Source organism: Nicotiana tabacum, chromosome 2 (genome assembly GCF_000715075.1).
Source record: "Nicotiana tabacum cultivar K326 chromosome 2, ASM71507v2, whole genome shotgun sequence".
NCBI lineage: Eukaryota > Viridiplantae > Streptophyta > Magnoliopsida > Solanales > Solanaceae > Nicotiana > Nicotiana tabacum.
Genome location: NC_134081.1, coordinates 6553740 through 6625828, shown reverse-complemented (window position 1 = coordinate 6625828; position 72089 = coordinate 6553740). Strand labels below are relative to the sequence as shown.

Here is a 72089-nt window from a genome sequence, read left to right as displayed (position 1 = left end):
GGTCCGTAATGTGAAATGTGAATTGTGTGCAAAATATGAGGTCAATCGGACGTGATTTGCTGTGTTTCAGCACAAGATATAGAATTTGAAGTTTGAAAGTTCAATGATTTTTAATTGAAGTGTAATTCGTCATTTCAATGTGATTAGGTGTGATTTGAGGCCTCGAGTAGGTCCGTATTATGTTATGTAACTTGTTGGAATATTTGAACGGGGTCCCGAGTGGCTCGGGTGAGTTTCGGACGAAGTTCGGATCATTTTCATTTCATGTTGCACTGCTAAAGATTTCTGGTTCTAGTGTGATCGCACTTGCGGAAATGGGCACGCAGGTGCGACGATTTTGGCGCAGAAGCGAGATGGCTGGAAACTGAGGATTTTCGCATCTGCGATGTCTTTCCTGCAGATGCGGTCTCACAAATGCGACATTTTGCTTGCACAAGCGGAGGCGCAGGTGCGCAAATATTGTCCCCCCAGATGCAGATTAACTGGACAGAAACCCTTAAGTTCGAGGGTTCGCGATTTTTCACCCATTTTTCATATTTTGGAGCTCGATTTGGGCGATTTTGGAGAGGAATGTTTTCACACAACTTGGGGAGAGTGTTCTTGACTCCCTTGTGATTATATTTCATGAATTAATCTTCATTTTTGGTGTAAGATTATCGAATCTTCAAGAGAAATGGAAGGAAATTTCTATAATGTCACAAAATGAATTTTTCGAGTTTGAATACCTATTTAGAGTCGGATTTGAGTGAAATTAGTATGGTTGAACTTGTAATTGGATGGGTTATCGTATTTTGTAAGTTTCGTCGGATTCCGAGACGTGGGCCCCACAAGTGATTTTTGGGGCGTAATTTAGGATTTTGTGGAAAATATTAGTATTTTGATATGGAATTAATTCCTATAATTTCATGGACTAAATCAAATTAATTGTGACTAGATTCGAGCCGTTCAGAAGTTGCTACGCGAAATGGAATTTCTGGAGCATTGTTTAGCTTGCTCGACATTGGATTCAGCTTGTTCGAGGTAAGTAACTCTTCTAATCTTAGAGCTGAGGGTATGAACCCTAAATATATTTATTATGTGAATTGTTGGGAGGTGACACATATGCTAGGTGACGGGCGTATGGGCGTGCACTATAGAAATTATGACATAATTGTTTCTGTGAAATTTTTGTAGTTAAATAATTTTGGCATTTTCCATGCAGTTTTATGTGTTAAAGAAATTGAGCTGAGAAGCATATTAAAAATCATGTTGAGGCTATGTGCCAGTATTATTGGGACCCACAGAGGTCATAATGTTGTGAATTATTTATTTTAAATTGAAAATTCATACTCAATCATATTCATGCCATTACATATCATATCTTAGTCTCTGTTGTTATTATTGATACATCATATCATCATTTTGGGGCTATTTTCATGAGATTGTGAGCCCATGAGAAAGAGACTAGAGAGATTGATGACTGAGTGAGGCCGAGGGCCTGATTGTGAGGATTATTATGTGGATCGGGGCTGCCTGCCTGCAGCAGGCATTATAGGCTTTATTATAGCACGTGAATTTTCCGTGCAACACGTGAGTTGTCCGTGCGGATCCAGTTATTATTACAGTACATGAGTTGTCCATGCAGCATGTGACTTGTCCGTGCAGATTATAACGCTTGGGCTGTTGGAGCCCCTCATGAGTGAACACCCCTAGTGAGCGCAGGTACCTACTTACTGCGAGTGCCGAGTGCGAGTGCTGAGCGATTGGGAGGATTGAGTGACTGTAAGGACTGAGTGACTGGGAGTACTGAGTGAAATGATACTCTGAGAGTATGCATATGATTTTATCACTGCGTTGCATCGCATTGACATGCACACATGACATACAGGCATAGAGATGTATTTTCGTCATGCTGTACAACATCACATCATTCATGATTTCTCACACATGTTGACATATGGGCATAGTGATGTATTTATTTTACACGGATTTTCTGGAAAGAAAATGAAACATCCCATTTATTTTTGAAAGGATTTGGGAAAATTATTGTTTTCAAACTTATTCATATTTTTGGAAATTGTGTAAACGATTTGGGTTTATCACTAATGTACTTGAAAGAAAGAACTATTTTTAGAAATCACGATTTAGCTGAGCATTTTATTTCTGAGTTACTTCTTATATTTTTTGCTTTACGTTGTTATGGACTGTGGTAGACTATTGGTTTTGGACTCGACCTTGGTAAAAGCTCGTCACTGCTTTCAACCTAAGGTTAGGTTTGTTACTTACTCAGTACATGGGGTCGGTTGTACTGATACTACACTTCTGCACATTGCGTGTAGATGTTGGCTGTTGTTGTTGTTGTGCTCGATAGTTGCGGGATATGAAGATGTACCTGCGTTCCCTGTTGTAGCTGCCTCTTGTTCATGGTAGCCTTAGATTTATAAAAGCTCTGTTTATGTACTATTCAAACAGACTACGTATTTATTTCATCTCCGCTTTGTAAACTCTATTCTTAGAAGCTCATGATTTGTACTACCAGTTCTTGGGGAATGTATAAGATTAATATCTTTGTTTACTTAAATTGCTTTAATAATTGCTATTGGAATCGGATAATTGAAAGTTGGCTTACTTAGCGGGTTGGGTTAGGTGCCATCACGACTAGTTGGATTTTGGGTCGTGACAGAAAACCCTCTTGGTTTAATTTGAAGATTTGAGGGTCGAATTGATGTCAGAATTTGATAAAATTAGTATGGTTGGACTCGTGGTTGAATGGGCATTCATATTTTATAACTTTTTTGGGTTCCTAGACGTGGGCCCCACGGGCGATTTTTGAGTGTAGTTTCGAATTTTGTGAAAACATTAGTATTTTGATATAAAATTAATTCCTATAATTTGGTTTGACTGAACCAAATTAATTGTGGCTAGATTTGAGCCGTTTGGAAGTTGATATGCGCAGAATGGGATTTCTGAAGCATTGTTTAGCTTGCTCGACTTTGGATTCATCGTGTTCGAGGTAAGTAACTCTTCTAATCTATGAGTGGAGGGTATGAACCCTGAATATATGTACTATGTGAATTGTTGGGAGGTGATGCGCATGCTAGGTGACGGGCATGTGGGCGTGCACCACAGAAATTGTGACGTAATTGGTTCCGTGAAATTTTGTAGCCAAATAATCTTGTTATTTTCCATGCAGTTTTATATGCTAAAGAAATTAAGCTGAGAATCATATAAAAATCATGTTGAGGCTATGTGCAAGTATTATTGGGACCCACGGAGGTCATATTGCCATGAATTATTTGTTTTAAATTGAAAATTCGTACTCAGTCATATTCATTTCATTACATATCATATATCAGTCTCTGTTGTTATTTATTGATACATCATATCATCATTTTTGGGATATTATCATGATATTGTGAGCCCGAGAGACTGGAGAGATTGATGACTGAGTGAGGCTGAAGGCCTGATTGTGAGGATAAGTATGGGATCAGGCTGCACGCCGCAGCAGGACATATTGGCTTTATTATAGCACGTGAGTTGTCAGTGCAACATGTGAATTGTCCGTGCGGATACTGATATTGATACTATAGCACGTGAGTTTTTCGTGCAACACGTGAGTTGTCCGTGCAGATTATAGCGTTTGGGCTGAAGGAGCCCCTCCAGAGTCTTTACACACCCCAGTGAGTGCAGGTACCTACTGAGTGTGAGTGCAGAGTGCCGAGCGAATGGGATGACTGAGTGACTGTGAGGACTGAGTGACTGGGAGGACTGAGTGAAATGATACTCTGAGAGTATGCATATGATTTTATCACTGAGTTGCATCGCATTGACATGCACACATGACATACAAGTATAGAGATAGATTTTTCTCATGCTGTACAGTATCGCATCATTCATGATTTCTCACACATGTTGACAGATGGGCATAGTGATGCATTTGTTTTACACGGGTTATCTGGAAAGAAAATGAAGTATCTCATTTGTTATTGAAAGGATTTTAGGAAAACTATTTTTTTCAAACTTATTCATATTTTTGGCAACTTTGGCAAACGATTTGGTTTATTACTGATGTACTTGAAAGGAAGAACTATTTTTTTTGTAATCATGATTTAGCTGAGCATTTTATCTCTAAGTTACTTATTGTATTATTTGCTTTACGTTGTTATAGACTGATGTGGACTATTGGTTTTATACCCGACCTTGGTAAAAGCTCGTCACTACTTTCAACCTAAGGTTAGGTTTGTTACTTATTGAGTACATGGGGTCGGTTGTACTCATACTTCACTTCTACACCTTGCGTGCAAATATTGGATGTTGATGTTGCTGTACTTGACGGGAGCTGGAATTGAAGACATACCTGTGTTCTGGTTGTAGCTGCCTCTTGTTCATGGTAGACTTAGATTTATAACAATCTGTTTATGTACATTTCGAACAGATGATGTATTATTTCATACCAGTTTTGTAAATTCTGTTTTTAGAAGCTCATGATTTGTACTATCAGTTCTCGGGGAATATTGGTTTTATCTATTTTTTTTTAATTAATTGACTTATTAATTTCATTGGAATTCGATAGCTGGTAATTGGCTTACCTAGCGGGTAGGGTTAGGTGCCATCACGGCTAGTTGAATTTTGGGTCGTGACAGTAAACTGGATAATTGTTGGCATTTATTTAATCATCTATTTGCCATGCCTGAATTCGCATTTATTGAATTTGTTTGTATATGACAATTTGATGTGATTATTACTTGTATATTTATGTGAATTCCGTGAGTTTGATGGTTTGATATTTCTTGGAATTTCATTTCATTATGGATTTTCCCTCTGCAAATAATTAATTAAACAAGCTTAAGAAGGTGTTGTCCTATGCTGAATTATTTTTCCATCTTTGTTATTGTTTTGAGGTTTTATATACATTGTGTGGAGCCTTAGACTACTTGTTGTGAAATTAATTTATTTGTTATATCTCTGGAATTGGTTGTGGCCATTGGGCAAATTGTGATATGAATTGATTTTTGTTATGTTGCCGTGATAATATTCCGTGTAAATTGTTGAGTTATTATTTTAAGGATATAAGGGTGGCATTCTACTGTTGATATTATGTGGGTATAAGGGTGGCATTTCACTGTTGTTATGTGTGTTGGGATATTGTCTAGACGGAGTGATAAATGTGGCTATAGGAGAGATAAGGGTGGCAATAAGAGCGATACGGGTGACTATTGATATTGTCAGGGCGGAGGGATAAGGGAGGCTATTATGGGAGTGCTAAGGGTGGCTATAAGAGAGATAAATGTGGCTATTGTCAGGGATGATATGTGATGATGTGGAGTTATTGTGTTGGTAATTTTCATGTGATGTTGGGGTTTTCCTTGGTTTTATTTTTATATCTTGTGCAACTTGTCCTGTTGTTTCGGTCAACTTGATAATAACCTGATTTATGTTGAAATTATGAGCCTGTGGCTATTGCCGGGCAGGTAATGTTATATGGTATCGGGTTGCACGCCGCAACGGATATGAAACGTGGGCACGAGGTGCCGGAAAAAAATATGATGGTTTTATTATTGGCACGTGAACTGTCCGTATAGCTGTGATATGAAAAGTGGGCACGAGGTGCCGGAAAAATATGATGATTTAATTATGGGCATAAAGTGCCGTGAAAATATGAAAGTGGGTTGAAACCCGTGTTTACGAAAAATATGAAAATAGGTTGAGACCCATTTTTTATGATTATGCAATGGGGTATCACATGGTGACTTTTAATTGAAAGAATTATATTTAAAATATTTATTTGGAAGGATTTTTATTCAAAAAGTATTATTTGAAAGAATTGCATTTGAAAGATATTTATTTGAGGAAATTATAATTGAAAGAGATTTATTGAAATAATTATATTTGAAAGGTACTTATTTGAGGAAATTATATTTGAAAGAGATTTATTGAAAGAATTATATTTGAAAGATATTTATTTGAGGAAATTATATTTGAAAGAGAGTTATTTTGAAGAATTATATGTGAAAGATATTTATTTGAAGGATTTGATTTAATTGGGTATACTTGTATTTATTATTTGTTGAGCGATATTAATGGTGTTCTTGTTGCCCTTTGTCACGACCCAAAATCTCATCCGTCCTGATGGCGCCTATCTCGATACTAGGCAAGCCGTTAATGTCACTAAACCACAATTTCTTTTATGTTTGAAAATGTAATATTTAAATACAATACAAAATCTCCCAAATACAAATATGAACACTCCCCAAAACCTAGTGTCACTGCATACACGAGCATCTAATGTGAATACAAATTTGGAAAAGTATGGTCTACAATAGTCTAAGACTAAAAATACAGTAATACAGAGATAGAGAAGGAGAGACAAGGTCTGCGAAACACGGCAACTACCTCTGAATCTCCGTAAAATTAGTTGTACTGACGAATCAACACCCGCTCTCTCCGGGAATATGTGGATCTGCACATGAAATACAAGGTGTAGAATGAGTACAACCAATTCAGCAAGTAACAATAATAAATAAGAAACTGAAGATAGTAAGGAGCTACACAGTTATGGTTCATTTCCAGTAATCTCAGCAAAGAATAGACATGCTATCAAATCTGGCAGTTTAAAGTCAAATCAATTTTTATACAGTTCCTGTTCATGTAATTCGTATATCAACAATCTTTCAGAAATTTCACAACAATGACAGATAGCAACTAAATGCAACAACTAATGGAATTCAAGTACAACCTCCCAGAACAACAATAACTCACTGGGCTCCCAGCCCTCATCACTCTCTGGGCTCCAAGCCCTCATCACTCACTCAATGGGTACTTGCGCTTACTGGGGATGTACAGACTCCGGAAGAGCTCCTACAGACCAAGTGTTATAATCTGCACGGACAACTCACGTGCCATAATATAAATATCTGGATCCGCACTGCCAACTCACGTGCCATAGTACAATATAAGGATCCGCATGGCCAACTCACGTGCTATAGTATAATATAAGGATCCGCACAGCCAACTTACGTGCTGCACGACCAACTCACGTGCCATAGTATAATATAAGGATCCGTACGGCCAACTCACGTGCTATAGTATAATATATCTCACAATCAGGCCCCCGACCTCACTTAGTCATAAATCTCTCCAGTCTCTCGGGCTCTCAATTATTATGAAATCAGCCCAAACAACAATGATATGATGTATTAATAATAATAACAAAGACTGAGATAAAATATGCAAGTAAAAACTGAGACTGAGTACATATAACATTTAGCAGGCAATTCAACAAGTATGCGACCTCTGTGGGTCCCAACAGTATTATCACATAGCCTAAGCATGATTTCTAACATTATTTACAGTCAAATTTTATCAACACATAGAGAGCATATAGCTAACGACATATTATTCAACTTTACTGTTTTCCGGGACGGACCAATTCACAATCCCCTCGGTGCACGCCCACACGCCCGTCACCTAGCATGTGCGTCACCTCCAAAATAATCGCATGATACCAAAATCCGGGGTTTCATACCCTCAGGACCAGATTTAAAACTGTTACTTACTTCAAGCCATGAAATTCTTATTCTGCAATGTCATTTCCTCGTGAATTGGTCTCCCAACGCCTCGAATCTGGCCATAAATAATTCGTTTCAGTCAATAAAATTTATTGGAATTAATTCCATAAGAAAATAATAATTTTTCATAAAATTATGAAAATTAGCTCACAAATTGCCCGTGGGGCCCACGTCTCGGAACTCTACAAAAGTTACAAAATTCGGAAGGCCATTCAACCACAAGTCGAACCATACCAATTTTACCAAATCTTTAATTTAAACCAAGAGGAATTTCAATTTTTCCCAACTCAATTCACCAAGTAAATGATAAAAACAACCATGAATTCGGGTAATTTAACCAATATTGAGTTAAGAACACTTACCCCGTTGTTTCCTCTGAAAGTCACCCAAAATCGCCTCAAATCCGAGCTCCAAATCGTCAAAAACTGAAAATGGGAGGAAGTCCCATTTTCAGAACTTAAACTCACTGCCCAGGCTTTTCTTCTTTGCGAACGCGGTCAGTGCCGCGCGTTCGCGAAGAACAAAATATCTACCGTGCAATTCCTTCTTTGCGAACGCGACATCACCCTCGCGTTCGCGAAGCACAAATGCCTCTGCCTCAATGCCTTCTACACGAACGCATTCAACCCATCGCGAATGCGATGCTTCTTTCCCACTCACTACGCTAACGCGACTTCCCCTACGCGAACACGTAGATCAATTGCCTGGGGTCCTCAACTGCTTCCTCTCTTCTTCGCGAATGCGTAACACTTCTCGCGTTCGCGATGAACACCCAGTCCACCCTCCGCGAATGCATGCTCTTCTTCGCGAACGTAAAGAGAAAATATTTCTAGCCTCTTAGTTCCTCTTCACGAACGCGAGGCTCCACTAGCAAACGCGATGAAGGAAACCAGATGGAGCGTCAGAAAAATTCCAGCAGAGTTCCAAGTCCAAAATCCAACCCGTTAACCATCTGAAACTCACCCGAGCCCCTCGGGACCTCGACCAAATATACCAACAAGTCCTAAAATATCATACCGACTTAGTCGAATCCCGAAATCACCTCAAACAACGCTAAAACCATGAATTAATTCAAGCCTAATGAACTTTGAAATTTCTAATTTCTACAAACGACTCCGGAACCTAACAAATCACGTCCGATTGATCTCAAATTTTGCAAAAAAATCATAAATGACATAACAGAGGTATTACAATTTTCAGAATCGGATTCCGACCCCGATATCAAAAAGTCAACCCCCCGGTCAAACTTCTCAAAAATTAAACTTTCGGCATTTCAAGCCTAATTTTTCTATGGACCTCCAAATAATATTCCGGACATGCTCCTAAGCTTAAAATCACCATATAGAGATATTAGAATCATTAAAATTCAAATCCGAGGTCGTTTACATATGAGTCCATATCCGGTCCACTTTTCTAGCTTAAATTTTTAATTACGAGACTAAGTGTCTCATTTCACTCCGAGTTCCTTCCGAACCCGAACCAACTAACCCGATAAGTCATAAATCAATTGCAGGAAATAAATTGAACAGTAAATGGGGGAACAAAGTTACAAACGTTCGTCCTCAAACGAGTTTAGAATAATACCTGGAGTCTCAGACAAGTGTGGATGTTTGTTCTGCATCTCCTGCTCAATCTCCCAAGTAGCTTCTCCGAATGGCTGGCCTTTCCACTGCACCTTCACTGATGCTATATTCTTTGACCTCAGCTATCGAACCTACTGGTCTAAAATAGCCACCGGCTCTACATCATAAGTCAAATTACCGTCCAGTTGTACTGTACTGAAATCCAGAATGTGAGACGGATCCCCGACATACTTTCGAAGCATGGATACATGGAACACCGGATGAACACCTGATAAACTAGGTGGCAAAGAAGGTTCATAAGCCACCTCCCCAATTTTCTTAAGTATCTCAAAAGGCCCAATATACCGAGGGCTCAACTTGCCCTTTTTCCCGAACTTCAACACACCCTTCATGGGTGAGATCTTGAGCATAACCTTCTCCCCAACCATGTGAACAACATCACGAACCTTCCTGTCGGCATAACTCTTCTGTATAGATTGTGCCGTGCGAAGCCGTTCCTGAATTACTTTGACCTTCTCTAAAGAATCCTGAACCAAGTCAGTACCCAATAGTCTAACCTCACCGGAGACCGACACCGTCTCCCATATAAAGCTTGATACAGAGCCATCCTAATGCTTGACTGGTAGATATTATTGTAAGCAAACTCTGCGAGTGGCAGAAATTGATCCTAAGAACCCCCAAAAATAATGACACAAGCGCATAACATATCCTCCAATATCTGAATAGTGCGCTCGGACTGTCCGTCCATCTGAGGGTGAAATCTTGTACTTAACAGAACCTATGTGCCCAATTCTCGCTGCACTGCCCTCCAAAACTGTGAGGTAAACTGCGTACCCCGATCTGAAATAATGGACACTGGCACACTGTGTAGGCGAACAATATCGCGAATATAAATCCCAGCCAACCGCTCCGAAGAATAATTAGTACCGACTGGAATAAAATGCGTAGATTTGGTCAATCTATCTACTATCACCCAAACAGCATCAAACTTTCTCAAAGTCCGTGGGAGTCCAACTACAAAGTCCATGTTAATACGCTCCCACTTCCACTCCGGAATTTCAAGTCTCTGTAGCAATCCGCCCGGTCTCTGGTGCTCGTACTTTACCTGTTAACAATTTAAACACCGAGATACAAACCCAACTATATCTTTCTTCATCCGCCTCCACCAATAGTACTGTCTCAAATCCTTATACATCTTCGCGACGCCTGGATGAATAGAGTATCGCGAACTATGAGCTTCCTGGAGAATCAGCTCACACAAACCATCTACATTAGGTACACATAGCCTGCCCTGCATTTGTAATAGGCCATCATCTCCAATAGTGACTTCCTTGGCATCATCGTGCTGAACTGTGTCCTTAAGGACAAGAAGATGTGGATCATCATATTGGCACTCTCTGATGCGATCATATAAAGAAGATCGAGAAACCACACATGCCAAAGCTCGATTCGGGTCAGAAACATCCAATCTAACAAACTGATTAGCCAAGGCTTGAACATCCAAGGCTAAAGGCCTTTCTTCTACCGGTAAGTATGCTATACTGCCCAAAATCTCCGCCTGACGACTCAAGGCATCGGCCACTACATCGTCCTTTTCGGAATGATAGAGAATGGTGATATCATAATCCTTAAGCAACTCCAACCACCTTCGTTGCCGCAAGTTAATATCCTTCTATTTAAAAAAATGTTTTTAGACTCCGATGATTTGTATACACCTCACACTGGACACCGTACAAGTAATGCCGCCAAATTTTCAAGGCATGAACAATAGCTACCAACTCAAGATCGTGGACTGGATAGTTCTATGTACCTTTAACTGCCTGGATGCATAGGAAATCACCCTACTGTCTTGCATAAGTACTGCGACGAGACCAATCTGTGACGCGTCACAATACACAGTATAAGACTCTGAACCTATAGGCAACACCAATACTGGAGTTGTAGTCAAAGCTGTCTTGAGCTTCTGAAAGCTCTCTTCACATTCATCCATCCACCTGAACGGAGCACCTTTCTGGGTCAATTTAGTCATAGGCGATGCAATAGAGGAGAAACCCTCCACAAAACGACAATAATAACCGTCCAAGCCAAGAAAACTCTGAATCACAGTGACTGAGGATGGTCTGGGCCAATTCTGAACTGCCTCTATTTTCTTCGGATCTACCTTAATACCTTCACTGGACACTATATGTCCTAAGAATGCCACCGAACTAAGCCAAAACTCACACTTAGAGAATTTGGCATAAAGTTTCTCCTCTCTCAGCCTCTGTAATACAATACCCAAGGGTTGGGCATGCTCCTCCTGGAAACGTGAGTACACCAGAATATCATCAATGAATACCACGACAAATAAATCAAGATATGACTAAAATACACTATTCATCAAATGCATAAATGCTGCTAGGGCATTGGTTAGCCCAGAAGGCATCACAAGAAATTCATAGTGGCCATAACGAGTGTTGAATGCCTTCTTCAGAATATCCGAATCCCGAATCTTCAATTGGTGATACCCAAATCTCAAATCAATTTTGGAGAACACCCTCGCTCTCTGAAGCTGGTCAAATAAATCATCAATACATGGCAAGGGATATTTATTTTGATTGTAACTTTGTTCAACTGCGTATAATCGATGCACATCCGCATAGTACTATCTTTCTTTTTCACAAACAGAACCGGTGCACCCCAAGGTGACACACTACGCCTAATAAAACCCTTTTCAAGGAGTTCCTGAAGTTGTTCTTTCAATTCTTTTAACTCAGCTGGTGCCATACGATACAGAGGAATAGAAATAGGCTGAGTTCCCTGCACCAAGTCAATACCGAAATCAATATCCCTGTCGGGTGGCATACCCAGCAGGTCTGCAAGAAATACATCCGGAAAGTCTCGCACGACCCCGTACCGAATCAATAATAGAAGTATCATCATCAACATCTCTCACAAAGGCCAAATATGACAGATATATCTTTCCAACCATACGTTGGACCTTCAAATAAGAAATTACCCTGATAGGAACAAAATTTAGAGAACCTCTCCATTCAACCTTTGACAAACCCGACATCGTCAACGTCACGATTTTTGAGTGACAATCCATAATAGCATGACAAGGAGACAACCAATCCATACCTAGGATTACATCAAAATCAACCATACCGAGTAATAAGAGATCAACTCTGGTCTCCAGTTCCCCAATAGTTACCACACACGACCGATACACACGATCCACGATAATAATATCGCCCACCAGTGTAGATACACAAACAGGTAAAACTAAGGACTCATAGGGCATATCCAGATAATGAGCAAAATATGATGATACATGTGAATAAGTTGAATCAGGGTCAAATAATATAGAAGCCTCCATGTGGCACACTGAAACAATACATGTGATCACTACGTCTAAGGAAACAACATCTGGCCTGGTAGAAAAAGCATATAATCGAGCTTGCCCGCCTCCTGATCGGCCTCCCCCTCTAGGACGACCCCTAGCTGCTTGACCCCCACCCCGATATTGTAGGGTGGGTGGTGTAACTGCTGGTGCTGGTGCCGTCAGTCGAGAACTCTGTTGTGAAACCCCACTCAACAGCCTAGGACACTCTCTCTTGAAATGACCAAATTCTCTGCACTCGAAACAACCCTTCCTCTGACGGAACTGCTGCTCCTGATATCCCGAGGGATGGCTTGTAGAAGCCTGTGCGAATGAGGCATGATGAGAAATCTGCGCTGGTAGTGTACTGAATGAAGATTGGCCTGAGTGAGCACTATAAGAACCATGACTAGCTAATGCACCACGATGAGCTGGATGACCTGTCTGAGCATGTCTGCAAGAATGACCCCTAGCTCGGTGAAAGTGACCGCCTGAAGGAACACCGCTGTAATCACCCAGACCACGAGGCCTCTTAGCCTCTCTCTCTCTCCACGTTCCTGGCTACAAACGATCTCTATCTACCGAGTAATGTCCACTACCTCATCAAAAGTAGCACCAGATACTCTCTCCCTAGTCATAAGTAACCGCAAATGATATGTGAGGCCATCAATGAACCTCCTAATATCCTCTCCCTATCAGCGGGAACCAACCAGATTGCGTGACGAGCCAACTCAAAAAATCTCATCTCGTACCGCGTCACGAACATATCACCCTAGCGAAGCTACTCAAACTATCTGTGCAACTTTTTTTTCTGGGACTGAGGTACGAACTTCTCCAAAAAGACCACGGAGAACTGATACCAAGTAAGGGGTGCTGCGCCAATAGGCCTACGCCTCTCATAAGTCTCCAACCATCTGAATGTAGACCCAGAAAACTGAAAAGTAGTGAATGAGACCCCACTGGTCTCCAGAATACCCGTTGTCCGAAGCATCCGTTGACACCTTTCCAGAAAATCCTGAGCTTCCTCTAACTCAGTACCGCTAAATGGTGGAGGTCGTATCCTCTCAAATCTCTCAAGTCACCTCTGCTCATCATCGGCCATAACTGGAACTACCGGGGCTTAAGCAGTTGCAACCGGTTGGGCTGGTAGTGCCCCCGGTATCTGAAGTCCCTGTACTACCTGGTCTGGAGTACGAGCAACGGGGGTATGAGTACCTCCCCCAGCCTGAGAAGTCGCAGGAGTGGCCTGAGCTTAAACCACCTGAGCAAGACCAGTGCAGACTGCCAATATCTGGGCCACAGTCTCCTGAATGCGTGCAATCTCAATGGGCACAACTGGTACCTGAGCTGATCCTGTCGGCTTCAACTATATCTGGAATCTGCTCCTGAGCTGGAACAACTGGTGGTACTATAGGTGCTATTCCAACTATGGTATGAGCTACACCTCGACCTCTACCTCGGCCCCAGCCTCTACCACGGCCCCGGCCTCTCGCGGCCCTAACTGGTGCTGGTGGTTGACCGTCCGATCCCGTAGTACGTATCCTCACCATCTGTGAGAGAATAGAATAGCAAAAATTTACTTTCCAGAATCAACGAATTTGCACGACAGAATACAAGAAAGTAAAATTTTCCTAAGGCTTCTGCAGCCTCTCGAAGATAAGTACAGATGTCTCTGTACCGATCCGCAAGACTCTACTAAATCTGCTCATGACTCGTGAGACCTATGTAACCTAGGCTCTAATACCAATTTGTCATGACCAAAAATCTCACCCGTCGTGATGCCGCCTATCTCGATACTAGGCAAGCCGTTAATGTCACTAAACCACATTTTCTGCTATGTTTGATAATATAATATTTAAATACAATACAAAATCTCCCAAATACAAATACGAACACTCCCCAAAACCCGGTGTCACTGAGTACATGGGCATCTAATATGAATACAAATCTAGAAAAGTACGGTCTACAATAGTCTAAGACCAAAAATACAGTAATATAGAGATAGGTAAAGAGAGACAAGGTCTGAGAAACACGACAGCTACCTCTGAATCTCCGGAAAATCAGCTCTACAGAAGAATCAACACCCGCTATGTCCGGGAACACCTGGATCTGCACACGAAGTGCAGAGTGTAGTATGACTACAACCAACTCAGCAAGTAACAATAATAAATAAGGAACTAAAGTTTACTCTACGCGATCGCGTGTAGGGAATCGCGATCGTGTAGCTTAAGGAAACTGTGCATCGCGAACGCATGGGCTAAGCCGCGTTCGCGAAGAGGAAAATGAGGCGACTGGGTTGACACGCGTTTACTCTTCGCGATCGCATGAGGAGGGCCGCGATCACGTAGAGTTATGGGGGTAGTGCTCCGCGTTCGCATAGGCCATTTTTGGGTGGAAATTATTTTGTTCTTTGCGATCGCGGGACTTGGTCCGCGATCGCATAGAAGAAATCACTTGGCAAAATGTTTAAGTTCTAAAAATGGGACTTCGTCCCATTTTCCATTTTGACGATTTTGAGCTCGGGTATGGGCGATTTTCACGGAAAAATATTGGGGTAAGTGTTCCTTATCCTATATTGATTATATATCATGATTCCATACTCATTTACATCATGAATTCGTGAATTTATGGAAGAAAAATCAGATTTTTATAAAATCTTCCAAAAATGTAAAATGAAGATTTGAAGGTCAATCCGATGTCGGAATTTGATAATTTTTGTATGGTTGAACTCATATCAGAACGAATATTTGGATTTTGTGAGTTTTTTGGGATTCAAGATGTGGGTCCCACTGTCGATTTTTAAAATGAATTTCTGATTTTAATCCGGAAAATTAGTAAATTCATATGGAATTAATTCCTACGATTCGTGTTGAGTATATTGAATTGTTTGTGGCTAGATTTGAAGCTTTCGGACATGAATTCGCGAGGCAAAGGTGTATTGGAATCTTGAGTTGGTTGCAAATCAAGGTAACTGTCGTAGTTAACCTTGACTTGAGGGAGTAGAATTTGTTTGTCTATTTGCTACGTGATTTAATATGCGGGTACAACAAATATGTCAGGTGATGAGTACTTATGCATTGTGGTTGAGTCAAAGCATGCTGGAGGAATTTATTTTATTTTGAATAATTGCTTATTTAATTAAGACATTCCTTCTTAAGTTTATTATTGATTATTTGATCATTATTCATGAAATTTTTATTGATTTAATTATTGTTGAATATTGTGGAAGAGTGTAAAAGTACGAAGGATGATACCGTGCCATTTATATTATTTATACAATTCTTTTCATGGTGAGAAAGAGTATAAAAGCACGAAGGGTGATGCCGTGTCATTTTGAGTGTAAAAGCACGAAGAGTGATGCTGTGCCATTTTCAGAGAGTGTAAAAGTACGAAGGGTGATACCGTGCCATTTTCTAAGAGTGTAAAAACACGAAGGGTGATACCGTGCCAATTATTATTATTTATTTATCAAATTATGGAAAGAATGAGAGTAAAAGTATGAAGGGTGGTACCGTGCCATTTACATATTATCCGTTGCTCATGTTATTGTTGAGGAATTAATTGGCTGCTAAGCAATACTTCTCCTGCTGAAATTATTATATCATCCCCCTTCGCATGTTCCCTCCCAAATTTATAAATTATTATTTATTGTATTATTATTGCTTCGTATTCATATATACTTGTATAGCTTGTTTACGTACGCGTCTTGTCATAGCCTTGTCACTACTTCGTCGAGGTTAGGATCGATACTTACAGAGTACATGGGGTCGGTTGTACTCATACTACACTCTGCACTTCTTGCGCAAATTTTGGAGTTGGTCCCAGCGACGTACCATAGACTTGCTCGGATTCAGCTACCCAGAGGAGGCTTGAGGCATAACTGCACAACGTCTGCAGTTCTGAAGTCCCCTTCTATCTTATCTTAGCTATGTATTATCATTCAAACAACTTGAATTTTATTCAGACCTTTATTTGTATTATTCTAGAAGCTCGTGCACTTGTGACACCACATTCGGGGATGTATTTGGATGATTCATTTGTTATGGTCTTCCGCACTTTATTTCAGTAATGGACTTCTATTTAATTTATTTTGTTTAAAAATGGTTAAGATTATTCTAACGTTGACTTGCCTAGCAAGTGAAATGTTAGGCGCCATCACGGTCCCGAAGGTGAAAATTTTGGGTCGTGACAGTTGGCTACCCTGGTCGGTCTGAGAAAAAGATCCCAACTTTCTCTTTTTTCTTTTCACGGTGCCTCCCTCTCATCTTTTCCTCAATGGAGCAATAGGCTTTCCCGGTTCTATTCAGTTGTCTTCCGGATCCTCCTCAACCCAAGCAATTTGGCACAACTCATAAATCCGATACTCCCTCAGTTCATTGATGAAAGTCTCACCAACATTGAGCTGGATACCATCAAGAATGGAGGCTATCATCTGAGCTCTCGTTATTGGTACATTCCATATGTTTCCCATAGGAGAGATGCGACTACATATGATGGATAGCCATATCTTTGTTTCGGCAGTGAATTCTTTGGATATGATCACTCTCTTTTCAGCTGCCCATTAAACATCTGCACCTGGGCACAATTTGGAGACCAACCACTCGCTTGAGGCACAATCTTTCTCACGGAATGGTTCCATGTCATGGTCCTGCAGGTGATAGATTCGATTCACAGCTTCAGCTCCGAAATTCACCATTTTGCCACGAATCTTCATGATTGGCTTTCTTAACTTGATGGTTGGAAGGTTAGCATAGAATTCCCTCACCCATTGCTCATTGGCTTTGCAAGGTTGAGGGGAAAAACAAGTCCATCCCATGTCTACAAGCCTCTGATGGAACTCGGGAAGACATTCCGGGACCATTTCCAGTAATATACTATTTTTCGGGAGCACTTTCTCCGAAATCAACTCGGCGAAGTACCGTTCCTGGCATTCCAATAACAAGAACCGGTGTTGGTCATAGTTCTCTTCTACTCCCAAAGGGTTGTCATGCGCGAATTCGTCAGAGTTCGAGCTCATATTCAGCTTATGGTACCTGTAAACAAAGTAGTGGAGTGAAAACATGGTATGGCTATGAAATATACTGCAAAATGAGTCCAATATGCCAAAGAAATGATTGGACAGATAAAATCCAGCCTTAAAAAAGAATTTCAGATTTTCAGTTCGGGAGAAGTCTGCTCTCTGATGTCGCAATTACGATATTTTCCTCGCAATTGCGAAAGCAATAGACATTTCCAGTGTTCGCAATTGTGAAGGTTTCCAGAGCTGACTGTTTTCGCAATTGCAATCACCTCTTCGCAAATGCGCAGAGGCTATCGCAATTGCGATCTCATCGTCCCCAGCCACCCTCTCTCACAGAGCAGTCCCAAGCCCCAAAAATTTTGAACAAAAGCACACTTTCAGAGAACTCAATCAGTTTTTAGGCATAAAATCATACAATAAACTTCACACACAGCCACGAATTGAAGAAATTTCAATAGTTCGGCCAAGAATTATATTCGGGCCTTTCATCGAACACATTAAAGGCACAAGATGCGTTTCACATCTTAACAAGCTATGGGTACTCATACTTCCTCATTTTTAAGCAAAGAAAGAATCTCACAATCTTAACCAATCCTCACCCGGAAGTTACAACAACATTTAACACAGAAGAGAAAGATCAATCTGAACCCTAGTTTTTGAGAGCACAAGGAGAGAAGAACAAGAAGAAAATGATGTTATAGAACATAAATGGCACAAAATTAAGCTTTCATACCTAGATGCTTGCAATTAGGAGTGAAAATGGTGGAACTTGAGAGTTGGGAGAGTGAGGAAGATGAAGGTCCTTTAATTATTGAGAGCCCCAAATTTTCTGACTTTTGTTCAAAATGAAACAAAGTTACCCATTTAAGACCTCTAATGTCGCAATTGCGACAAAGAGCTCGGAATTGCGAAAGATGAAAAGTTCGCAACTGTGACTCCAACTTCGCTTTTGCGGTAGGCTCCAAGTTCTCAAATGCGAACATATGTTCGCAAATACGACAACTGAGGCCTAGACTGTTATTTCTTCACTTCTCAATCTCCTTGCTTGTTATCCCAAACACTTCTAAACTTCCTTAAACTTGGTAGATTGATCAAAAATAATAAAATAAACTATTCTAAAGAGAAAATTTGAAAAACAAAAATAATTTTTTTTAAAAATGACAAAAAAATAAAAACGATGGGTTGCCTCCCACCAAGAGTCGTATTTAATAACGTGGCACCAAGCGAGTCAACTTTACCACTTTTATCTCCACTTGAAGGATATGAACTAGGAACCTAACTTGAAATCAAGTTTGTGACCACGCGAAAGAGGGTGGTAAATAGATGATCAAGCCAAACTTTAATTTCTTTATTTTGCATTTCTTGGCTTTCATGTGAGGAATGTCATTTTGCCTTCTTGAATATGTAAATTGCAAAATGTATGGCTCTTGTTTTTCTTCTTTGCACTTCCATATGAATTTGCACTGCTCAATTCCCATATCACCATGCAATTCCAAAGTTGAAAAGTGCTTGGAAGTAATCACTTAAATATGTCAATTACACCTAAACCTTGGTTGATCTTAAGGTAGCAGAATCGCCCAACACCAGAGTATCTATTTCATCATCCAAGCGCACATGAAACCAACGAAGCAACACCATACCATACCAATCACATTCTATTTTTTCAGCCAACTTTCCTTCACAAACACTAAACCTCCATCAACTTTCTCTTAGAAATATCATTTACCTCTTTAACATCATCACATTCCTTGAAATGTTCAATTTTTGCAACATCCCCTACTAAGACACTTTCAATCTCGGCAACCTTCATCAACAGAAGATTCCTTTCACATATAAGAGCTTCATTTTCATTCTTTAAGTTACTGATCAGTGATGTAACTCTAAGAGGAAGTTCATCATCTACCCATTCCCAAAACTTACATTTATGTCCCTGCGCAGTAATTAGAATAAAATTATCGAGAATTGTCGATCATAAACCTAAAAAAAAATACACAAACAAGTTTTATAAAATTTACCTTAGGCATTAAACACTTGTTAAATCATCTCTCTTCATTTATTGGAGTCCAAGCAGTGAATTGGCTAGCAGCAACTTCACAACAGCATTTCCTCCTCGAACCATATGATGAACTCGAAGATCCCTGGCTCATATTTTGGGAATTGAATGGTGAAAGATGGATGAGACACAAACCCTAACTTGGTCTTCCAGGATTACACCAGAATTAGCAGTAAATCTATGAGTAGCTTGTTGAGATCGAGAAGAAGATATATCCCTAATTAATAAGTGAAGTAAAATTAAGGTGTTTTTAAGAAATGGATTAAGTTATACGGGTAGGGTAATTGATCGATTAATTAAATCTGGTTTGGTTTGGATTAAAAGGTTTGGGTGTGAATTAAAATACCGCATGTAAAATTTTGAGTGGATAACCTATCCATTGAGCCGTTTAAAAACAAGGGAGTATCTAGGGGTGGGCATAATACCGGCCGAACCGTGAATTTTGATTTTTCGGTTTCGGTTTAATCGGTTTTTCGGTCAGTGCACGGTTTTTAAATTATTAATTTTCGGTTTTTCGGTGTGGTTTACGGTTTTGGTATTTCGGTTTTCGGTTTAACCGAATAACCAAAATTTTGGGTATTAGTTATTTAGTTATTACCCATTTTAGGCTGAAGCCCAATATCTATTTGAACTTTGAAGCCCAATTTAGTTTATTCAAATCCAAACTTATTGATAGTCTGTCTCTGTCTAATACCCAAAGTCCAAACCCATTGATTACAACTCACTAAATCACTAATACACATTACACTTAGTCACTTCCCATTTTCCATTTCCCAAACCTAAATAAAGAATTAGATTTAGGGTTCTTAAACCTATATCAATTGAAAAGTTCGCCTCTTCGGTTCTTGCTGTGCGACTGCTGCGACTTCTTCTGAGTTCCTGCGAGTTCTGCGCCTTCTTCCTCAACTCAACTGTGACGCCTTCTTCCTCAGCTCGTCGCTCATCTTTCATTCTCAGGTTAGTGGAAGTTCTTCTGAGTTATGAATAAAGAAAATGTCTTAATCTTTTGTGTACACCAGAATCGTCCCGTGTACTTTGACCAGATTTGCATTTTAATTTCCTGGAGCCAGTAAACAACTCCTTTCACCTATAAAATAACCATTCTAGAACCTGCACTTCTCCCTACTTTTCAATCCTATAAAGCTCCAGCTAATTACTCTTTACCTCATTTATATAAGTTCCGACTGTCTATCTATTTGGAGTGACAGTCCCTACAGTTGAACTTGAACTCCAGTTTTCTAAATTGTCTCAAGTTTTTTTGCTTCAAAAAACTGGACTTTCAAAGAGTTGCATTACCCTGACCCAATGAAAACATACAAAAATATAGAAATCGTAGAGATGATGGTTAGGGTTTGAGAGGAAGAAGATAGAGAGAGAAATGAGAGAACCGATTTTTGTTCTCTGTAAAAATCAATTGAAAAATCAGAGATGCTATTACAGTGTATATCTCTATATAATGGACTAATCTGTACATTAAATAAGAGGCCCAAGTTGGCCCAAGTTATACTTTATGTTTGGGCCGATGATAAGTAATCCTTGATCTCAACACCCAACTTATATAAGCACTCCCATCTCAAAACTTCCCAAAAATTCCAGCAATAATATTATTCTATAAGGCTCTCAGTCTTTCGCAACATTTGAAAATCCAAATTTATTTAACAATTCAAAATTAAACTTCAGTATGACGTTTTTCTATCAAACTAACTTTTTAATCATTACTTATTTATTTTCTTCCACTACTACTAACAGGATACAAAAGTCAAATTGAGGTATTTAACTCCCTATCAACTCAAACGCCAACATATACCATGTAATTATACTACTCTCAAGTTACATTATAAACAATTATGTCTAACACTTATTCAAAGTAACTCATTCTAATGTCTCTATTTTCATTCGATTTTCTATAGATGGCAGAAGTTGAAAGTAGAGTAAGTGGGGTGGGTTCATCTGAAAGCGAAATCACATCTTCACCTACAAATTCAGTTGAAACTAGTCAAGGCCAAAAAAAAAGAAAATCTGTACAATGTAGATCAACTGCTTGGGATCATTTTGAAAAGTTTAAAGATGATAATGGAGGTGATAGAGCAAAGTGTAGATATTGTGGTCGTGATTATAAGGCTGATTCACGATTGAATGGAACAACATCATTGAATACTCATTTAAAGAAGTGTCCAAAAATACCACGAAAAGTTGATAATACTCAAACACAATTGTGTTTACAAAAGGATGGGCAAATTAATGGTGTGGTGCTTTGGAAATTTGAACAAGAACTAGTTAGGAGGGCTTTAGTTGAGATGGTAATTACGGAGGAATTACCTTTTAGTTTTGTTGAAAAGAAAGGCTTTACGAAGTTTATGAGCATAGCCCAACCTCTATTTAATGTTCCTTCTCGTAGGACAATTACAAGGGATTGTTTTCAAGTTTACAAGGAAGAAAGGCTTACACTAATGAAAAATTTCAGAGAAGTAAAACCAAAAATTTGCCTTACCACAGACACATGGACTTCATTACAAAGAATTAACTATATGTGTTTGACGGGTCATTTTATTGATAGAGATTGGGTGTTGCATAAAAGAATACTAAATTTTTGCCCTATCTCTAGTCATAAGGGTGACGAAATGGCAAAAGTTATTGGTAATTGTTTGCTTGAATGAAAATTGGATAAGGTATTCACTGTTACTGTTGATAATGCTTCTTCGAATGATGTCACGGTCAAAGAATTGTCCAAACAACTAGATATGTGGAAAACTAATTCGATGAGTGGTAAGCATCTTCATGTGAGATGCATGGCTCACATACTTAATCTAATTATGCAAGATGGTTTGATGGAAATTGATGTTTCTGTAAAACGTGTTAGACAAGCTGTGAGGTATGTGAGATCATCTCCGCAAAGGTCCTTAAAGTTTAGGGAATGTTGTGCACATCAAGAGGTAGAATGTAGCAAAATATTGTGTTTGGATGTTCCTACAAGGTGGAATTCCACCTACTTGATGTTAGAAACGGCACAAAACTTTGAGAAGGCCTTTGACAAGCTTCATCTTTTTGATGATGGATTTTCTACTCATCTTTGTACGCATGTTTGTGAAGATGGGAATATTGCAGGTCCATTTGTATGTGATGATTGGGTGAATGTGAGAAACGTGATAAAGTTTCTTGAAAGATTTCACGAGCTCACCGAAAAAATTTCAGGTTCACGTTATGTTACTTCTAATTGTCATTTTGAGGATATATGTGAGCTTGATAGTCATTTGAAAGCTTGTTTAGCTAGTGATGATACTAATTTGAGTAAGATGTCAGGGAAGATGAAAGAAAAGTTTAAAAAATATTGGGGTGAACCGGAAAAGATGAATAAAATGATATTCATTTCTTCTGTATTAGATCCTCATAATAAATTAGAGTATGTTGGTTTTGCACTTGAGAAAATGTTCGGGGAGGGACCAGGGAAGAAATTATCTGCCGAAGTGGATGCTTATTTAAATTCTTTGTTTGGGGAGTATAAAAAAAATACTCCAAAGGATGTTATCTTCAATCATCTCCATCTAAATCTACTTCATCTTATGACACATTTGAGCCATCTAGTGAAAATGTGAGAACAAAATCTGTGAGAACAAAGCAATTGTTGAAAAGGCAAAAGGAAGACTCTAGAAGTGTAGGTGCTAAATCTGAGTTGGAAAGATATATTGGTGAAGGACAAGAGCAGTTGTCTAATGATTCTAATGACTTTAAAATCTTAGATTGGTGGAAAATTAATGCGCCTCAATTTCCTATTCTATCCGAGCTAGCTCATGATGTGTTAGCCATTCCAATTTCAAGTGTTGCATCGGAATGTGCATTTAGCACTGGTGGCCGCATTCTTGATTCATTTAGGAGTTCATTGACTCCTCGGTTGGTGAAAAGTCTTATTTGTGTTCAAGATTGGTTTAGATGTGAGGGTACTCCTATTAATGTTGAAGAAGATTTGGAGTTTCTTGAGCAAATTGAACTTGGTAAGATTTTACGCTATATGAGTGTTTTATTGAAAATTAGTTTACTTTGTAAGTTTAATTGACACACTTTATCAAATTATATTTAGATATGGCAACGAGCGGAAGAGAAACTTGCATTGTTGAAAGATATAATAGCATTGTTGATGCATAGTTTGAACAAGTGGTAAGTTTAAAGATTTGCTTGTTTTATGATATTATTTTGTTATTTATAATTAAAAATATTTTATTAACTTGTGAAATTTTCTATTTTTTTTTGTAGGTTTAACTATGCCTCGTGGTCATAAAGCTAGATCGCCTATTTGGTAATATTTTGAGCTAGTTAAAGTAAATGAAGAAGCCCGCAAAGCAAAGTGCCTTCATTGTGGCCGAGTTTATAATTGTCATCCAAAATATTATGGCACTTATGGCTTAGTGAAGCATATTAAGAAGTGTCTTATTCCTCATCCAATGATTCGTATTTAAGGCTTTAAGTATCATTTTCTAGACTTACTTTGTGGCTTGTGGCTTGTGGCTTGTGACTAGTTTGCCACTGTTTTGTTGTTTGGTGATGGTATTTCTAGACTTATTTTGGACTTTGGTAGCTGCTAGATTTGCCATTCTATTAAACTGTTTTGGACTAGTTTGCCACTGCTGGACTGTGCGGTATTTTGCTACTTAGGTGTTCTGTTTGCACTGATGCCACTGAAGGCCTCCCTGCTCTGTGTGTGCTTGTTCTCTATAGTCTATTCTCGGTTTAATTTATAGTGTTGTTTCAAATTAGAGTGTTATTGTCAGTAAAACTTGTGTGAGACTACCGTCTACCACTGTCTTTCTCTGTTGCTGGGTTGGACGAACAACTAAATGACAATTTGCTGGGTTGTCTTTCTCAAAAGTCAAAATGACAATTTGCTGTTGGGCTGGACGAAAAACAAATAAATTCCAGCTTTGTTTATTGATGTTCCTACCAACCGTAAATACTTGTTGTTCCTACAACCGTTTAAAATAGAAAAAATAAACCGGAAATAACCGAACCGAACTTTGAAAAAACTGCACCGAACCGTAAATACTTTGGTTTGATTTGGTTATTAATATTACAAAACCGAAAACCGATAAACCGAACCGTACTTTCATAATAACCGACCGAACCGACCGACGCCCACCCCTAGAGTATCCGAGGGGGGGGGGACCTTTTCCGTTGCAGATAAGTATTCATATTTTTTTAACATGTGATTCTCACATTCAATCACTCTTCATTTAAAATCACTTTTGTAATACTTTGTAAATATTAAATTAATTGTTCTTTACCTAATCCCTCATTTATTTGATCGAGTCCATCAGAATCACATTTTATGGATTTTGAGGGATGTCTAACCCCTTCCCCTTGATATAATTTGAACCTTTACCTTGAATCTCAATAATTTCGCAGACTATGATCTAAGCGTACATTACATAATATAGTGTAGGTGTCTTAGTATACCTTAAATAATATGTGACAACTTTAAACTCTAATTAACCTTGTAGAGTACTATAAGTTGTATATTATTTTGACTTGTGCAAAATATGATGCAACAATGGGCACGACTTATTACTTTCTTTGCTTCAAGAGGTACAACTTATTGTAGAACTAAGGGGTTCCAGCAAAATATTTTCTTCTTGGTAAAGGATCACAATTTGTCTCACATCGTAATCCTCTTTTTTGCTGCGAACGACGAGATGTATTAAAGCAGGAAATTAAAGAGTGTTACTAGAACATGAAACAAATCTTAACGATATAGCTCCTAACAAGTCTTTGCGATAAGTAATGAAAGTAAATAAAGGCATTGTGCTCCAAAAGATGTCTTCCCGTTCAGCATTTCCTTCCAGTATCCATGTACTTGCATAATTTACTAAAATATGGGCAACTGAGTTAGCTTCACGGTATATGTGATTGACTGGTGGCTAGTCCATTGCTACGATGAGGAACATGTAATCATATAGTAAATTTGTGTAAGCATTATTAATCATATGGGATTTTATAATTATGGACAATACCTGACATTCATTTTTCACTATCAGTGGCATTAAGTTCTTAGTAAAGGTCAGCTCCGATCCTTTGAGTAGGGCTGTAAGTTCAACTTGGAGTGGCGTAGTTGCCACAATGCAACTGGAAAACCTTGCTATCCAACTTCCATGGGAATCCCTAATGATTCTTCCTGCTCTTCCTTAGTTGAAGTTTTTTCTATGTGCACCATCTATATTGAGTTTATAGATGTTTAGTGGTGGTGGCTCCCACCGTACTTGAATTCTTGTGGTTTGTTGCTGAGCTGCATGTTGGTTTGTGAGGCATAGGTATTCAATTACTTGGGCAATTGGTGTGTTTCTAGTGATGGTTGCGGTTGTTTTTTTTTAACAAGTTATTATTGAGGTGTAACCAAATATACCATAGAGTAATGGGGGTGATAATGGACAATGGGACTTGAATTTGGTTTGGTAGAGTTGTTGAGCTATTGGAAGTACATAGTTCTCTAACCCACGAACTGAAATTTGGTGGATCAAAGTCTATATGCAGAATGTTCCAGATGGTGTTGCTTCATGGGCAATGGAGGAAGATGTGTTTTGTATCTTCCACAACATTGCAGTGGGGACAAAGAGGGGATGGAATTATTTTTCTGTAGTATAGCATGGATGTTGTAGGTAAGCGCTTTATGATTAGTAGCCAAAGGAAGTGTTTCAGTTTATTATGGTAGTTGGCTTTCCATATCCAAGTGTGTTTGAACTCCCTTGGTGTTTGTGTAGATAGGCATTGCCTGATTAAAGAGTAAGCTGACTTGGTACTGAAGGAGCCGTCAGTGGTTGGTTTGCAGAATGGTAGGTAGGTGCTGTGAATTAGTGACCGAATGTCTGCAGGAAGTTCGAAGGATAACTGGCTTAGGTCCCAAGAGCTTCTTTGTAATATATGTGAGAGATTTTCCCCAAATCTGCATTTGTTACTAGACCTTGGATGAGAGCCTCTAGGGGTAGCTGGGCAATGATCCAGTTTTCCTTCTAAAGATTAATATGGTTGTCATTTGCCACATTCCAAGCTAATCCTTTTGCAAAGAAGGGGTGAGCTTTAGCAAGGCTCTTCCACACATAAGAGTCAACTGTGTTTGCGATAAAATCTTTATGTTTCTGTCTTGCCAGATATGTTTGACCTACCACCTGTGCCCTTAGGCTGTTTGGGCTATAGTAGAGGCACTAAATGATATTGTAAAGAAGAGCTAGGTTTTTTCTCTTGGAACTGACAAGACCCAGGCCTCCTTCTTATTTTGGGGATATTACAGTATCTCGATTAAAAAGGTGAACCCTTCTTTTTTCTGCAGTTGATCCCCATGGGAAGTCTCATTGAATGCGGTCTATATGTTTTCTAGTAGACGTAGGTAGGTAATTGAGTTGCATTGAGTGTGTTGGTATAGCTGACAGAACTGACTGAATAAAGGTGGTTCTTCGTGCTTGGGTTAGGAGCTTTGCTTTCCAACCTTTTAGTCTTGTATTTATTAAATTAAGGATAAATTGATAGTCAGAGCTTTTTGGTTATAGATTGGTAATTGGGAAGCCAAGATACTTTCCTACATGGTTTGTTGTCTTAATGTTTAACATTGTGGAGAGCGTGCTCTGGGTGTTACTATCCACATTCTTTGAGAAGAGGATTTTTTATTTTTTAAAGTTTATCTGCCCCCTTGGCATATGCCACGAGAGGGTTCAAAGAAATCTGTCAGTTGACCATTGACTATGATAGAGGTATATGATGTTGAGATGTAATTCATAATTAGTGTGATCAATTTGACTGGAAAGTTGAGGGCATGTAGGGAGTTTAGAATAAACGACCATTCCAGGCGATCAAATGCTTTTTCTAAGTCTAGTTTAAGCATCATTGTCCCTTTGGATCATGAATTATTTTTAAAGGAGTGAATAGCTTCCTCAACTATTATTATATTTTCAATAGCATGTCTTCCCGGAATGAAGCTACACTGATTAGGGCTAATTATTTTATTAAGGAATGGTCGTATCCTATTAACAATAATTTTGGTAATTGTCTTGTAAATCGTATTACAAAGGCTAATAGGTCTAAAGTGGGAGATGTATTGTGGGGTTTTTATCTTAGGGATGGGATACATATGTCTTATTTATCTTAGGGTCAATTGTAAGGGTTTAAAAATCTTGTGAATAGGTGTTGATAATTGAGGGGCTTGTGTTCGCCCAATATTTCTAGAAAAATATTGGGTGAATACCATATGGTCCGAGTGTTTTAAGCGGCTTAAAAGACTTTATTGCTTTATGAATTTCAAGGGTATTTAAGTCTCTACTAAGAAACGTTCTATCTCTGTCACTGAGGATATTGAGAGTGCTTGGATTACGCGTAACATGTCTGGAACAAAAGGGTAATTTAGTAGTGTAAATGTCTATAAATTGTTTTAAGATTATGTTCCGTATGTTCTGTAGGTCAAAAGTCCAGTTGCCTATAGAGTCTTTGAGCCCTAGTATTCTATTTTTCATGCTTCGTTGGATAGCCGAGATGTGAAAGAATTTAGTATTGGCATCTCCGTCATTTAACCACTGGACTCTAGATTTTAATTTCCAGAAGTCCTCTTCATTTTTTAGGATTCCATTATATTCGTGAATGAGTTGTTCCTCAAAGTCTACGTGAAAGTTTCTTTTGTGGGTATGATGCGTATTTTGGATACCTAATATTCTATTTTGTAATGTTTGTTTCTTTTTGAAGATATTTCCAAAGGTACTTTTGTTCATGTCTCCACATGTTCCGTAAAGGGTGATATGGCATTCTTATAGCATATGTTGTTTGACCAATGATAGTTAACTATATTTTAAAAATCATGATGGTTTAGCCATATTGTTGCAAAGCGGAATATGTGGGCGGGTTTATTCATAGGTTTTGTTAAATTCAAGATGTAGAGATAATTATCAGAGTGCGTGCGTTGCAAATGAGCCACAGTCGCATCTAGGTATGTCCCTACCCAGTTCGGGTTAGCAAGGAAGAGGTCTAGCCGTTCCAGGATTTGGTGGCCCCTTTTGTTTCCTTTTATTTGTCCACGTGAACCTGGGGTCCTGTGAACCCTAGGTCAATCCTGTTGAGATTGTCTAGGCACTATAGAAAGGCAGCAGTCCTAGTATTATTTATTGGTCTTCCTCCAAACATTTCAGAAGTAGATGTTACTTCGTTAAAATCTCCACAGAGAAGCCGCGACATAGTATTATTTTTAGCTACAGTTTCTAGGTTATTCCATAAAACTTTTCTATTAGCTAGGTTCGTACTTGCATAAACTAAGGATAAAAGCCAATGGTGTGATGTTCCTATAACCGTGATATTGACATAGATCTTCTGATTAATAGTAGTGACTGGGTCGTCCTCAAGCTCTTCAGTGAAGTTAACAAATTCCATGAGGTTGTAGTGACTCTCCATGCGTGTTTCTATAAGACAGATGATGTAGGGGTTGTTCCAGTCCAGAAGGTCCTTGAAGCTCCGCCTGAATTCAAGGCTGTTATACCCTCTGTAGTTCTAAAGAAGTATCTTCATCTGGGGTTCAGTAACGATCCTCGAACTCCCGCCCGGAACTAGTGACATGCGCAAGTGGGTGGTCAGTGGGTGGTCCACCCCATTGTCCATCAAGATGTCCTCCTCCGACAGTGTTGGAATTATCATAATAGCATATTTTGTGGAGGATTGAAAGTGGGTAGGAGCGGATGTTCATCGCAATCCTCAGGACCTTTGTTGGGATAGTTATGAAGCACATTTTTTTCTCTGTTTTTGTGGAGTATCATTGACAGTGATTCCTACAGTGTGATGTTCCGGAGAATTTGATCGAGGATGTTTGGCGCCTGTTGTTCAGGCTTGAGCACCATAGCCACTGCCTCTTCCATATTAAAAGGGGATAATGGCTCTAGTGGTGTTAGTTGATCCTCGATATCGATATTCTCCGGCAGTACCTGTTCTGGCGACAAGAGCAACCAGTTGGCCTGTGAGGATGCAATATCCTCCTGTGGAGAAAGTGGGAACTCCTGTTGCTGGTGTGTGTTATGGTTGCTTAGCTGTTGAATAAGATCCATGGTGGCTATCTCCTGGGTATAGAGCGACTGCATGTACTTTTCAAACTTTGTATTCATGGAGAAGAAATAAGCCAAGTATGGCTGAGCAAGTGAATATGATTGCATATATACGTAATTTATAACTGTAAAATACAAAGCAAATAACTCATATAAAAACATACAATATGAGACACTCATGATTCATTATTATACAAGTAATATTTCATCATAAATACTGCAGATAAACTACATAGAAAAATACATCTGAAACATCAAGATATCGTTATTATACTTGCAACTAATTTACATAATAACACATTTGAAACACTCATGATATTATAAAAATACAAGTATTATTCCAGGTATCATCCTTGCTAATAAATTATATGGAAAACAAAAATAAAATTACAATGTTATACTTGATTTATCCATATATAATACTTAAAAATAAGTTACATAACAACACATCTGAAACATCGAGATACGATAATTATACCAGTATTAAACCATATGTAAAACCTTCAAATAACTTACACAAAGCACCTAACTTACATAGAATGTATTACTGAGACAAAAAAAATAGGGATTCTATACAATTTGCTTATTTTTATGGATTAATAATTGATATCCCTTAATGGAATTGTGTGCTTGATGTTTGGAACCAACAAGTTTGATACGTTGTTGTCACCCCGTGACAGGCGGGAAATACTTACCACTATACTACAACGACTAAAACTTGTTGGTTTCCCAAGTACACGTAAATATACGCGGTCATCAAGTAATTAAGTGATTCGAAAGTTAGATATCGAACTCACATACATTTAGAGTAATTGTTAACTAAGCAAACTAAAATTAATTTATTGTCCTAGGTAATCAAAAGTGTTGGTTTTTCTATTACAACTACTATTGCGAAATTTAAACACGTAAATAGCTAAATTAATAAGAAGCATTTGTGGTTGAATTTTAATCAAAAGAGATAAAGATTCTAGGGTTGCGGTCTATTGAGTTCGTAAGAGTAAACTAAACTTACTCTTGAGTTCTTATTCTCAAACAAAAAAGGAGAAAGGTGTTTTAAGAATTTTTCATTACTAGTGGAAATAGTGATGTAGAAGGTAATTTCCAACGATTTTTTACTGTCATTAATTTTATCTTTTCTACATTCTCAAATTGTAACATCTTATACTGGTTGCCATGTCTTGCAGTTATTAGTTTAGTGCTAGAGAACCCATCCTCTTTATTTTTTTTGTTTGTAAAATATAATATTGGCAAATGAGTTCAAAAATACTTTATTTCATTCTATTACAATACATGTGCGCACATACATACATACATACAGATTAATTCATTTTATATAATTTAGCTCAAGCTCTAATTTGATTCAATACGATTTTTTAAATTTATTAAAGATTGGGATTCAATTGAATTCAAACATGTGGTGTCGTGACTCAAATTGTTATGTTTTTGTCTTGCTACCAAACTGGATATTAAATTAATTAAAATATAAAAATAAATAATTCGAGTAATAACTATAATCATTAAAACTCATTTACTAGTATAATCTCCATTAGCTTTTTCTTTTTCAAATTGTTTTCCGCCTTGATTTTTATTACTCGGATTTGTATTGTTGCTTGTTGAAGAAGAGAGAAAAGCACGAAGGGTGTTGTCGTGCCTTATTTGTATTCATTACCATATATTGAGAGATTTGAGATTAAAACATGAAGGGTGATACTGTGCTGGTAAGTAAAAGCACAAAGAGTGATGTCGTGCCATTATATTCATGATATTACATGGTGAGGACGAGAGTAAAAGCACGAAGTTTCTTGTACAGGGTGATGTCGTGCCATTATATTCTTGCTACTTTATATATACTTGCACATGGTTTTCACGTGGGTGTCTTGTCATAGCTTCATCATTACCTCGTCGAGATTAGGCTCAACACTTACGGAGTACATTTAGTCGGTTGTACTCATACTACACTTCTGCATTTCTTGTGCAGATACTGGTATTGGTCCCAGCGGTGCTTAGAGGTGCGTCGGCTCGAATCGCTTTCACTTCGCAGACTTGAGGTAGCTCTGCCAGCGTTTATAGACCTTTAAGTCCCCTTCTATTTCCTATCTTTACTGTTTTTCTAGCTTCGAACAGATGTATTTGCTTCAGACTATGTATGTAGTATTCTAGTAGTTCATGTATGTACTTGTGACATCGAATTTCTGGGAGTAGTTAGTATCACAAGTTCTTATATTCATTGCGTTAAATTCGGAATTTATTTCTTGTTAAATATCATTACTGTGTTTTAGCTATTAAAAATTGGTTAATTACTTAATTCACGTCGGTTTGCCTAGCAAGTGGATGTTAGGTGTCATCATGGCCCCGAGGTCGGGATTCCGGGTCGTGACATATAACCGGTTAAATTATACTAATAATGCAAGAATTCTATGCAAAGATAGTTTGATTTTCTTGTTTGCACATGTGTATTGTCTAATCTATGAGAATCAAGCTTTTCCCCTTCCGTAAGCGCATATAGGGAAGTGGGCCCTCGGCTATTGAAAGGACTACTTTCTTTTATTTATGAGAGTTTCTTATTCCGGCGCCCAATATCAATATATATATTTTAAAAGGTATCGAAACCAGACATAATTTTCTTTTTACCTTTTGGGTGCTTTTATAAATGGCAAGAATAAAGGTATTTTCAACTTTGCCTATAATTTTAGTTTTTTTAACTTTTCGGGTGCTCATATAAATGGCAAGAAGAAAGGTCTGTTCAACTTAACTATTTGAGAATCGTTTAATTTTCCTTCTAAAGCAGAACCCCTCCCTTCTATTTAAAGGGGACACAATTTTTTTTATTTTTTCATCATCTGAGAATTATGAGCTATGGAAAATATAGGAGCTCCTCCAATACTTTCTTCAACAAGATCTTTCATAGCCCCTCTTCTTATTTCAATGCTAGGCATAGTTTGCACTGCCTTAGCTTTAGTGATTTACCACTTCATTTTGTTAAGATTTTGCATAAGGAGAAGAAGATCACATATTAGAAACAATATTGGACAATCATTCCATGAACCCCATTTAACCATTGGCATAGAGCAGAAGATTATTGAATCAATTCCTCTCCTTGTTTACTCGATTTCTAAACAAGATTTATTTCGTGTTGATCAGAATGAGTGTGCTGTTTGCTTAGGTGAATTGGAAGTTGGTGAGATGGTTCGATTTTTGCCTAATTGTAGGCATATTTTTCATGTCACATGCATAGACAAATGGCTTATTGGCCACGTAAATTGCCCGATCTGTCGATCTCCTATAATAGAGGCAATAAAGTATGAGGAGAAAGATCAGCCAGACGTGACAATCATTTCACTACCATCTAATTCTCCGTCATGTGTCAATGATGAATGTAACACGATTGATGTTCAAGTTCAAGATCAAGATCACAAAAATCAAGTCAACCTCGATTATTGTACTACTTCATCGTCTCATCAGGTACGATTACCATCACAATCTTATAGGTTGCATTGCCATAGTGCATCATTGGAATTGCCTATGGAGAGAAGACCATCAGAAAGAAAATTAGTAATGGGGTTGACGAGATCATTATCTATGGATCAAACATTTATTATTATCGATAGAGAGAAATTAGAAGATGAAATCAAGTCATTACCAACATCTTCTTGTTGCTCTTTATCAATGGATGAATTAATCAGAAGCAATCAACAAGGAACTTTTTAGTGGCAAAAGGAAGTCATATAATTCCCTAATGATTTATTTATTTTTCTGCCAATTCATTTACAGTATTTAATTTGCTTCCTCTAGCTGGATATATGTTCACTAGATAGTAGTATATTAAGAAGACAATTAAGAGATAATATTCCCTAGATACTTAACTAATTAAATGCTATCCTCTTACCTCCTTCTCTTCTACTATTTTGCTAAGAATTTAATTTAGAACTTATTTAGCACTTAATTAATTTCGCGGCCTTAAATTTTTAGATTGTAATCTAAGCTGTCGTTTTCTCCAATTATAGCGATCAGCTAATGTGACATTTTCTTGAAAAACCAAAAAACATAAGGTGATTTCGTTTTATCTTCTTGATCGTTAAATGGTAGAAATAATCAATATCTCGATAAAATAATTAATGTGCGCTCAAAGTTACCCGAACATTATCATTATTTAAAAAAGATTGTTTTAATTTGGATGTCCCGAAGCTTTATTTCAGTATTTGCAACATTATATTCTGAACTAATACAGTTGAGTCTATAAATTGGAGATCACCCCTATTTGCGTTGGCATGACAATGTTCACAGTTAGATTTCGTCAAATATAGTTCCTTGTAGTTTGCATTCAGTTGGTCATAAAATACTATGCCCTCTGCTTTGCTTTGTGTGTCATAATTTGATTAGATACCAAGTTTAATAGTATAAATAAGATTTTTGAATTTTATGATTTTAAGTTAAAGATGCATATAACATATCAAAAAGTAAATTTTATGATTTTAAGTTAAAGATGCATATAACATATCAAAAATACTTTTTGAATCTTATAATTTTAAATATGTATGTCATTCGTTCGTACAAGGTAATGTCATTAAGGGTTGACACTCATTCCAGTAATGCAATAGTTCCATTTATCTCTCCCCCACAAGAAAATCGAATAAACCATGATCATTGTGCTGTTTCATCAAAAGTTAAAGGGTAAAGAGACAAATTTACCTCTCTAATTTCGAATATTGTCTATATCTAACATTCGTTATACTATTCGACTAAATTTACCCCTACCGTTATATTATCATGCCAAACTTATCCCTACCATCAACAAACTTTAAAAAGTTACCCCTTGATCAGTTAGTGTCACGACCCAGTTTCCCATCTGTTTGACGTCGTGACGGTACCTAATCTCTACGACTAGGTAAGCCTAACATTTGCGGAATAATAAAATAAAAATATAATTTTAACCACTAACTGTAGCAATAACAATATAACTGGGTACCATGCCGCTTGGCATGTACAATAACCAACTATTCAAAAATACACAACAATCCATAAAGCCGGAACTTCGTGTATCGCAAACTACAGAAGGAAAATCTAGTATCTCTATACATCAGAGTCTAACAAAAGAAAAATACAGAAGATAATGGACATGGGGACGAGTAGAAGGAGACTCTGAGGTCTGCGGACGTGGAAGATATACCTTGAAATCTCCGTAGCTGTCCCGGCTCACTGATAGTGCGGCTGATAAGGAACACCTGGATCTGCACACGAAAAACATGTGCAGAGAGTAGCATGAGTACACCACAATCGGTACCCAGTAAGTGTCAAGCCTAACCTCGGTCGAGTAGTGACGAGGTCAGGTCAGGGCCCTACTGGTATATATATAATAATAATAAAGCAAGGCAAGAATGAAATATCGCAGTAAAATAAGGACTGAAATTTAACAAGAAATAATTCATAGAAGGTAATAGCTGAGTACACAGAAATACAACAGAGGATCTCCCGAGATACCATCTCGTAGTCCCAAACGTAAATGTGCAGGGGGATCTCCCGGAATACCGTTCCGTAGTCCCAAAGTAAATATGCAAGACATGAGGATCTCCCGCAATACCATTCCGTAGTCCCAAAGTATATATTCAAGACATGAGGAACTCCCGGAATACCGTTCTGTAATTCCAAAGTAAATATGCAGGGGGGTCTCTCGGAATGCCGTTCCGTAGTCCCAAAAGTAAACACACGGCTCACATAATAGAATTAATAGCTACAACACGAAATCCTACAATTTAGATTAAGTACAAGTCAAGGAAAAACAGGAAATCAACTAGGCATGCTTCACAGAGTTCAATTAAGCAGCTAAAGCACGTAGACATGCGATATTGGACTAAACAGGATAGCTACACATATTAGGATAACTCAATTAAGAATGAAGACATGTTAATACTCATTTAAACAGTATAACTGAACTTAAAAGAAGAACAGATTACTACTCAATAAAATAGATTGGGTTTTTACAATAATTAGCCCGTGTACGTACTCGTCACCTCACGTACACGGCGCTCACATATCAAAACAGTACCAATTCCTAAGGGGATTTTCCCCACACAAAGTTAGGCAAGCCACTTACCTCGAACCAAGCTCAATCAATCGGTCACAATGCCTTTCCCACGAATATCCGGATCCGAATAGCTCAAATCTAGCCAAAAGCAATTACATATCATAAATACAACTATAATAGACTAATCTAATTAATGAAATCAAGACTTAAACAATAAATTCAAAAATTGCCCTAAAAAGCCTCACCGGGCCCACGTCTCGGAATCGGATAAAAGTCATAAAATATGAACGCTCATTCACTCACGAGTCCAACCATATAAAAATTACTCCAATCCGACCACAAATGCCCTTTCAAAACTCGAAATATTTGTTGCAGAAGTTCTTTCAAATATTTCCCAATTTCAACCTCAAAATCCGAAATTAAAGAGGAAATTAATGATAGATTAGTGGGATATAACCAAAATGGAGTGTAGAATCATTACCCAATCGATATCTCTGAAAATCCCTCAAACTCTCGTCCAAATCCGAGCTCCCAACTCAAGTTTTTGAAAAAATGGCAAAACCCCCGTTTTTGGAAACATTAATACTGCCCAGACATTTCCTTCTTCGCGAACGCGACCACAGCAAAATTTACTTCGGCCCAAAATCCTCTATCGCGAATGCGATGCACTTGTCGCGAGCGCGAAGACCACTCATCTCGACTCTACGCGAACGCGAGACCAACGTCGCGAACGCGTAGGCAAAAAGGGCCTGGGGACCCAGTTGGCCAATACTTCTACGCGAACGCGGGACCTCCATTACGAACGCGTAGACCAAGTACTTCAGTGCATCGCGAACATGTGACCTTCATTGCGAACGCAAGCACAAAATATCGCCTGCCTCCAGTTTCTCTTCGCGAACGCGTTACTCCCCTCGCGAACACGAAGAAGGAAACCAGAACTGAAGAACATCAGAAATCTGCAATCTCACTTAAGTCCAAAATGATCCGTTAACCACCCAAAATCAACCCGAGGCCCCCGGGACCTCAACCAAACATACCTACCAGTCCTAAATCATCATACAAACTTAGTCGAGCTCTCAAATCACATCAAAAAACACTAAAATCACTAATCGCCCTCCAATTCAAACTTAAAGAACTTAAAGCTTCAAATTTCCACAACCGATGCAGAAACCTATCAAATCGAGTCCGAATGACCCCAAATTTTGCTCACAAGTCATAATTGACATTACGGACCTACTCCAACTTCCAGAATCGGAATCCGACCCCAATATCAAAAATTTAACTTTCGCCATTTCAAGCTTAATTTAGCTACAGACCTCTAAACACATTCCGAACACGCTCCTAAGTCCGAAATCACCTAACGGAGCTAACGGAACTGACGAAACTCCATTCTGGAGTCGTCTTTACACAGTTTCAACTACGGTCAAGATCCTAAGACTTAAGCTTCCGTTTTAGTGACTAAGTGTCCCAAAACACTCCAAAATCAAAAACAAAATCTCCCGGCAAGTCACATAAGCAGAGAAAGATACGGGAGAAACAATAAATAGGGGATCGGGGCTAATACACTCAAAACGACCGGCCGGGTCGTTACATCTTCCCTCTCTTAAAATAATTATTCGTCCTCGAACGAGTATAGAGACATATCTGAAGTGGTGAAAAGATGAGGATAACGGTTGCGCATATCCTGCTCGGTCTCCCAAGTCGCCTCCTCGACCGGTTGTCCCCTCTACAGAACCTTCACGGAAGCAATGTTCTTTGACCTTAGCTTTATGACCTGCCTGTCTAAAATAGCCACTGGCTCCTCAACATAAGATAGATCCTTGTCCAAGTGGACTGGGCTGAAATCCAACACATGGGACGGATTGTCGTGATACTTCCGGATCATAGAAACATGAAATACGGGATGAACTCCTATTAGGCTGGGAGGTAAGGCTAGCTCATACGCAACTTCCCCAACTCACCACAACACCTCAAAGGGACCAATAAACCTTGGGCTCAGCATGCCCCTCTTTCCGAACCTCATAATTCCCTTGATAGGCGAAACCCGGAGCAAGACCCGCTCTCCAACCATGAATGCAACATCGCAAACCTTTCGGTCTGCGTAACTCTTCTGTCTAGACTGGGCTGTGCGAAATCCATCCTGGATTACCTTAACTGTCTCCAAGGCATCCTGAACCAAGTCCGTACCCAATAATCTGGCCTCGCCCGGCTCGAACCAACCCACTGGGGACCGACACCGCCTACCATACAGAGCCTCATACGGTGCCATCTGAATGCTGGACTGATAACTCTTGTTGTAAGCAAACTTCGCAAGTGGTAAAAACTGGTCCCAAGCACCCCCCCAAAATCTATCACACAATCACAAAGCATATCCTCCAGTATCTGAATAGTGCGTTTGGACTGTCCATCCGTCTGAGGGTGAAATATTGTGCTCAACTCAACCCGAGTACCCAGCTCATGCTGTACAGCCCTCTAGAACCATGATGTAAACTGCGTACCCCGGTCAGAGATGATAGATACCGGTACGTCATAAAGCCTGACGATCTCGCGGATGTAAATTCGAGCTAGCTGCTCTAAAGAATAGGTAGTCATCACAGGAATGAAATGAGCTGACTTGGTCAGCCTGTCTAAAATCACCCAAACTGCATCAAACTTCCGCTGAGTCCGTGGGAGTCCAACAACAAAATCCATAGTGATCCGCTCCCATTTCCACTCCGAAATCTCTAACTTCTGAATCAACCCACCTGGCTATTGATGCTCATACTTCACCTGCTGGCAATTTAGACATCGGTCCACAAACTCTATTATGCCATTCTTTATCCTCCTCCACCAGTAATGCTGCCTCAAGTCCTGATACATCTTCACGGCACCCGGATGAATGGAGTACCGCGAGCTATGAGCCTCCTGAAGAATCAACTCACGCAAACCATCTACATTAGGCACACATAGCCCTGCCCTGCATCCTCAATACGCCATAATCCCCAATAGTGACCTCCTTAACATCACTGTCTTGAGCTGTGTCCTTAAGGACAAGTAGATGGGGGTCATCATACTGACGCTCCCTGATACGATCATAAAGAGAAGACCGAGAGACCACACAAGACAATACTCGACTCGGCTCAGAAATATCCAATCTCACAAACTAGCTGGCTAAGGCCTGAACATCCAACGCCAATGGCCTCTCTGCTGCTGGTAGATATTCTAAACTCCCCAAACTCTCCTCCCGGCGACTCAAAGCATCGGCCACCACATTGGCCTTCATGGGATGGTACAAAATGGTGATATCATAATCCTTAAGTAGCTCCAACCACCTCCGCTGATGCAAGTTAAGATCTTTTTGCTTGAACAGATGCTGCAAACTCCGATGATCAGTGTAAATCTCATAAGAAACACCGTACAAATAATGTCACCAAATCTTCAAGTCATGAACAATAGCTGCTAACTCAAGGTCGTGGACAAGATAGTTCTTCTCATGCACCTTCATCTGTCTGGACGCGTAGGCATTCACCCTACTGTCCTGCATCAACACCGCGCAAAGACCAATTCGCGACGCATCACAATATACGGTGTAAGACTCCGAGCCTGTAGGTAATACTAATATTGGGGCTATGGTCAACGCCGTCTTGAGCTTTTGAAAGCTCTCCTCACACTCCTTTGTCCACCTGAATGGAGCACCCTTCTAGGTCAGCCTGGTCATAGGTGCTGCAATAGATGAGAATCCCTCTATAAAGCGACGGTAATACCCCGCCAAACCAAGAAAACTCTGGATCTCTGTAGCTGAGGACGGTCTGGGCCAACTCTGCACTACTTCAATCTTCTTTGGATCCCCCCGGATCCCATCACTCGATACTATATGACCAAAGAATTCCACTGAGTCTAGCCAAAACTCACACTTTGAAAATTTTGCATATAATTTCTTTTCTCTCAAGGTCTGAAGCGCAGCCCTCAGGTGCTGCTCGTGATCCTTCCGACTCCGGGAGTACACCAGAATGTCGTCAATAAACACAATGATGAATGAGTCAAGATAAGGCTGGAAAACACTGTGCATCAAGTGCATAAAAGCTGTTGGGGCATTGGTCAGCCCAAAAAACATAACAAGAAATTCATAATGACCATATCTGGTCCTGAAAGCAGTCTTCGGGATATCTGGCTCCTGAATCTTCAACTGATGATATCTTGAACGTAAGTCAATCTTGGAAAACACTCTGGAACCCTGTAACTGATCAAATAAGTCATCAATACGAGGAAATGGATACCTGTTCTTCACTATGACTTTGTTCAACTGGAGGTAATCAATACACATCCATATAGAACCATCCTTCTTCTTCATAAATAAAATAGGAGCACCCCAAAGGTGACACACTAGGCCGAATGAAGCCCTTATCAAGAAACTCTTGTAACTGCTCTTTCAACTCCTTCAACTCAGGAGGAGCCATACGATATGGCGGAATAGAGATGGGCTGAGTGCCCGGCAACAGATCAATGCCAAAATTAATATCTCTGTCGGGCGGCATGCCCGGAAGATTAGCTGGAAACATATCTGGAAAGTCCCTCACTACTGGAACTGACTCAACTGTAGGGGTATCAATACTGACATCTCTCACATAAGCTAGATACGTGTCACACCCTTTCTCAACCATTCGTTGAACTTTAAGAAAAGAAATAACTCTGATGGGAGTATACTCTAAGGTACCTCTCCACTCTAATCGTGGTAAACCTGGCATAGCCAGCGTCACGGTCTTAGCGTGACAATCAAGAATAGCATAATGGAGAGACAACCAGTCCATGCCCAAAATAATATCAAAGTCTACCATGCTGAGTAATAATAAATCGGCTCGAGTCTCAAAACCAATAAGAGCAATCAAACATGACCGATACACGCGGTCCACAACAAGAAAATCTCCCACAAGAGTAGACACATAAACAGGGAACTCAAAGAATCCCGAGATACGCCCAAATACGGGGCAAAATAAGAGGACATATAAGAATATGTAGAGCCCAATACCGACGCATCTCTATGACAGACTAGAGCAATACCTGTAATGACAGAATCAGAAGCGACTGCCTCTGTACGAGCAGGAAGGGCATAATATCTGGCCTGGCCTCCCCCTCTAGGGCGACCTCTACCTCCCCGACCTCCACCTCAGGCTGGCTGAGCAGGTGGGGGGGCAGCTGGTGTTGTAATCATAGCCTGAGGACGTGGTGGAGAACGTTGTGACTAAGAAGTCTATGGAGGTGCACCCCTCCTAATCCTGGGGCAATCCCTCACCATATGGCGAGTGTCGCCACACTCAAAATAAGCTCTAGGAGGGCATGGTTGTTGTAACTGGCTCGGGCCAGGTCTGCTGGACTGGCCGCTAGGAACACCCCGTGCATGAGGCATACTATATACTGGCGGTGCATAATAACGCTCCTGGGTCTAGAAGGAGCTGGAACACCCTTGGCGGCTGGAAGAGATGAATGAATGGGGTGGCTCACATAACCCCTACCATGGAGAGTTGCTGGGACACGAGCTCCAAAATAATAATCACTCTCTCGAGACCTTTTTGCCTCTCTCTCCTCTCTATCCCGGGCAAGCATGCCCTCCGATCTCCTGGCTATACTCCCAACCTGCTGATAAGAAATATCCATCTCCAACTCCCTGGCCATACTAATTCGGATGCTGGGGTGGAGTCCCTCAATAAATCATCGAACCCTCTCTCGAACTGTGTCAACCAAGGTCGGTGCATGCCGGGCCAAATCACTGAAACGAATTGCATACTCTGACAAAGTCATAGCACCCTGGCGCAGCTGCTCAAACTCCGCGTGCCGTGATTCCCTGAGGCTTTGAGGGACATACTCTCTCAAAAACATGTCTGAGAACTGAGTTCATGTAAGTGAAGCTGCCTCAGCCAGACTACTCAACTTATAAGCACGCCACCACTGATAGGTTGCTCCTCTAAGCTGGAATGTAGTAAAAGAAACCCCACTTGACTCTCCTACGCCCATAGTACAGAGAATACGATGACACTCCTCCAGAAAACCCTTAGCATCATTTGTATCCACTCCACTGCAGGTAGGCGGGTGGTACTTCTTGTACCTCTCAAATCTGTGTTGCTCCACCTCAAAAGTTGTTACCCTAACCTCGGGCTGAGATGGATCTACCGGCTACATTGGTACAATCTCTAGAACCTGGTCGACCTGAACCCGTTGCTCTAGAGTACCGGTAACGGGAGTCTATGCTCCTCCCCCGGCCCGAGATTTGGTAGGAGCAAGTGGAATCAATCCAGCCTGAGCTAAGGTGCTGAACATGCTCAAAAACTAGACTAGAGTCTCTTGGAGGGCTGGTGCAGAAACGGGTACCTCAGGTGTCTGCCCTCCAACTGGAGCTACTGGGGGCTCCTCTATAGCAGCTCGTGCGGGTCTGGCTGCACCACGTGGACGGCCCCGGCCTCTACCCCGGCCCCGGCCTCTCGCGGCTCTAGCAGGAGGCGCGGGTGCCTGGTCATCAGATCCGCTTGTACGTGTCCTCACCATCTGTGAGAGAATAGAATACAGAAGTTTCGAATTTTTGAAATCAAAAATTTTCGCACGGCAAGGAATCAAAGTAGTGAAATTTTCCTAACAGTTCCAAAGCCTCCCGAAAATAAGTACAAACGTCTCCGTACCGATCCGCGAGACTCTAATAAACCAGCTTGTGACTCACGACACCTATGAACTTAGAGCTCTGATACCAACTTTTCACGACCCAGTTTCCCCTCCGTTTGACGTCATGACATCACCTAGTCTCTACGACAAGGTAAGCCTAACATTTGTGGACTAATGAAATGAAAATATAAATTTAACCACTAACTGTAACAATAACAACTTAACTGGGTACCATGCCGCTTGGCATGTACAATAACCAACTATTCAAAAATATACAACAATCCCAAAATCCGGAACACCGTGAATCACAAACTACAGAAGGAAAATCTAGTATCTCTATACATCAGAGTCTAACAAAAGAAAAATACAGAAGATAATGGACATAGGGAAGAGTAGAAGGAGACTCCAAGGTCTGCGGACGCGACAGATATACCTTGAAGTCTCTGTAGCTGTCTCGGCTCACTGATAGTGCGGCTGATAAGGAACACCTGGATCTGCACACGAAAAATATGTGCAGAGAGTAGCATGAGTACACCACAATGGTACCCAGTAAGTGCCAAGCCTAACCTCGGTCGAGTAGTGACGAGGTCAGGTCAGGGCCCTACTGGTATATATATAATAATAATAATAATAATAAAGCAAGGCAAGAATGAAATATCACAGTAAAATAAGGACTGAAATTTAACAAGAAAGAATTCATAGAAGGTAACAGCTCGGTAAACGGAAATACAACAGAAGATCTCCCGAAATACCGTCTCGTAGTCCCAAACATAAATGTGCAGGGTAATCTCCGGGAATACCGTTCTGTAGTCATAAAGTAAATATGCAAGACAGGGGGATCTCCCGGAATACCGTTCCGTAGTCCCAAAGTAAATATGCAAAACAGGGGGATATCCCGGAATACCGTTCTGTAGTCCCAAAATAAATATGCAGGGGGATCTCCCGGAATACCGTTCTGTAGTCCCAAACGTAAACACATGGCTCATACAATAGAATTAACAACTACAACATGAAATCCTACAATTTAGACTAAGTACAAGTCAAGAAAAAATAGGAAATCAACTAGGCATGCGTTACAGAGTTCAATTAAGCAGCTAAAGCATGTAGACATGTGATATTAGACTAAACAGGATAGCTACACATATTAGGATAGCTCAATTAAGAATGAAGACATGCTAATACTCATTTAAACAGTATAACTTAATTTAAAAGAAGAACAGATTACTACTCAGTAAAATAGATTGGGTTTTTACAACAATTAGCCCGTGTATGTACTCGTCACCTCACGTACACGGCGCTCACATATCAAAACAGTACCAACTCCTAAGGGGATTTCCCTCACACAAGGTTAGGCAAGCCACTTACCTCGAACCAAACTCAATCAATCGGTCACAATGCATATCCGGCTCCGAATGGCTCAAATCTATCCAAAAGTAATTACATATCATAAATACAACTATAATAGACTAATATAATTTATGAAATCAACACTTAAACAACAAATTCAAAAATCGCCCTAAAAAACCTCCCCTGGCCCACGTCTCAAAATCGGGTAAAAGTCACAAAATATGAACACTCATTCACTCACGAGTCCAACCATATAAAAAGTACTCCAATCCGACCACAAATCCCCTTTCAAAACTCGAAATCTTTGTTGAAGAAGTTCTTCCAATATTTTCCCAATGTCAACCCCAAAATCCGAAATTAAAGAGGAAATTAATGATAGATTAGTGGGATATAACCAAAATGGAGTATAGAATCATTACCCAATCGATATCTCTGAAAATCCCTCAAAATCTTGTCCAAATCCGAGCTCCCAACTCAAGTTTTTGATAAAATGGCAAAAACCCCATTTTTGGAAACATTAATACTGCCCAGACATTTCCTTCTTCGCGAACGCGGCCACACCCTCGCGTTCGCGAAGCACAATTTACTTCGGCCCAAAATCCTCTATCGCGAATGCGATGCACTTGTTGCGAATGCAAAGACCACTCAACTCGACTCTATGCGAACGCGGGACCAACGTCGCGAACGCGTAGGCAAAAAGGGCCTGGGGAACCAGTTGGTCAATACCTCTACGCGAACGCGGGACCTCTATCGCGAACGTGTAGACCAAGTACCTCAGTGCTTTGCGAACGCGGGACCTCCATTGCGAATGCATAGCAAAAAATCTCTCATGCCTCCAGTTTCTCTTCGCGAACGCAATACTCCCCTCGCGAACGCGAAGAAGGAAACCAAAACTGAAGAACACCAGAAATCTGCAATCTCTCTTAATTCCAAAATGATCCGTTAACCACCCGAAATTAACCCGAGGCCCCCGGGACCTCAACCAAACATACCTACCAGTCCTAAATAACCATACAAACTTAGTCGAGCCCTCAAATCATATCAAAAAAATACTAAAATCACGAATCACCTTCCAATTCAAACTTAAAGAACTTGAAACATTAAATTTCCACAACCGATGCAGAAACCTATCAAATCGCGTCCGAATGACCCCAAATTTTACACACAAGTCATAATTCACATTACGGACCTACTCCAACTTTCGGAATCAGAATCCGACCCGGATATCAAAAATTTCACTACCGATCCAACTTCCTAAAAATTTAACTTTCGCCATTTCAAGCCAAATTTAGCTACAAACCTCCAAACACATTCCGAACACGCTCCTAAGTCCAAAATCACCTAACAGAGCTAGCGAAAGCGATAAAACTCCATTCCGGAGTCGTCTTCATACAGTTCCAACTACGGTCAAGATCCTAAGACTTAAGCTTCCATTTTAGGGACTAAATATCCCAAAACACTCCGAACCCAAAAATAAAACCTCCCGGCAAGTCACATAAGAAGAGAAAGATACGGGGGAAACGGTAAATAGGGGATCGGGGTTAATACACTCAGAACAACCGGCCAGGTCATTACAGTTAGGTAATCCAAAATCTCTCAGTTTTCTTTTATTTAAATCACTTGTTGTTGTTCTTACTCCACTATTTTCAAAAATTACTATTTATTTGAATGTTAAAGGTACAAGACTATACAAATTATTCATGGATATTTTTAATTACCATTGCACCCACTTCTCTTCTTGTGATAATGGGTTTAGAGTTGGTCTAAATTTTTATTTATTTTTCAACCATATACACAGGATCTATTTATTGTGTATAATATGCAGTTGCTCATCATGTATATACATGTATATTTGAATATATTTTATGATTTGTCTGGTTAGTACAGAGTTCGAGCGACTAACTTAAGAGTGCACAATGTATAGGCATTTAATTAAAGCAAAGTTGAATTCGACAATGTAAAGTCTCCAAGGAACTTCAACTTCTATCACTAATACTTGCAAAGTCTCCATACCTTTGGTGCAATGAATTCATTAAAGTTGGGGTATTATAAATACTTTGGAATTTAGACAAGCTACCTAATTTAGATTATTCAATTTACTATACTTTGTTTACTAACAATTGTATTATTTTAATATTTTTTTATTTGTTTTCTAATTAAAAAACTTCCTTTGACTCTTGCATTGGCTCATACAAATCAATTTCCATATCTCCTTCCGAACACAATATCGAAAAATGCTTGAAGTGAGGACCAAAGTGCTCCAACTGAAAATTCAACTTGTTATCGACCTCCTCTTCTTGCCACAAACTAGAATCAATTAAAATTGCATCTGTAAGGTCCTCAATTGACTCCAGTACCACTTCTTCAACATCGACATAATCAAATTATATTTGGTTGGTTTGGTCATACTCTACTCTCAACTCCTCCATTATAATGGCAATTTCTACCGCTAATTCATGCTCTTCTTGGCTACTATCCATAATGTAAGCTTGTTACGTTTTATAAGGTTCAACTAGTTGACTCACTTGACCCTCCAAGTTGTGAATAATTACCTCTTGCCTTTGTATCTACAGTGGCTTCTCGTCATATTTTTCCACAAGGCACTTCAACATATCCCTGATCTCCTTCAGGTCAGCGTTCCCAGGTTCTTTGTTACTATTAACTTCACGAGAAAAAGTATAACCATCATCATAAGGAGTTGAGGGGGGATAAGGAAAATCAAAAGTAGAATTACCAACAGTGAAACTTTCAAAATTCCAAGATGTCACGTTTCTCTAATCAACAAGTAAAATTAAAGAAAGAAAGAAGAAAAAATTAAAATAAAAATAAAAATTCAAACTTGAAACCAAGCAATATTTACAGATATAACTACACCGTTAATTCCCCGACAACGACGCCAAAATTTTATCACACCCAACTCTAGTCCTAAAAAGGATAAGCAGTCGCTGCAAATATAATATCCGATCTAAGAGTCCGAAGTCCAATCCCACATAGAACTAAGGTTTAGCTACAACTGTTTACTATCACTAAGAAGACAAGCTCGAACAATTCCTAATTAATAAGAGTATGTTTTCTAACTAATTAATTGACAAATTAATATTGTAAATTAACAACTAAAGATACTAAGGATTGGAGATAATATTAAGGAGGTCTAAAGTTATGATTTTTTCAATTGTCGAAATCTTTCCCGCTATATCTTTTATAATTTCGCCTATGTTTTCTCTACCGATCGTGAGTACTTTGGGTGTCGCAGTTCTCTCTCGAGCAACTACCATAATTTACTAGATATATTCTCTCAAATTACGCTAGATGTCACTAATTTACCGCTCACTACGATCATACCAAGGTTTTGTTATCTCTAATCCCGCCTTTAAACCCTCCGTATTGATCTCTCACATACGTTAGGAGTGATGTTGTTCAACAACTACCGATAATGACCCGGCCAGTCATTTTGAGTATTTCAGCCCCGTTCCACCATTACTGCTCAATTTGTGCTTTATAGTTGTTGTGTGACTTGATAGGGTAATTGGTTCGGGTCCGGTGAGGTTTTGAAATTAATTGGAACACTTGGTTTCAAGGTTTAAATAGTAAGTTCAAATAGTGGCCGGATGTCGACTTATATATAAACGACCCCGAAATGGAGTTTTGATGATTCCATTAGCTCCGTATGGTGATTCTGGACTTTAAAGCGTGTCCGAAAAATTATTTGGGAAGTTCATAGTGAAATTTGGCTTGAAATGACGAAAGTTGAATTTTTGGAAAGTTTGACAAAGGAGTTGACTTTTTGATATCGGGGTCGGAATTTAGTTCTAAAAATTTTCATAGATCCTTTATGTCATTTATGACTTGTGTGCAAAATTTAAGGTCAATCGGAATTGATTTGATAGGTTTCGGCATCGAATGTAGAAGTTAGGCATTTATAAGTTTCTTAAGCTTGAATTGGGGTATGATTCGTGATTTTAGCGTTATTTTATGGGATTGGAGGTTTCAACTAAGTTCGTATAATATTTTAGGACTTGTTGGTATATTTTGTTGAGGTCCCGAGGGCCTCGGGTGAGTTTCGGACGGTTAACGGATCAAAATTTGGACTTAAACAACTGCTGGAATTTTTTCTGCTAAAAAATCGAGGGTGGAAAAAATCGAGGCTAGAAACAAATCGAGGCTGGAAAAATTGAGGTTGGAAATTGAGACTGGAAATCGAGGCTGGAAATCGAAGGTTGGAAATGAGGGTCAGGAAATCGAGGGGGCAGCGCCTGGACAGAAATTTTAAGTTATAAAACGGGGACTTCGTCCCATTTTCTATTTTTTACAAATTGAAGCTTGGGGAGAGGCGATTTTTGAGAGATTTTCAAGGAAAACATCAGGGTAAGTAATTCTAACTTGGATTTGGTCAATATACACGAATATATCATTATTTTCATCATTTAATTAGTGTTTTGAGATGGAAATTTGGGGAAAATGAGGAAGAGTTCCTGGACTAGAATTGTGAGGTTTTGAATGGAATTTTGTTATCGGATTTAAGTAAAATTGGTATGGTTACACTCGTGAGTGAATGGGCTTTCGAGTTTTGTGACTTTTGTCAGATTTTGAGACGTGGGCCCGGGTTTGAGCATATTTTGGATTTTTGGCTATAATTTTGTATTTTCTTGTGGAATTGATTCCTTTAGCCTATATTGATTGTACAGTACTGCTTGTGGCTAGATTCAAGGCGTTTGGAGATCAATTCACGAGGTAAGGGCATAGCAGAGTAAGAAATTACATAGTTTGAGGTAAGTAACAGTTCTAAATTTGGTCCTAAGAGTATGAAACATCAGATTATGTGTTATGTGATTGGTTTTGAGGTGACGCACATGCTAGGTGACGGGCGTGTGGGCGTGCGCTGTAAGAATTGTGACTTGGTCAATTCCATGGATCTGTGTAGTTGAATAAATTGTTGTTACCCGTACATTTTTCCACGTATTAGGGAAATTGAACTATAAATCATGTTTAAACCATGTGTTGACACTGTTGGGATCCACAGGGGTCGTGTACATGTTGAATTATCTGTTAAATTACTATTTTCTACTCAGTCACGGTTTTACTTGCATATTACATCTCATTCTCTCTTGTTATTTATTTATACATCATATCATCATTTTGGGCTGATTTTCATGATATTGTGAGCCCGAGAGACTAGAGAGATTGATGACTGAGTGAGGCCAAGGACCTGATTGTGAGGATATTATGGGATCGGGCTGCACGCTGCAGCATGCCATATTGGCTTCATATATATATATATATATATATATATATATATATATATATATATATATTATTTATGGGATCGGGCTGCACGCCGCAGCATGGTTGATTGATTTATGCCATGATTGACTTGTTATAGCGATTGGGCTGAAGGAGCCCCTCTGGAGTCTGTACACACCTCCAGTGAGCGCATGTACCTACTGAGTGCGAGTGCTGAGTGATTGAGAGGAATGAGTGCTTGTGAGGAAAGAGTGACTGTGAGGTTGGAGTGAATGGGAGGATTGAGTGATTGTTACTCTGAGAAGATGCATTGATTTCATTATTGCTGCATTTCAGCAGTCATATATCACTGTTTTGGAAATTTCTGAAAGACATTATCTTCTGTTTCAGTCCAAAGTTGATATAAAATTATAGTGGAATTTTAAATGTTGAACTTGAGAGCATGCCTACCCTTTTATGTAAAATATTGTTGTATTTGGACTTAGTTATGAAGCTCGTCACTATTCTCAGTTCTTATTTATTATTGTTACTTACTGAGTTGGTTGTACTCATACTACACCCTGCATTTCGTGTGCAGATCTAGGTGGACCCCTATCACGACCCAATTCTCCCTCCGTAAGACGTCGTGACGGCACCTAGTCCCTACGACTAGGTATGCCTAACAAAATACGGAGATAACAAAAATGAAAGTAAAACTTAACAACTAACTGCAACAAATAACTAAATAACTGGTAACAATGTCATTCGGCATGTACAATAACCAACACTCTAGTAATATACAGTATTCCCAAAACTCGGAACATCATAAGTCACAAGCTACAGAAGGAAACTTGTGTCTCTATACACCAGAGTCTAATAAAAGAAGTACGGAAGGTAAATGACATAGGAAAGAATAGAGGGGGACTTCGAGGTCTGCGGACGCGAGCAGATGTACCTTGAAGTCTCCGGAACAGCAGCAAATGCACAACTAATAGCGAGACTGGTATGATGAACCTGGATCTGCACACGAAAATATGTGCAGAAGAGTACCATGAGTACACCACAATGGTACCCAATAAGTGCCAAGACTAACCTCGATCGAGTAATGACGAGATTAGGTCATTCCTACTGGTATATAATACATAAAGCAGGGGAATATAATAGTATATTAAGAGACTTGAATTTAACAAAAGGGAAAACACAGCAAAAATAGCAATGCAACACAGGGGTAAACAGCAGGGGATCTCCCGAGATACCGTCTCACCGTCCCAAAGTAAATAAGCAAAGAGATCTCCTGAGGTACCGCCTTGTAGTCTCAAAAGTAAATGCGCAGGGAGAACTCCCGAGGTACCGCCTCATAGTCTCAAAAGTAAATACACACCTCAAACCGATAAATACAACAATTAATAGTAAGATTTCTACAGTTATACTGATAAAGAACAAGGAAAACAGGAAATCAACTAGGCATGCTTCACAGAATTCAAATAAGCAGTTAAAGCACATAGACATGTGACATTAGACTAAACATGATAACTACACATACTGGAATAGCTCAATTAAGAATGAAAAAAATAGACTAATACTCATTTAAACAGTATAACTCAAATTAAAGGAAAAACATGTTACTACTCAGTAGAATAAATCGGGTTTTACAAAAAATAGCTTGTGTACGTACTCGTCACCTCACGTACACGGCGCTCAGATATCACAACAATACCAAATCCTAAGAGAATTTTTCCCACACAAGGTTAGGCAAGCAACTTACTGTCACGACCTCAAATTCCCTCCGTAGGAGGTTGTGATGGCACCTAATCTCTAAGACTAGGTAAGCCTATCAATGCGAAATAATCATAAATATATGAAATAAATAAACTATAATTCAAATAATTACAACTCCCAAAACCCCGGTAGAAATAAGTCACAGGCTTCTAAAAATTTATTCTCTATGTCTCTATATATCAGAGTCTAATGCAAATAAGAAAGAAAATATAGTAAGATAGAAGGGGACTCCGGAGTCTGCGGACGATGGCAAATATACCTCGAAGTCTCCTCGTACAGCTAGTTTACTAATGCCTGGTCTGGTAAGGTGTACCTGAATCTGTACAAAAAGATGTGTAGAAGAATAGTATGAGTACACCACAGCGGTACCTAGTAAGTGCCAAGCCTAACCTCGATAGAGTAGTTATGAGGTCAGGTCAGGCCCTACTGGAAAATAATAATTGCATGATAAAATGTTTAACAATATAATAAAATAAAATGACAATGGAAATTAATCAAGTAGCATGTCACCATTTAATTACACAAAATAATGGCAAATAATATCTCGTGGAATCAAAATAGAATTTCTTTCAACTTTAAGAAAATCACAACAAATAATTAAAGGCAACTGCGGCTATAGATCAATATCAACAAGGGCACTCCCGAGGTACCGCCTCGTAGTCCCAAATCATAAATAAATTCACAATATCTCATTTCCTTATCTCACCGCGAGAGCTTTCACAATTTATTTTAAAGAAAATATTTTTTTTCGAAATAGCATCCCGCGTTTTAGCCATCCTTATCACACCGCATGACTTCTAGTAGTTTCCCCTACTATCCACGCGTATCAAGCCACCCTTATCTCACCGCATGCGTTTCAATACCCAGACCTTATACAACCGCATGCGTATCAATATCACAATATATCACAATTTGCACCTCAAGTGCTCAAATAATTTACCTTGCCAACATAATTCAACAACAATATTTTTCACAATAAAGAGCCCATGGCTTATGCCAAAATAAATCATCAATAATATTTTTTCACAATAAAGAGCTCACGGCTCATGCCAAAATAAATCATCAATAATATTTTTTCACAATAAAGAGCTCACGGCTCCATCACAATGAGCACAAAAATCTTACACAAATATTCAGGAATAAATAATTCAGCAAAATAATATTTCAAAATCTTTAATACGTTGCTTCAATATCAAATTTAAAATGTCAAATACTTCATATTAATATTATTTATTTTAAAGAAAATCAACCTTCAAATAATGCACAGAATAAAAGAAACCAAATCCCAACTAAACAGGTAAGACAATTAGTAGGAAAAAGGCCAAGCAAATTAAAGTATATAAATCAAATCAATGATGGAGAATATAACAAGATTTAATAATTTAATTAATATGCAACAGTGATCTACACAATTTAAAAATATAATTCTTCACATTTAACTCGTATACACACTCGTCACCTCGTGTACACGACTTTCATTACATTACAATTAATACCAATCCTAGAGGAAGTTTCTCCCACACAAGGTTAGACAATTAACTTACTTGCCCCTTGAAGAACTCTCCCTTACCTCAGGTTGTTAAAGCTTGATCTGAGTATTCAGAAACACCAGCCAAGATGCAGAATGAAGAGGGACAAAATGTGGATCTTTACATCCCCAGGAAATGCTCTGCTACCAACAGGGTGATCACTTCAAAGGATCATGCTTCTGTTCAACTTAATGTTGGGCATTTGGATGATAAGGGATTGTATATCCCTGGCAGTTTCACCACCTTTGCTCTTTGTGGTTTCATCTGTGCTCAGGGTGATGCTGACAGCGCATTGGATCGCCTCTGGCAGAAGAAGAAAGTTGAAGCTAGGCAACAGTAGAAAAATAGATTTGCATATTGAGATTATTATCTTATGGTGGAGGATATTGGATAACTATTTGAATTTCATCTCAGTTTGACTGTTTTCCCTGCTATATATGGGATAGGTTTTCATCTTTGGATATTTCACTTGCCTTCATGATTTTGATCTCCTTTTCTGTTCAAGTTTTAAAATGACTGCTTAGATTGTCGTACTCCTTTTGCTGAATTTTATTTCTTAATTGCGGAGAGGTGTGAGTGTTAGTTCAAAATCTAATGTGAGAATGTTAGATCAAGTTGCTTCCAAAACTTTTTATCCCATAATACTGCTATTCTGACGATGGAAGCTGGATCTTGAACTATGAGCAAATGATTTTCTGTTCGCTTATATCATTTTAATAGAATAGAGTTGACTTTACCAAAAAAAAAAAAAAAAGTCACTTACTTCAACTTGCTCCAATTTAACCTTTTTTCTGTTCGCTTAAATCATTTTAATAGAATAGAGTTGACTTTACAACAAAAAAAAAAAGGTTACTTACCTCGACTTGCTCTAATTTAACCAAGTAATATATTTTTTCCTCGATTTTTCGACTTCGATCGACTCATATCTAGTCATAATTAATTCGATACAGTCAACAAAAATTATAGGAATCAATTTCATAAGAAAATACTACATTTTTCAAAAAAAATCCGAAATTAGCTCAAAAATCGTTCGTGGGGCCCACATCTCGGAATCCGGCAAAACTCACAAAATCCGACAACTCATTCAATTACGAGTCCAACCATACCAGTTTCACTCAAATCCGACTCTGAATCGACACCGAAATCTCAAAAATTTATTTTTATGAGATTTCTAAAATGTTTCCCAAATTTCCATCTCAATACACTAATTAAATGGTGAAAACAATGATATATTCATGTATATTGACCAAATCCGAGTTAGAATCACTTACCCATATATTTTTCCTTGAAAATCTTTCAAAAATCGCTTCTGCTCAAGCTCAAGTTCGTCAAAAATGGCAAATGCACGAAATCACCTCTTTTATAAATTTGTCCAGGCAGTCTTCGAAACTGGGCCTCGATCGTGGCTTCGATCATGGCCCTTGAGTCTAGGCCTCGATCCTGGCATCAAGCCTTGGCCTTCGATCATGGCCTCGATCATGGCATCGATCTTGAGCCTTCGATCAGTGGCCTTCGATCATGGCCCTCGAGCCTTGCCTTCGATCATGGCTCTCGAGCCTGCCTTCGATTATGGCTCTCGAGCCTTGCCTTCGATCCTCGGCTCGATTTCTGGGCTTCGATTTTTGGGCTCGACTTCTGGGCTCGATTGCTCAACAGAAGAAAAATTACCATAGCTGTTTAAGTCTCATTTTTGATCCGTTAACCATCCGAAACTCACCCGAGGCCCTCGGGACCTCAACCAAATACACCAACAAGTCCTAAAACATCATACGAACTTATTTGAAACCTCAAATCACATCAAACAATGCTAAAATCACGAATCATGCTCCAATTCAAGCTTAATGAAACTTAGAATTTCCAACTTCTACATTCGATGTTGAAACCTATCAAATCAAGTCCGATTGACCTCAAATTTTGCACACGAGTCATAAATGACATAACGAAGCTATGAAAATTTTCGCAACTGGATTCCGACTCCGATATCAAAAAGTCAACTCCCCGGTTAAATTTTCAAACTTAAATTCTTATTTTAGTCATTTCAAGCCTAATTTCACTACGAACTTCCAATAAAATTCCGATCAAGCTCCTAAGTCCAAAATCACCATACAGAGCTGTTGGAATCATCAAAATTCTATTCTGGGGTCGTTTGCATATAATTCGACCTCCGATCACTATTTGAACTTAAACTTTTAATTTTTCATCAAAATTCCATATATCGGACTAGGGACCTCGGAATTTAATTTCGGGCATTCGCTCAAGTCCCAAATCACGATACGGACCTACCGAAACTGTCAAAATACTGGTCCTAGTCCGTTTGCTCAAAATGTTGACCAAAGTCAACTCAGTTGAGTTTTAAAGCTCTAACTCACATTTTAATCCATTTTTCACATAAAAACTTTTCGAAAAATTTTACGGATTGTACACGCAAGTTGAGTAATGATAAATAGTGCTTTTCGAGGTGACATTTTAGGTCATTACATTCTCCACCTCTAAAACAAACGTTCGTCCTCGAACGGAGTTAGAAAAAGTACTAGAGCTGGTGAATAAGTGTGGATAACAGCTGTGCATATTATGCTCGGTCTCCCAAGTCACCTCCTCGACCGGATGACCCCTCCACTGAACCTTCACGGAAGCAATGTTCTTTGACCTCGGCTTTCGAACCTGCCTATCTAAAATAGCCATTGGCTCCTCAACATAAGATAGATCTTTGTCCAACTGAACCGAACTGAAGTCTAACACATGAGACGGATCGCAGTGATATTTTCGAAGCATAGAAACATGGAATACCGGATGAACTGCAGAGAGACTAGGTGGTAGTGCAAGTCTATAAGCCACCTCTCCAACTCTCTCAAGAATCTCAAAAGGTCCAATATACCTAGGGCTCAACTTGCCCTTCTTCCTGAACCTCATCACACCCTTCATAGGTGAAACCCGGAGCAATACCCGCTCACCAACCATGAATGCAACATCACGAACCTTCCGATCCGCATAACTCTTCGGTCTAGATTGGGATGTACGAAGTCGATCCTGAATCAACTTAACCTTTTTCAAGGCATCCTGAACCAAGTCAGTACCCAATAGCCTAGCCTCGCCCGGTTCGAACCAACCCACTGGAGACCGGCACCGCCTACCATACAAGGCCTCATACGGATCCATCTGAATGCTTGACTAGTAACTGTTGTTATAAGCAAACTCCGCAAGTGGTAAGAACTGGTCCCAAGCACCCCCAAAATCTATCACACACACACGAAGCATATCCTCCAGTATCTGAATAGTGCATTCGGACTACCCGTCTGTCTGAGGGTGAAATGTTGTACTCAACCCCACACGAGTACCCAACTCTCGCTGTACAACCCTCCAAAACCGTGAGGTAAACTGTGTATCCTGGTCAGAGATGATAGATACTTGTACACCGTGAAGTCTGACAATTTTGACTCTGAAGAGTAAGTAGTAATCATAGGAATGAAATGAGCTGACTTGGTTAATCTATCCACAATCACCCAAATTACATCGAACTTCCTCTGAGTCCGCGAAATCCCAACAACGAAATCCATAGTGATCCGCTCCCATTTCCATTCTGAAATCTCTAACTTCTGAAGCAATCCACCTGGTCACTGATGCTCATATTTCACGTGTTGATAATTTAGACACCGAGATACATACTCCACTATGCCTTTCTTCATCCGCCTCCACCAATAGTGTTGTCTCAAGTCCTGATACATCTTTGCAGCACCCGGATGAATGGAGTACCGCGAACTATGAGCCTCCTGGAGAATCAACTCATGCAAACCATCTACATTAGGCACACATAGCCTGCCATGCATCCTTAATACATCATCATCTCCAATAGTGACTTTTCCTTGGCATCACCGTGCTGAATTGTATCCTTAAGGACAAGCAGATGGGGGTCATCATACTGACGTTCCCTGATACAATCATAAAGAAAAGACTGAGAAACCACACAAGCCAATACTCGGCTCGGCTCGGAAACATCCAGTCTAACAAACTGGTTGGCCAAGGCCTGAACATCCAAGGCTAAAGGCCTCTCTACTACCGGTAAATATGCTAAGCTGCCCACACTCTTCGCCTTATGACTCAAGGCATCGGCCACTACATTGGCCTTCCTAGGATGATAGAGAATGGTGATATCATAAAACTCAAGCAACTCTAACCTTCTTCGCTGCCGAAAAATTCAGGTTCTTCCGTTTAAACAGATGTTGTAGACTCCAGTGATCGGTGTAGACCTCACAATGGACACCGTACAAATAATACCGCCAAATCTTCAAGGCATGAACAATAGTTGCTAACTCAAGGTCATGAACCGGATAATTCTTTTCATGTACCTTTAACTCTCTGGACGTGTAGGCAATCACCCTATCATCTTACATCAACACTGCGCCGAGACCAATACGTGATGCATCACAATACACAGTATAAGACCCTGAACCTGTAGGTAATACCAACATTAGGGTTGTAGTCAAAGCTATCTTGAGCTTTTGAAAGCTCTCCTCATATTCCTCGGTTCAACTGAACGGAGCACCCTTCTGGGTCAATCTGGTCTTAATAGTCGTTCATAATCAATTACAGAATCGTCAATTAATTTTATGTTAACAAAAATCTTGTTTCAAACCTTCATAATACTGATAACGCGATACGATGCATGAAGACCTCATAATTATTTACCCGAATTAATGAGTCACATTTAACGTCACCTGGGCGAAAACCTACCTCGTAGGTTAAAACTCAATAATTACAAAACCAATTTGGCAAGTATGCATAGAGAATTTCATATAAGAATTTTCAAATAAGCCTAGCAGGCATGACTCCCTATTAGTACTATAGTACAAATTAGATTTTACAAGGGAGAACTTAAACACACGAATTTTCCTCACAAGGATCTCGTCCTTATATAACTTTCACCGCAGCTCGTAGCCCAGTTTAATCATATCAATTTATATTAAAATGCGAGGATCTCGTCCTCAGTTCTGAATCACAAGTAATATGCACATCGTGCCAATCAAAACTTTCCATTTGCTCCTTTTAAATAATTTCCGTTAAACAAAATCACAACACATAATGAACCCCACACCGGTAAGGGATATAATTCACAATTTGTAATTAATTATCCGTAAATTACTTCAAAACTTACCGAAATGAGTAACACAAAGTCACATTTAGCCTCACAGCTCTTATTAGTGACCAACATGGAATGATAGGCGTAGTCATCTCCATAGAATCTCCCAACAGGAGTAACGCATAAGTGGAGCACCATAGGAGGACACGTTTCAATGCTGAGAACTGAATCAAGTTAAGGAAATTATTCCTTTATATTAAATCGAGGTCGTACCTGTAACGACACCATCTGATGTAGCAACCTCCGCCGTACCATAAAATAAATATATCAACGGCTGGGTCTCCACCTCTAGGACACCTTCTACCTGCCTGTCCTTCACCCCTAACTAGTCGTGTGGGTGGTGTAGTAACTGCAGTGGGGCACGTAGCCTGAGTGCTTTGATGAAATATGTCTCTCCCAAGTTTGGGATAATTTTCTCATGATGTGCCTAGTATCACCGTATTCATAACAGTCCCTTTGCGGGTTTGGCTGCTCATATTGAGTCTGTGCTAGATAACCGGAATAACCATTGTAGGAAACTTATATCGGTGGTGTTTTAAAAGAACTTACTGGAGTACCCCGAGTAATTCGATGTGCGGACTAGGCTGGCCGATTGCCCGATCCCCTGCCATAATTATTTATACTTGCAGAGTAGAATTCACTAAATCCTCCAGAATCTCGAGACCTCTTGGTCTCCTTAGTTTTCCTTTTTCCTCACCCCGAACACGTTCTAATATCTTGGCAATTTCTACCACTAGCGAAAATGAAGTATCAGCCTGTAGCTCCCGAGTTGTACAAAATTTTACGATTATAATTGGGTCTTTTAATGAGTTTGTGGACTCGCTCTCTGGTTGTAGGAAGTATAGTAGGAATATGACGGCTAACTTATTGAAATTGATGGCATATTCTGACACCGTCATGGTGACCTGACGCAACCGTTCGACAGCCCTATATTCTAAAATTTTCAAGGTCATCTAAGCAAGGTGACACTCCTCGGTTGAAAGCCAAAAAGTGCATAAAGAATCATTTAATTTTTGGCTCGCAACAAATTGTATTTCCCCGGGAGCATGATCATAGAGCAGAATCAAAACTTGGGATCCAATTCATAAGTTCTAAGTGGAGGCAGAAAGTGATTCATGTCGTGCCGCGACGTTAAATTAGGCACTTGTTGTAGTGTAGTTTTTTATTTTTATTTTGTAGGAGCATGGAAAGAAAATCCATTGGAATGAAGAAAAAGAAAACCAGATGGTTGGAACTAAGTGTGAGGTACCCGCACGAAGAACAAGGCCAGGGAGAAGTCTGAGTACCCCATGAGCTGCTGATGCTTCGGCGTTTGACCTACCAGGGAGTTTCTTTCACCCTCTTATTATTTATGGTATGCATTGGGGACAATGCACAATTTTAAGTGAGGGGTGAGAAGATTGTCTGGGTGATTTTCTATGATATCTTAGTTGTGTTAATTTAACTAAAAAAAAATGGAACTTTTTCTGACAATGGATCTCTTGGACAGCTTTCTTGAGAGATTAAGGTCCAATGAAAAATTTTCACTTTTTTTATTTTTAGTTAGTCGCAGGTAGATAATAATCCCCCTTGGTTTTCTTTTGGCATCGGTTCTTTTCCAAGGGATTTAACTTGAATTGGATAAATTTTATTTTTTTATATATTTTTTATTTTTTAGGAAACACAAAATTGAGTTCCCTACAGGCCTTTTGACATGTTTAATGCTAACATAGTCAGGCCTTAGCATGCAAATTACATTCCTAACATGTTTTGATAAAAATTGATACCGTGAAAGATTGAATAGTCTGTATGTGACACTTTCTATTAGTTACTTGGCTCATTGTTCATGTAGTGCTTTATTGCTTAATACTTCTTGACTTTGTGATTACTTGCCTAAACTTGAGAGTTGGAATGGAACTGTACTGATTGGGGTCATGTGCATTGTGTGATGTGAGTTGGTGATTACATTTTATGCTATCATGGGTTTGTCTAGAACTTGCCCTATTTGTTAGTCGAAGCAAAATAAGTAAGCTTTGTGATTCTAGGAGATGATGTAGGCATTTCTTTGATTGTCCATTGAGCTATTATGCCACCATATATAAAATTATCTGTAAATAGTCCATTTGATCCTATAAGCCTTTTCTTTGGCACCCACATTGCAAGCCGATTCCCATTTTGTTCTTAATTAAATATTTTCGAACCTTTACCTCCGAAAGCACTTAAGTCGCTAGAAGAGTAATGTGAGAGTTGGGGTAGCTTTTGAGTGGAACCATAGAAAGGTCAAAGGTGCATGTATGTTTTGAAGATCATTAGCTGGGAAACCTAAATTTATGAAGAGTGTTGAAGAAAAAAAAAAGAAAATATATATATAGAAATTACGCTTCCTATTCATTGTGATCAAGAAAGAAAAAAAAAATATATTTAGAAAATACACCTCATATTCATCATGATCTGGACTAGTGAATGCAGAGTTGTGATTAAAGAAGAAGGGCCAAGTTGTATATGGTTTCGTGGCATTGCTTGAATTGGTCATGAAAAGTATGTATTTGAAAGTTAAGTGTGGTGTATTAAAGTGCATAGGAGGGTTAGTCACTATACCCAAAATATATCCCACTCGTCCCGTAGCCTACAATACAACCAATAAAGACCTAATTGATTTTAGACTGTGCGAGCTTAGATTAGTGGAGATATACACTATGGCCTAGCCTATGGTACAAACATGGAGTGCACATGAATTTCTTTGTGGGAGCGAGTGGTCTTTTGTTCATATATGTGATGTCCTTAAATTATATTCGAATGCATATTTGAATATGTGGACCAAATACTCTCTTATTCTTTGGTGAGGCACATGATTCCATGACGGATATGTGGCATTATTAAACATCTCTTGTTGGTGAGTGACGAGTTGAGAGTGCTTATTGGTGATAGCTCGGTCTTTAAGGTTGGGTAGTTATGGACGGGTTATTTGAGTGCTTTTAATTGGTCACTAATATTCCGGCATGTGAAAGTTGGGAAATGTATGAATGCGTATGCAAGGGCTCAATTATTGGTATCAACCATGGTCATAGGTGTAGTATGTTGAATTGCCAAATGTTCCTCGATTGTATGATGTCTTGCGTGCATTGTTTGGTTAGCAAGGTTTTAGGTTGCTCGAGGACTAGCAAGAGCTTAAGTGTGGGGTGGTGATGGTGATGTTAGGCTAAAAATTCATATTTTCGCATGTAATTTGCCTTGCAATATACCTCAATCTTGTTAACTTTGGTGTAAATATTTGTGACTCGAGCTTAATAATGGTGTTTATATGTGTAGGAGTCAATTTGAATTGATTTGGCAAGCTTGCATGTAAAGTGAAGTAAAAACAGAAGAATTTGGAGGGAGTATAAGTTTGGTGCCCAGGTTGGTGCCAGGCACCAACCAAAATGCCAAAGGTAGAATAGTGAAAAATTTCGGTATCCTGGTTGGCGCCAAGCGAGACGGCTAATGGCGTATTTCGTCCTAATTCGGCTAGAACTTGGTAGTTTCGACTTTACACGCCCCCAACATGTATAAAAGGGGTTCTAAACCTATTTCTTGAGGGAGAGACATTATTGGAGAGGCAAAAGGCTACAGGAACACTTGAAAGCCACGAATCACAAGAGTTTTCTCTTCCGTTCTTCCTTAATCTATATATTAATGCTCTCAATTATTATCATGATTGTTAGTATGGTTATGAGTAGCTAAACTTTCTCATCTAGGGTTTTATGGAACCTTTTGGAGGCTGAATTCTTGTTAAGTTTTAATATAATTTTGCCTTTGAATATCTCTACTTGTTCAACTACGTATTTATTGTTGTTGGTTAAATGGCCATCAATTGACTGTGCCTATTTAGTGTGTATTGCTTGAGAGAGGGTACATATTTAGGTAGTTGTTGAACAACATCACTCCTAACGTATGTGAGAGATCAATACGGAGGGTTTAAAGGCGGGATTAGAGATAACGAAACCTTGGAGCGATCGTAGTGAGCAGTAAATTAGTGACAACTAGCGTAGTTCGAGAGAATATATCTAGTAAATTATAGTAGTTGCTTAAGAGAGAACTACGACACCCAAAGTAGTCACAATCGGTAGAGAAAACATATGCGAAATTATAGAAGATATAGCGGGAAGGATTTCGATAATTGGAAAAATCATAACTCTAGACCTCCTTAATATTATCTCCAATCCTTAGTATCTTTAGTTGTTAATTTACTATTTTAATTTATTAATTAATTAGTTAGAAAACGGAATCTTATTAATTAGGAATTATTCGAGCTTGTCTTCTTAGTGATAGTAAGCAGTTGTAGCTAATCCTTAGTTCTCTGTGGGATTGGATTCCGTACTCTTAGACCGGATATTATATTTGCAGCGACCGCTTATCCTTTTTAGGACTAGAGTTGAGCGTGATCAATAAACTACTGTTGTCGCATTTGATTAATGTGATAACGATACGAGTATGTAAGTCATGGTTCATGTGGAGATTATTTGGTGTAATGAATAAAATATTTAGGCAAACACTAATTTAATAATGGGAAGTTACAATCGGTATATGATTCTCTATTCCTCTCAACTTTTATACGTTGGTGGAATGAAAGAATTAACAGATAGAAAAATCTCAAGGTGTCATCCCTTTGCTAAAATTGTTAAAGGGTCATCCCTCTGCTAAAATTGAATATTTATATTCCATCAATACTATTCTGTATAAATAAAAGGAAAAAGAGAAACAAGTTTCACAATAGTAGAAAAGAAAGATAAAACACTTTTTCTCTAAATCTTCAAGAAAACAGCATGGATTTTGCTACGTTTTCTTGATTGAAGTATTGTTATTTTAAGTTTTGCAAAAATCATAATTTCGATGATCCTATATTTATCAATAGAGTTTATATTTAGAATGCTTACGCTTAGAATCTTTAAGTGTGGAACGCAACTTCAACTGAAATTTATTTATTTAAAGCAAAATAATTGGAATCCAATTGGATAAATTAGAAAAACAATGAAACCGCATAAGTTTCTTCCTGAGCTTTCCCAAAAAGCATAGTTGCTTAAATCCCAAACGATGAGAATACGTCTTCAATAATTGAAATTGGACGCAAAATATGTCATTATAAGAATACGTCTTCAATAATAAAGACAAGAACTTCAAAACTCCAATATTATTAATCAATTGCATTGGGATGAAGCAATATTTAGCCAGTAAAACAACGAGTTTGTCTTGCTAACATGTGGGCACGGGAGGGATACCGATATGCTTTGTGTTTCCAAATTGAAGACACAAAGACAACGATCATCACGCTCAATGAAGTATATGGATTCTCTCCTAAGATTGGTGCCTCTTGTAGAGCAAGTTCTCCCCCAAGAACGACTTAAAAATATTGCAGTTTCGCCAATACTTTTCATTTCTACCCACGCATTTTTTACAAAATCAAATTGAAACACTAGAAAACCGTAAACCTCCTTCATGAACCTTCCATAATACAAATCGTGAACATATAACAACATATCATTATCGTCACATGAGGATTGGATGAGGTATCCGCCAGAACGTGGCATATCTAAGAATTCTATGTGATCATAGACAGGGTGGTTATCCATTGGTGAATTGTTATTATTCCCGTGTCATTATCTAGATCCAAAAGTACCAAAATTGATCTTTGGAGTGTTAATCCGTAAAATTTTCCCTTGAAAACTGTCCAACGCCATAAATTTTTATCTCCATTAATTGGTTGCAGTTCTTGTTTATGAAATTCTTGATTATAACCTGGCTTGCAGAAGTAAAGTGTAAGCGGCTTCATATCCATGTCGTTGTCAGGAGTCTCATCAGTGTCATCAAGAGTCTCATCAATTAGGAAGACAATATGACATTCAGGATCATGGGGTGGTGCAGACAAGAGGCACTTCAGATTATCATATTCAGGGAGTGGTGGGAGCTGGATTTTGTCCATTGAAGTAGGATTCCAAAGGTAACAATCAGAAGAATCAAAATCTAGTAACACTAGCCATTCATGAGCATAAGCACAAATTCTTTTGTTCCGGAGCTCAGGTATAGTCTTGACATAATATTGCTCCTCTGATATGCTGAAAAACGTTTGTTTTTGCATGTTATTTCCATGACAAATAACAAGCCAAGGATGTGGTTGTGCAGAAAAAGGAGGTCGGCCATATTCTGACGTTTTGTTTTTGTACTCTTCCAACCTCATCTGTTTTATTTTTCTTTCTCTGCAAAATAAATAAAGATAATAATAATGAGTGTTGTAGGAAGGGAGAAAAAAAACAAAGGGTAAACACAAATCACGTATAAATTTATTCTTTCTCTGCAAAACAAAAGATAATAATAATGAGTGTTGTAAGTAAAAGAAAAAAAGACAAAAGAGCAAACTAGAGGGCCGCTTATCGGGCGGATCGGGCGGTTAATTACTCTTAACGGTTTGGCTTAACGGTTATCGGTTTTTAAATCTATTAATCCGCTAGCCACCCGATAAGATATCGGGCGGATTGGTATCGGTTTAACTCTTATCGGGCGGTTTATCGGCCTAATTCAATCTATATTGCGTGCGTTAATTGTTTGTTGACCGCCTAGCATACAAATTCAGTATAGAAAATTACACATTGAGTCCAGACATACATGTCCGTTAACGCCTACATAAGAATGATGTAGTGTGTGATATGGTGTAGAGTGAAAAAACAGAACACATTGTAGTCTACATTACATCCCAAAGCAGACTATGATATGATGTAATTAAGGAAAACGTAGTTCTAATGGATATGCCACTGTAACTCTTGCTAGCTATAACATGGATCATACAAGGATATCAAATTTCATTGAGATAACTATGTGATTGCCTGGGCTTAGATGCAAAGGAACAATTTCAGTAGTTTAGCTCATTAAATATAATGGTATCTAAGCTTTTATTAATATATTCATAGCACAAACGAAGCAAAATTATAATAAATGTACGGTCCTTCCCTTTGTTTCTTGTTCATTTCTCTCAGAAAGGTAACAATATATTAATAATTAACACAAAGGCTGTGCTGGAGCCATATTTACAATTTTAAAAAGCAAAAATATGAGCTTGCTCTTCATACTAGGGCACTAAGATAGAGTGCTGGAAGTCGACGAGATAGAGTATTGCGGGTGGCTGCTGGAATGCTGGTTGAATTTCTACTGAAGCTGGTTGAATTATGGTCATATAAAGAGAACCATAATTATGTTGGTGGCTGCTGGCTGAAGTTTAGGCATTAGGGTTCTGATTATTTAGGAATTAGGCGTTAGAACTTAGAGATAGAGTATTGGAAGAAGTGGAAGGGTTTTTGATATTTAATATATATATATATATATATGGATAAAAATAATATATATATATATTCTTAACGGGTTAACGGATTATCCGTTAAGAAAATTGAATAATCCGCCCCCAAACTGATAAGCCGTTAATAAAAAAAATTCAATCTGTTCCCCGTCCGTTAAACCGTTAACCCGATACCAATAAGCCATTAAGATTCGATTTTCGATTTCGGTTCGGTTTTGAACACCCCTATAGCAAACACAAATCCAGTATAAATTTATTATTTTAATAGTATAAAGAGATTTCTCGAACCCTCTATCTTTCACGATAGAAGTGGTTTTAGTTTATTGTACTCAAAATTTTAGATGAATTACTTTACTTAAATACTACAAAATTTTTAAAACAAAAATCTGATCTACTACGAGCATGAAGCTGCTAATTTAGTGTTTAAAAGAAAGAAAAAAGGTTACATTAGATTTTACTCTTCCTGATATTAGTAATTGCAAAACTTGAAACTTGTAACTACCTCTAAAGAGTTACCGGAAAGTTAAAGAAAACTACTGCACAAACATCTAGAAATTAAAGCAAAATACTTAAGAATAAACTGAAATAATAAGAAAACTAAGGAGAGAAGAACCAAAAGGAAGGTAAAAAGAAGCCAAGGAAAACACTAAAAAACTTACATTGCAACGTCGTTATGTTTTTTGGGGCAACCTCGTTCTAAAGACTAATAAGAATAAGGTGTGTGTTTCATCAGCTTAATATAAATAGAATAAGTAATGGACTCCAAATACAATAAGGAAAAGGAATTAGAATAGCTCAAATACAAGGAAAGAAGTTACTACTTGGACGTAGGGCAAGGGTAAATATTTTTTCCTTTCTAATATTAACTAATTAGAAAGGATTCATTGTCAAATAAAAAAAGGATTCCTTTGCCAATTGTAGTTTAAATAAGGAAATGATTCCTTTAACAATTCTAGTTGGACTGGGGTGACATTCACAGTACTTAAGAAGTCTAAGCAAATCTTTCTCGGACTGCTCTTCCACACATTCTTCCTTCTTCTTTTTTTGAATTTTGTTTTCTTTATTTATATTTATTGAAGAGAATGGAGTGTGCTGATGATAATGGATTGTGGTCTGATTGTATTCCGACTGACATACTCATATCAATATCATCACGTCTCATTGCAGGCGATTATTTTGTTTTTCGTGCTGTTTGTAAAAGTTGGCGCTCAATACCCTCTCCCATACATGATTCCCATGCACTTTCTCATAGCAATAATACACCTTGTATGATGACCCTATATCAAGAAATAGGCATAGTTGAATTCTTTCATCCATTATACAATGCCATAACTCACAAGACAGATATCGTCCCAAAATTAAGGGGTGCTCGAATTCGGAGCGCAAAAGGTAATTGGTCACTCATGAGTCAGGGCAAACGTGGTATGTTGTTTTTCAATCACAAAAGCAATGACATAATTGAACTCCCTGATCTACTAGAAGGAAAGCAAAATTCTTTCCATGCTTGGACTTTTTCGTGTCCCCCAGACTCATCATCATCGGATTGTTTTGTCGTTGGTTTTGAAAATTTTGGCTCTCCACCACCGGTATACATCATCAAAGTTGGAGATAGTAGATGGACGTATCATGCCTTTGTTAATGAAGATGGAGATGGAAATAAGCTAGGAATAATTGACTTATCTGGATGCAATAATCCAGTATTCCTAAAAAACGACATTGTGTACGTATTGGAAGAGAAAGGAAATTTAGGAATATTAAGTATCAAGGAAAACTCAGCTGAAGAGACACCTACCTGGGAATTTTATGGGAAGTCCTTGCCGCGTCGAAAACTAAGGTCAGTTCGAAAGGTTTACACGGCAAAAGATGTCGATAATGGAGGAATATTAGCTGTATTTCTAACTCACAATGAAGGAAAAGTAGAGGTTTGGAGGTACAAATACGACATAAATAAAAGGATCTTGGAGAGGGAACAAATAACAAGTTTGGATAATAAAACTCTCTTTGTAAGCTTTGGAGCTTCCTACTTGAAACCTTGTGTTGCACAAGGGTTAGAAAACACGATATATTTCCCAATGTTTCACGACAAGAACGGGGTGTTCTATTGCTTGGCCAGTCGCAAACATTACTCTTTCGATTACTCAGCTGTCAAGGGAGCTTTCTCAAGTCCAAATTGTCACAAATTGGACCAACCAAGATACTGCATTTGGATTGAACCAGATGTGAGCCAACTCCCTTCTCTTGATTTTTAAAACTAATCCCTGGCTCTTTTTCCCCTTTCTTTTCTTTTGGTGTTTAATTATTTAAATCATTAATAAGCAATGTGGTGTGGATACAGGATATAAGCGAGGAATTCTTTGCTTTCCATTTTTATTGTTTATTTTATTTATTTTGTGCAGTTGTTAGTGAGTATATATTTTTAATTTTACTAACCTAAATCTGCTCCAGAGTGAGATTTAGTAAATTTAACACTGCTGCGATTGTTTAATTCATTTTTCGCACAAAGATACAGCATAACTTAACCTACCATTTGCCTGTTTTTAGAGCCTCTAACATATTCTGCAATATCACCAAATCATTTGGTAATGTTTTCAAAAAACCCTTTTATAACTTCGGAATGATTTCTATAAAATCGCTCAGCCCATCCTGTGGCAGAGCTAAGTTGGTGTAACAGTGGTCAATTAAACAACCTTCGTCTAAAGATTATATATCTTGTATCTAGGTCAAATATATTTTTTTGTAGATATATATTAGATGCTCCACGACTGCTATACTGGTCTTTTTTTTTTTTTTAAAACAACATACCCTTTTGTCAAAACCAAACAGACCTTTTCTTAAAACTCTACGAAATATATTTCTCGCAATTAAGTTGGTTTCCTCTCCTTTTTTGGGATTCTACTGTAAGAATAATGAGTAGTTAATATTGACAAGGAACAAGACGGAAACAAGAACAACTTATCGAAAAATACTGTGTCGTGGTAATTCACTGTCTTGAAAGTGATTTCGACCCAACTGGGTGCAAATCGGTGAGACTGGGTCGCTCCCCAAGGTTCCACAACACCTCCAAGCATGTGCACTCGTGGCTGAAAGTTTGGAATTTGTACAAAACAATTGCCTAGAATTCGGTTGAAGAAGAAAGAGATGAAGGTGTTTTTCTATATTTGAAAACTTCACAAAACAACTCCTAATATAGATAAGATACTTAGAGTTGTTACAAGAAGGAGAATTTAATTGGGGGTTATGAAATAAAAAAGTTGTTACAGAATTCAACCAGGAGTTACAAGAATTCAAGTGGTGGTTACAATAAATTAAATTATAGTTGTTACAAACGTTACAAAATTCAATTCAAAAGAGAATGAATTTGGACATTTTCTGGTACGCTCAAAAAATGAAAAAATAAATTTTAGTAAAATCATATTTGGATTAGGCCTCACGTATATCTCGCGTGCAGGAGGGGGGGGGGAAACCGACCCGTTTTGCCTTCGGGACCAATTTTTTATGTGCGCGAGACCACTCCCTTTACTAGCTCTTTACAAGTCCAACAAAGAGATTCAATATAAAGAGAAGGAAATGACTTTCCACAATCAATGAGGGACACTTTGTCTTTCACAAAAGACAAAGAAGTAAAGAAGGAAAAGGGACAACAAAGAAATCTTTGGCTTTGCATTATCAAGATTAATAATACCAACAACTCTCCACTAATGCAAAGACAAAAATAGAATAAGAATAATTCTGGACAAAAGAAGGAACATGTACTTAAGTGTCAATATCTTTTGATTTGAATTGACACGTAGTGAAATGAGGCAACAACTAACATCCACAAAGTGAGGTACTCTTGAACTGAATGAATATTAGTTGAGACCCCCACAACACATACTATATCCTTAATTTTATGCAAACTCCGCGATACTAACAAAGTGCTTTTATGGTCATGCACATACCTTGGGTCTCATGAGTGCTCTAGAAAGACATCCCAAGTCTTTCCTAAAAGGTGACCGCACCTTTACACTCACGTAGGTGATTCCATCAAGTCTATCTACACATAAACTACCTTAAGGTTATGGAATCATTAAGAGCAAAATAAGCTCAACCTTATAAAGCACTACCATACGCTATAAGGATAGGAAATGTAGTGCATATTGAGGTCTCATATGGTTTCGTTTGACCACAAACGGGTATCCACCATACTTCCTCAATCCATGGGATTTAACCCCACCCCCTCGACGTTTCAAGGATAACCATCCTTGCCAAACCCTTGGTTAAAGGATCCGCCAAATTTCTTTCGGATCTTACATATTCTAAGGAAATAACACCAGGTTCCAACAACTGTTTTACCGCACCATGCCTAATGTGGATATGTCTTCTTTTTTCATCGTACACACTATTTTTGATAATTCCAATTGTCGCCTGTGAGTCACAATGTAGAGAAAGTGGTGAAGCTTGTCTTCCCCACAAAGGCACGTCTGCCAATAAGTTTCTCAACCACTCGACTTCTTGCCCTGCCAACTCAAGAGTAATGAATTCAGACTCCATAGTAGATCGTGCTATACAAGTCTTTTTTGAATACTTCCATGAAATAGCGTATGCACCCAAAGTAAACACATAGCCACTAGTGGGGCTAACTTAATCATTTTTAGTAACCCAATTTGCATCACAAAATTCTTCTAAAACAACAGAAAATACCAATCCATAGTACCTCTCAAATACCTTAACAAATGATGAAGAGCATTCTAATGTTCACTACTGGGTTGTGAGTATATCTACTCAATCTACTAACAACATAAGCAATATCAGGTCGTGTATAATTCATGAGAAATATTACACTACCAATTATCTTAGCATATTCAGTTTGAGAAAAACTAGATTCCTTGTTCTTTCTTAAGTGTATGTTAGGATCATAAGGAGTTCTCACAGGTGCTACATCAAAACAATTAAACCTTTTCAATATTTTCTCAATATAATGAGACTGAGATAACGAAAAACCATTATAAGTTCTTTTGATTTTAATCCCTAAAATCACATTTGCTTCTCCAAGATCTTTCATTTCAAATTTAGAAGACAAAAAATTCTTAGTCTCATTAACAACATTCACATTAGGGCCAAAGATTAATATGTCATCCATATACAAACATATAATAACACAATCTGATCATATCATCTTGGAATAAACACAAGTATCAGATGCATTAACAACAAAACCATTACCCACTAATGTGCTATTAAACTTTCCGTACCATTGCTTAGGTGCATGCTTTAGACCATACAAAGACTTTCTCAATTTGCATACTTTATTTTCCTATCCTTGGATCACAAATCCCTTTGGTTGAGACATATAGATCTCTTCCTCTAAATCACTATTTAGGAAAAACGTTTTAACATCCATTTGATGTATCACTAAATTATAAATAGCGGCTAAAGCAACAAGAGTTCTAATAGTCGTTATCTTATTCACAGGAGAATAAGTGTCAAAGTAATCAATGTCTTTCTTTTGGTTCAAACCCCTAATAACAAGTCTAGCCTTATACTTCTCAATTGTATCATCAGGTCTCAATTTCTTCTTAAATATCCACTTGCTACTGATGGGTTTATAACCGTTAGGCAAATCAGATAAGTCCTAAGTATGATTAGAAACTATAGAGTCTAATTCACTTTTAATGGCCTCTTTACAAAAGCTAGTATCTATTGATCGCATTGCTTCACTCTATGTCTTAGGCTCTTCTTCTATTAAATAGATTGATACTAATTCATCACTCAAACATCAAGATTAATATTTTCAGTCAAGAAAGTAGTAATAAAGACAGGACCAAAGCTAGCTTCAATTCTACGCCTCTTACTCCTTCTAAGTCCATTTTCATGCTCATTAGCCTATCACTAGAAGAAGACACAATATGAGAATTAACAGACATAGATGTAGAAGCATTATTAGGCACATTATTTTTCAATGGAAAAAACATGCTCAAAAAATTCTGCATATCTAGATTCATAAATAGAACTATCATTCAAAGACATAAATCTATACGCAACACTATTTTGAGCATAACCAATGAAAATAGCGTCAAAAGTCTTGGTTCCAAAGCCAAACACCTCCACACTTTCAGAATTTTCAAGTTAGGGGCAAACCCTTTCCATAACTCATATGGGGTTTTATCTAACTTCTTATGAGAGATTTTATTAAGAACATAGCATGCAGATAAACTTTCCCCCATATACTATAAGATAAACCCGAACTCAAAAGCATATAATTCATCATTTCCTTAAGGGTTCTATTTTTTCGTTTGGCTACACCATTTTATTAGGGAGTATCGGGAGCATTAACTTCATGTATAATACCATTTTTCTCATAAAAGGCTTCTAGAGCATTAGTACCATATTCACCACCCCTGTTAGACCTAAGTCTTTGATTTTTCTATCTAATTGATTTTCTACTTCTGCCTTGTATTTCAAAAACATGCTTTCAGCCTCATCTTTTAACTTAAGAAGATATACCTTAGTTCATAACAATATTAAATAAGTAATACCAGAAGTAACTCAAAGAATAAATGCTCAGCTAAATCACGACTTCTGAAAATAGTTCTGCCTTTCAAGTACATCAATGAAAACCCAAATCGTTTACCGAAGTTACCAAAAATATGAATAAGTTTAAAAACAATAATTTTTTTCCAAAATACTTTAAATAATAAATAAAATATCTCTTTTTCTTTTCAGATAACCAGTGTAAAACAAATGCATCACTATTCCCATCTGTCAACACGTGTGAGAAATCATGAATAATGGGATACCGTATAGCATGAGGAAAATATATCATTATGCATATATGTCATGTGTGCATGTCAATGAAATGTATCTCAGATATTATACTCATGTACTCACACTCTCAGAGTACTCAATCTCACTGTCTCGCATTCTCTCTCACTATGCTCAACACCCTCAATCACTCAGCGCTATACAATACCTGCTGCGGCGTGCAGCTCGATCCCTGTTTATAATCGACTGTGCTCACCGGGGGTGTGTACAGACTCATGAGGGGCTCCTACAACCCAAGCGCTATAAGCACAGACAACTCACGTGCTGCACGGACAACTCACGTGCTATAATATCATATCTGGATTCGCACGGACAACTCACGTGCTGCACGGACAACTCACGTGCTATAATAATATCTGAATCCGCACGGACAACTCGCGTGCTATAATAATATATAGATCCGCATGGCCAACTCACGTGCAATAGTATAATATATATATAAAGCCAACATGGCCTGCTGCGGCGTGCAACCCGATCCCAAAAATATCTTCACAATCAGGTTCTCGGCCTCCCTCAGCCATCAATCTCTCAAGTCTCTCTCTCATGGGCTCACAATGTCATGAGAATAGCCCAAAATGATGATATGATATATCAATAAATAACAACAGAGACTGAGATATGATATGCAATGAAATGAATATGACTGAGTATGAATTTTCAATTTAAAATAAATATTTCACAATAATATGACCTCTGTGGGTCCCAATAATACTAATA

The 72089-nt window shown here is 38.6% G+C and overlaps 1 protein-coding gene and 2 long non-coding RNA genes across 4 annotated transcripts; all 3 read left to right on the top strand.

The window, feature by feature from the left end:
• Positions 1 to 20240: 20240 nt before the first annotated feature.
• LOC107768172 (uncharacterized) lies at positions 20241 to 24181 on the top strand. 2 transcript variants are annotated; one of them, XR_012698858.1, is made up of 5 exons: positions 20241 to 20521; positions 21314 to 21374; positions 21475 to 23553; positions 23640 to 23716; positions 23813 to 24181. It is a non-coding gene; the product is annotated as an uncharacterized LOC107768172 (long non-coding RNA). The 2 variants fall into 2 exon arrangements; XR_012698857.1 differs by lacking the exon at positions 21314 to 21374.
• Positions 24182 to 32436: 8255 nt separating this feature from the next.
• On the top strand, positions 32437 to 52660 carry LOC142169014 (uncharacterized). The gene is made up of 2 exons (XR_012698856.1): positions 32437 to 33075; positions 49428 to 52660. It is a non-coding gene; the product is annotated as an uncharacterized LOC142169014 (long non-coding RNA).
• Positions 52661 to 65653: 12993 nt separating this feature from the next.
• On the top strand, positions 65654 to 66820 carry LOC142166090 (F-box/kelch-repeat protein At3g18720-like). The gene has a single exon (XM_075224511.1). It carries the CDS (start codon positions 65654 to 65656, stop codon positions 66818 to 66820), a length of 1167 nt encoding a protein of 388 aa, XP_075080612.1.
• Positions 66821 to 72089: the final 5269 nt, after the last annotated feature.

Excerpts from the sequence above, each read along its gene's own strand:
- LOC142166090 (XM_075224511.1), top strand. The coding sequence starts at position 65,654 with ATGGAGTGTGCTGATGATAATGGATTGTGGTCTGATTGTATTCCGACT.